The 66,911-nt window shown below is 46.2% G+C and overlaps 7 protein-coding genes across 7 annotated transcripts; 5 read left to right on the top strand and 2 right to left on the bottom strand.

Annotated features, from left to right (window-relative positions):
• Nucleotides 1–9,337: 9,337 nt before the first annotated feature.
• On the top strand, nt 9,338–9,856 carry CCR75_007760 (uncharacterized protein; the record flags this gene model as incomplete). The annotated part of the gene is made up of 1 exon (XM_067965818.1): nt 9,338–9,856. The coding sequence occupies one exon, from the start codon at nt 9,338–9,340 to the stop codon at nt 9,854–9,856; it is 519 nt and encodes a 172-aa protein (XP_067821802.1).
• A 2,133-nt stretch (nt 9,857–11,989) lies between these two features.
• Nucleotides 11,990–12,591, top strand: CCR75_007761 (uncharacterized protein; the record flags this gene model as incomplete). Its single annotated transcript, XM_067965819.1, has 2 exons — nt 11,990–12,185; nt 12,236–12,591. 2 exons carry the CDS (start codon nt 11,990–11,992, stop codon nt 12,589–12,591), a joined length of 552 nt encoding a protein of 183 aa, XP_067821801.1.
• Nucleotides 12,592–12,634: 43 nt separating this feature from the next.
• Nucleotides 12,635–12,947, top strand: CCR75_007764 (uncharacterized protein; the record flags this gene model as incomplete). Its single annotated transcript, XM_067965822.1, is given in 3 exon segments — nt 12,635–12,709; nt 12,731–12,787; nt 12,801–12,947. 3 exon segments carry the CDS (start codon nt 12,635–12,637, stop codon nt 12,945–12,947), a joined length of 279 nt encoding a protein of 92 aa, XP_067822073.1.
• Nucleotides 12,948–12,999: 52 nt separating this feature from the next.
• On the top strand, nt 13,000–13,310 carry CCR75_007763 (uncharacterized protein; the record flags this gene model as incomplete). The annotated part of the gene is given in 2 exon segments (XM_067965821.1): nt 13,000–13,233; nt 13,245–13,310. The coding sequence occupies 2 exon segments, from the start codon at nt 13,000–13,002 to the stop codon at nt 13,308–13,310; spliced, it is 300 nt and encodes a 99-aa protein (XP_067821799.1).
• A 3,462-nt stretch (nt 13,311–16,772) lies between these two features.
• On the top strand, nt 16,773–17,085 carry CCR75_007762 (uncharacterized protein; the record flags this gene model as incomplete). The annotated part of the gene is given in 3 exon segments (XM_067965820.1): nt 16,773–16,847; nt 16,869–16,925; nt 16,939–17,085. 3 exon segments carry the CDS (start codon nt 16,773–16,775, stop codon nt 17,083–17,085), a joined length of 279 nt encoding a protein of 92 aa, XP_067821800.1.
• Nucleotides 17,086–26,353: 9,268 nt separating this feature from the next.
• On the bottom strand, nt 26,354–26,569 carry CCR75_007765 (uncharacterized protein; the record flags this gene model as incomplete). Its single annotated transcript, XM_067965823.1, has 1 exon — nt 26,354–26,569. The coding sequence occupies one exon, from the start codon at nt 26,567–26,569 to the stop codon at nt 26,354–26,356; it is 216 nt and encodes a 71-aa protein (XP_067821425.1).
• Nucleotides 26,570–45,476: 18,907 nt separating this feature from the next.
• CCR75_007766 (uncharacterized protein) lies at nt 45,477–45,710 on the bottom strand (the record flags this gene model as incomplete). Its single annotated transcript, XM_067965824.1, has 1 exon — nt 45,477–45,710. The coding sequence occupies one exon, from the start codon at nt 45,708–45,710 to the stop codon at nt 45,477–45,479; it is 234 nt and encodes a 77-aa protein (XP_067821424.1).
• Between the last annotated feature and the right edge of the window lie 21,201 nt (nt 45,711–66,911).

Genomic DNA, 66,911 nt, shown 5'->3' with positions numbered 1-66,911 from the left:
GTTGGATTAATCTTATTCATACTTTGTGGTAACTTAAGCCTTGCCACATTCGGATTAATCATTTTGATAATTTCGAATGGTCCCACCTTTCTTGCCGCAAACTTAGCTCGTGGTGTCCCCATATCTTTCGCAGCATGTTTCAACGATATTCTGCGAGTATCAAGCATAACTAGATCTCCAACCTTGAATTCAACTTGATTTATTCGGCGTTTTTGATCGTAATATTGCTTTTGCGAAGCTTGTGCTTTTAGGAGATTTCTGCGAGCCTGATCGATGATCTTTGTTCGTTCTTCGATAAACTCTTTTGCGGATACGTCAATCTCCTTTGGTTGACTATTGCAGCCCAGAGCCTTCTGCCATGTAGAGCGTTCCTTTCTTCCCGTATCTATTTCGAAGGGAGAGTATCCGGTGGATGCACTAACCAGTGTAGAGTGCGCATACTCTATGCTTCCCAAGTGTTCGGTCCAGTCAGTGCCATGGTAAGATACCATGCATCTTAGTGCGTCTTCTACCACAAGGTTCTGTCGCTCGGTCTGTCCATCGGCTTGAGCCCGATGAGCGGTTGTCATACTTAGACGAACACCGATGATCGTCATCAAAGACTTCCAAAACATGGACGTGAACTTGCTATCTCGGTCACTGATGATAACTTCTGGAAGACCATGGTGTCGAACTACAGCATCAAAAAATACTTTTGCTGTTGTGCATGCATCATCCTTAACGTGCACTGCTGCGTACTTCGTTCGTTTGGAAAACTTATCGACAACAGTTAGGATGGCATCAAATCCATTGGACATAGGAAGCCCTGTTATGAAGTCCATTGACACCACTTGCCAGCAAGCCTCTGGTATTGGAATTGGCATGAGTAATCCGTTTTTTCGTTGATTATCATGTTTCCAACGTGCGCAGGTTTCACAGGTTTTGACATATTCCTTGACGTCTTTCTGCAACGATTTCCAGTAATACCACTGAGCCACTCGCAAGTATGTTCTGCGATTGCCCGGATGAGCAGCAATTGCCGAATCATGATATTCCGATATAACTTTCGTTCGCAAACGGTTGTTGCTGGGCACGCAAAGACGTGTAAGCTTATTTGACGTGCGCAAAAACAGCAAGTCTTCTTGCTTGACAAACAATGAGCTTGCTTCTGAGTTTTTCCATGCTTCTTCAAACTCAGCATCTCTGGCGTAGCCTTGTTGAAGTAGCTTGCGAACTTCTGGTGACAACTCGACATACGACGCTGTCATTAAGGTGGCAACTTGCAGAGCCTCAGCCTCCTCCCGGGGCAGAGTTGGCACCGAGGGTGAGCAAAGTAAACGTGTACCTCGTTGTTGGCAACTAGAATCGCACTTATGGAAGTGGATATTGTCCACGACAGTATCATCAGGCCGGCACGAAAGCGCATCAGCTACGACGTTTGAAGCACCATTAATGTGGTGTATAGTAAACGTATATTGAGCGAAGGTGGTCAAGTATCGAGCCAATTTCGGCGAGACTTTCGGATGATGAAGCAGCCAAGAGCAGGCGCTATTGTCCGTGAAAATCTCAAACTGGTGACCATAAAGGTAATGACGCCATTTGTCTAACCCCGCTTTAATTGCAAATAGCTCCTTTTCATGAGCAGGCCAATTAATCTCATGGACTCCAAGCTTCTTTGAATAAAACGCTATTGGATGGTCATGTCCATTGAGAAATTGCGATAAAACACCTCCCACGCACGACCCTGATGCATCCGTAGTCAGTACAAACGGGCGTGAAAAGTTGGGCAGAGTTAGCACAGGTGCAGCTTGTAAGGCAGACTTCAGCCTTGCGAAGGAATCTTCCTGTTCTGCATTCCACAGCCATGGAGAATCTTTCTTAACAAGATGACTCAATGGCAGAACTATGTGCGCAAACTGATGAATAAAGCGGCGATAATAACCAGCAAGACCAAGAAAACTTTGCAATTCCTTTACGGAGGTCGGTGGTGGCCATTTAGCGATTGCTTCCGTCTTCGTATTATCAACGGATAATCCTTTATTGGAAACAGTGTGCCCCAAAAAGCTGACCTCTTGACGCGCAAACTTGCACTTGCCTATGTGAGCGAATAGCGTTTCCTTGCGTAATACGTCGAACACGATAGCAAGATGGCCAAGATGTTCGTCATAAGAGACGGAAAATATGCAGATATCATCCAAATATACCACAACAAATGGGAACTTTCCAAAAAGTACACGCATCAAGCGCGACCAAATGCCAGGCATTCCAGCAAGACCCATCGGAGCAACGCACCACTGATACGTCTCATTTGATGTACGAAACGCAGTGTACTTCTTGCTATCCGGATGGATACGCATCTGATGGTACCCCTGAGCTAAGTCAATGACTGTGAAATAGCTCATACCTTGCATTTTATCGAACAATTCATCGATTCGCGGCAAAGGTATTTTTGGGACGACTGACTTTGAGTTGACGTAACGAAAGTCAATCACCCAACGGAGCAATATGTTTGCGTTTCCGGATCGAATCCATTCCGAACGAGATACACTCGTACCGGTTTTTGGGTCCTTTTTAGGAATACCAAAGATGTTTGATACCCACGGCGAGTCTGAAAGCTCGATCCATCCGCGGGAAAGGTTCTCATCGACAAACTTCTGTAAAGCATTTTGTTCAACTTGTGAAAGTCGAAACGGCGGACGATTACTCGGTTGCGCACCGGGTTGCATATTGATTTCAAATTCAACTGACCGATTAGGAGGCAATGAATTCGGTAACTTCTCCGGAAATACATCTTTATAGGAATCAAGTAAAGACTTCAACCGTTTTTCTCGAGGTTTTGTAGATTCCGATTCTTGATAAATTTTGACACGATAGACCTCTTCGTATTTTGATGTCTTCAATTTCCTTGAAAAGTCGGCAGAGGAAATAATGACCGGTTCAAAAACCTCATCCTGTGGTATGTTACCACCTTTGAACGAAACTTGATGAGTACGCCAATTTATTATTGGCTCGTGCGCAGTAAACCAAGGCTTACCCAGAATTACATCTTGGGAATTGCTCATTGGCCACTCGATGACCGGAATGTCAGAAAATTGATTACCATCAAAGAAGATATTTGCGACTCCTTTCTTCACCTTTCTTTTGGTGGTATTAGTGCCGTCGAAACGAGTGACTTGAATTGCCACTTCAGACGTGACGCGTTGCAGCAACCCCGGCTTTACCACATTGCATGTGGCGCCAGAATCGAGCATTATTTTAACAGCACGATCGTCAAGATGACCCTTTTTGACGATCAAATCTTTTCCCGTGAAGGAAGCAAAGTCAGCTTCACTTAGTGTAGTGATATTTTCATCTGACACAGTCGCGATGGTTTCTTCTTCGACTGACTCATTCTCGAAATAGTTTACGTTTGCACGCTCGCGACGATATCCGTTGCCGCGACTATTTTGCTGGTTCCTGCGCTTGTAACACTGCTGAATCGTGTGCCCCAGTTTTTTGCAGTACGCACACTTTGGTTTATTTGGACGTCGGCTATGGACGCGAGAAGACCTATGAAATGGCCGAGCATTGTCGATTTCCATCAGCTCTGGCTCATTGTTTAATTCTCTGGCCACCTTTGGTGGACCAGGACGAGGGGTTGTTGCGATATGGTGATTATAACCAACCGAATGTGCGCGTTCAAAGTCGAGCGCCACAGTAATAGCCTCCGACAGTGTACTTCCCCGTCGGTATTGAACTTCTTCTTGCGTTCTTGTTTTTAATCCTCGTTGAAAATAGATTATTTGGTCTATCTCAGTCATGTCCTCAACTTGCGAAATAATGTGTCGAAATTTCGCAATGTAGTCCATTAAGCCTTTGCAACTGGCTTGTCTCAGCCGGTGCAGGTCGTCTCGAAGACGTTGCTGTAGATCCGCAGGAACAAATTCCTTTTCCACTGCTAGAAAAAACTCGTCGACTGAGTGAATTTCTGATTGATGCAGCAAGAACCATTGTGCTGCTGGTCCGCGCAATGAACTTCCTAGTACGGCAAGTACTTGAGGAGCCATTGCGTCTTCTCTCCACTTCGTACCGCGCGCAATAAAATATTGCTGTACTTGCGCGTAATAAAGTCGAACCGACTCTTCACTCCTTCCGCTATACGTCGGTATTCTTAGCCCGTCCACCTTAAGCCCACCTTTTTTTTGGGAGTTAGCCAAGGATTTGATCAACTCTTGTTGTTGCTGTAGCATATGCATCATTTGCTGCATTAGCTCGGCGTTTGAGGGTTGGCCCATAATGGAAGAAGATATGTTCGGAACTTTTAAAAGACTTAGTTGTTTAGTTTATTTAGGTCTCTTAAGTTAAACCGAAGATCCTTTAGGATGGTGCGCTCGGCTTCTTCCAAAAGCGCGTCTACTTCGTGTAGCGGAGCTGATAAGGTGGACCCTTGCTTGGGCAGGCAGGCTTTCTCCTTGGTGAGTTGTTTTGCTAAGATCTTTGCAATGCGCCGAGTCTTTTGTAAAGACGCAAGCAGATCGTTCGCAGTCTTTGAAGACTTTTCACCGTACTCAAAGAGGAAAGCCTTACTGCAGTCAAACGGAATCTGAGTAGTAGCCTTTCTCTTCTTGCTCATAGAACTCAACGACTTACTTTAGCTCTTAGGCGTAATGCGTTAGAGATTAAACCTTATCCCAGATGGATTAACTGTTTCACCGAGTTAAGCCGGACCCAACCTCACACAGACTAAGCGACTATATCTGCCTAGGCAGACGCTTAGAATTACAGTGGATACTGAAAGCCACACACTCAAAACTGCTACGCAGCGCTTCCAAAGGGATGGAGCAGTGGACTGCGAGCGGAAATTCCCACGCTACAAGCAGTACCTTATTGGCTGCGAGCGGAAATCTCTCACGCTACAAGCAGTACTTCGCAATCCAACGCAGGGCAGTCCCACGAAGCGCGAAAAGCGAAGAAGCAAGCGTACCGCGAAGAGGCAAGCGGACGGCGAAGAGGCAAGCGGACGGCGAAGAAGCGGCAGACGGCGGAAAAGCGGCGTGCAGCGGAGAGGCGAGCGGACGGCGGAGAAGCGGCGAACGGCGGAGAAGCGGGCGGAGGACGGCGGAGAAGCGGCGGACGGCGGAGAAGCGGGCGGAGGACGGCGGAGAAGCGGCGGACGGCGGAGAAGCGGGCGGAGGACCAACAAGTGCTACCACTTGTCAGGATGAGGGTAAATTACGACTGAATTAAAATTAGTTTAACTAACCGATACTTTTGGTATACTCCTTAAGGTATCGCCTATCCTTAATCTAATTCTTACTGAGTATCATCTCTCCTAATTGCGCAAACCTTTTTACTTGTTTTTATTATGGCGCATATGTAAAATTGAATTAAAGAAAATGAATGGTTTAAAAGGTAAGTCGAAATGAGTGGTCAAGGGCTGAGCAAGATGACTGGTCCTTACAATTCGCATATACGGGCTTTTGTCCTCCGAAAAATGCTTATCAACTATCCTTTTTAATCATCGATGACCACTTGATCCTCACATTAACCATATTTGCACGTAAAAATCGTACAAAGTTTTCATTACGACACACCGTATTTCTCCAGAATGTTGCCGATTCGTCCTTTTGAAGTGGTCGCTATCCTTATACACAATTGGTTTTGGACGCTGTAAGAGAGAAGTGGGTCTTGCACAAAAAAGTCAAAGTTTTTTTCGGGTGAGCGGAAATTATTTCTTAAGTCCATATCCATATCAAGACCCCATTCCTTAAACTCTTGACCGCCGTCATAACCACTGCATTTTCTGACGCGATATCAACTGACTCAACATATTTTTCGGACATGAAGCTCACACAAACTTTATGAAAGTCATCCAGATTGATTCACACACCGATTCAATTTACAGTTGCAAAGCACTAGTTGTCAAATGCTGAACAAATGCTGCCAAAATTAGCATCCCAGAAAATGCTAGAAGCTGTTCACGCCCAAACGCCTTGCTCTCATTCATCAGCGAAGTTTAAGTAGGCCTTTAGCATCTTGCGGCATTCACAACGTTCGAAGGTGCTATGCTATTGTTTGATCTCAAGGCGTAAAACTTACTTTGCTGATTCGACGCAATTGATACTAGAGGCGATGACTGTCTTACAAAATCAGATTCATAAGCGACAATTACACCGGAAGTGGCTATCAAGTCGCTTAGATAGACGATGTACTAGCTAGGTAATTTGTGATATTTGCAGCAACTGCAATAAGAAACTGTTCAATTCGGCATAATTATAACTCAGCCCAAATGGAGCACTGGCTTCCACATTGTCATTTTTTTGTCGTTTTATGAATTTCATTTAAACATTTTCGCACGCGAGCTTTATATAAGTAAAAAAATCTTTACTTTGAAACTACGTAGTGGGAAAAGTGAAAGAGAAAGGTCTTGACGGAGTGGGAAAAGTGAAAGAGAAAGGTCTTGACGGAGATGCTAGCAAACGACCTTGAGAAGCGGCGACGAACTTCACGACTTGGAACGGGCGTTACACCTCCTGTTTCTTTGTCATTGTCGGCAGCTCATACAGAATCAAAGATGCGAAAGAGGAAGGTTATTTACGCCGAAGACGTGGTGCGAGCTAAACAACAACTGAAGAAGAAATTGGAGAGCCCAATTGACAGCGCTCAACTTTCTGAAGATGATGGAGAAATTTTGTGGGGACCTGTTGTCGTGTGTGAATCCGCTGCGTGGAACGAGTTTGCGCGGTGGCTTGACAATAACGAAGGTCGTTTGAGGCGGTGGGTTTTTGAGCCGCTTGAGGATGCAACGGGCACAGGAAGAGTAATGATATATAGCCTGCCGTCAGCAGTGCATAGTAAAGCGACAAGTGCTGTTACGACTTCGATTTTGGAGCAAATCGTAGACGCCGGAAACGATATCCACCTCATTTCCTCTCTGGAAACGGGACAGACAACATGTCGGACTGGAGATCGTGGGCAAGAGCCAGACGCTTCTTTTACTCCTGTAAATTTAAGAGTTGGGGGAGGGGTGATGAGAGCAACAGGTAATTTTCCATTCCCCAATTTCATCCTAGAAGTCGCTTACAAAAATGAAGGCCTGCGGGCTCTGCGAGCCAAACTTCTGCGGTGGATGGACCACAGATATTCGTCTGTCCAAGTGGCAATTGGAATTAAAATATCCCCGGGATGTATCAATTCGCGTCGAGTTGCGATCTTGCACCAACGTGGACAGCTGGTTCAGGAAGTGGAGTTTGGAATGGACCAGAATCGCCCAGGTCCAGTGACGATAGCGTTTCCTCTTAGAGCAATATACTTTGGAGTTGCTTTACCACCAGCTTTAGCGGGTCGCGAAAACCATCAGATTATCATCGACTTAATTGCCTTGCGAGAAACTATCACTACAGCAGTTGATATTGAACTCAGCGAATAAGTAGCAGTCGTCTTAAATTTGCGTGTTGGCTGACAACAAAACAATAAATATATTTATTCGATGGATTCAGTAATAATGCATCTATATGTCCCTATTACCTATATCGTTCTAAACAATTTGTCGTCATCCAAGTAGTAGGCAAAGTATTAATTTTATGTCGTCTGGTCCATGCTCTACTTCTATCCATGCCGCTATACTAATTTTTTTCAAAGTCTGCCATGGCCTGCGTCAGCTCAAGATCGATAGCTGCCACAGTCCTGGTTCGGTCAAAAATTGATATCATCCTATGTTGCAGACGATGCCAATATTCCATTTGCTGGTTCTGTCATTGCCTCCTGGTTCGGCTATTCGCGTACACGAGTTTCGTCCTCCGAAAGATGCTTCATCAACTATCCTTTTTAATCATCGATGACCACTTGATCCTCACTTTAACCATATTTGCACGAAAAAATCGTACAAAGTTTTCATTACGACACACCGTATTTCTCCAGAATGTTGCCGATTCGTCCTTTTGATGCGGTCGCCATCCTTATACAAAATTGGTTTTGATCGTAGTAAGAGAGAAGTGGGTCTTGCACACAAAAGTCAAAGTTTCTTTTGGGCGAGCAGAAATTATTTCTTAAGTCCATCTCCATAGTCAAGACCCCATACCTTAAACTCTTGAATGCCGTCATCACCACTGCATTTCTGACGAGATGTCAACTGACTCAACATAGTTTTCGGACATGAAGCTCACAAAAACTTTATGAAGTCATCCAGAAATTCCTTTCGACCATAACCATAACGAAGTTTTTTAATATCCTTCCTTGCATAATGCGTTTTGTACAGGACCGGACTCGCCTTGGGGTCGCACGAGCTCATGGGGTCTTCGAGTATATAATGAGCTAGCAGCATAGATTGTCGCATTCAAGGACTCGGTCACGAGATTTCATGTGTCGGCAACAACACAGGCATCCAGTTTCGAAGGATGTCGAGACGCAAAACTTGAGCAGAACGTGTAACGTGGGCCACCGTTTAAGCAAAATTGTGACCAGAAGCACTACGTGTAATAATGGCCACCAACCACAGCTGCATTTGTCGCTATATTACCCTTGCTTGGTACCCTCCCACGACGTCCAAAGTCATAGCCGCTGGTCAAATTTTCTCGAACTAGTAGATTGATTCACAGAACGGTTCATTTTACAGTAGCAAAGCACTAGTTGTCAATGCTGAACAAATGCTGCCAAATTAGCATCCCAGAAAATGCTAGAAGCTGTTCACGCCCAAACGCCTTGCTCTCATTCATCGGCGAGTTTGACTAGGCCTTTAGTATCTTGCGGCATTCACAACGTTCGAAGGTGCTATGCTAACTTGTTTGATCTCAAGGCGTAGAACTTACTTTGCTGAGTCGACGCAATTCATACTAGAGGCGATAACTGTCTTACAATATCAGATTCATAAGCGACAATTACACCGGAAGTGGCTATCAAGTCGCTTAGATAGACGATGTACTAGCTAGGTAATTTGTGATAATTGCAGCAACTGCAATAAAAAACTGTTCACTTAGGGCATTTTTACGTAGCTGACATGCGTATAGTAAATATGTAATATCTCTAAGATCCATATTAAAAATAAGTATGAATGGATCATGGGATTTATAAATCTAGCCGCCAAATTGTTGGAAATCAATCGGTCTGGCTCCCCATCAATAACACAGAAGCATGCGACGTGCTACACCCGCTAATCGAGTATAGAGCCCCATTGAAGTAACATATATAAATAAGCTAAATATCGTGCAATGGGAAAGCCCTATAGCCCTTTTTATCTTTGCACGTGCAATAAGCATAAAGTGGCGTCGCGTTCGAGCTAAAGTTTTTGTGAAGTTAAGCAGGTTGAATGGCTATAGAAGAGTTGTTGTGCGCAACAAATAACGACGCAAGATGTGGAATGTGTATCAGTGGTGACGTGAACATGGAGGAGGAACAAGCAGTTGAAAACCTGGGCTTAGTAGTGCCAAAGGACTCGGTTGTAGTGCAACCTCCCGATGTTGACATGCAGGAGATACAAACCTCGCAGATTGAGGTGTATCTGGGTTTCTCAGCTTCAAGTTTGACTCCTATACCTGTGTCTACACCAGGGTCTGAATGTCCATACTCACTCGCTTCAGAACCCGATAATGGAACAGAAGCAGCAGGAGAATCGCCTCCTTATCCAACTAGCTCGCGGGCACCGATGCAGCGGGAGGGGTCTTCTATTGGGATGCCAGCTAAGGCCGATTCTACTGGTGAAGCGGTGGCGTGCCTAAGTCATGGATTCTCCATTAGGAACACTGTACCCGCGCCGGGATGCCATAACGGTGGCCGACTTTCCTCTACCCCTTTTAGGGTTTGTTGGTCAGTGTCCCCGCGTAAGGCCAATGTGCCTACTCTGCGATGTACGCCTTTACAGCAGCACCTAAGGGTGCTGACTCTAAATTCACGGCGGATATGATTCAAAGCATAAAAAAGGTCAAACGTGTCATCAACACGTTGATGATGCGGAACTTCGCTTATGACGTCTCATGTCAAGTATTTGTACCCCGCCGGGAGCTGCACAGACTTTATCCGGACCAACAGCCGCCAGAGGATATTGAGGTCGCGACAGCGCCGCTCCACACGCACAACGGTCAAGAGAGACGACGGCCAGTAAACGCGCAGATTCCGAAATATTTTTGGGCTAGACCCGAAGTTATTAGAGCGATGGCTCAATATTTGAGTGAACCTATTATTTTGGCTTGATGTGGCTTCAAATAATGATGCACACATATACAGGTACTACTACAAGGATTACGTGTTGCCCAACGGCGACATCCATGAGACTGGCTGCGGAGGCGCCATAGATGACATTTTGGCGCTTCAGTTATCACATGTGGACGCTCAGCTACATGTGTTACCGTGTTCATGGTGCTTAATAAGCACGAGGGTCATTTTTCGGGGCGCGCGATGGCGACCCCTTCGTAAATTGGCAAGCCGAAGGGGATCGAACTTATGCCAAGGCTTGCTGCACGCAGTACGACTAGTGCACTGAAGTGCTTACACAATTCGATATCTGCAAGTGGAAGTTTGAGAGGTGGATAAACTTAATGACACGGTGGATATCAACGCAATGCTCATTGGAGGAATGGATAGGAGGGAAAGAATGGATGTTGCTCATGTCCGCATGAAACTTGACGATTTGGATAGCACTATGATATTGCAGATCGTGCCCGTGGATTAAAGGCAGAGGCCATACGCCTTCGCGGGCTGGCCGGCAATGGCCACACAAGAAACGCTGCACTGAACACACTCATTGCGGAAGCCGAGAGTGGTGACCCATTCCTTCGCTACCCTATTTCTCAACATGGCCGGGTGAGATTGCAGGTGTATCGCGTGTTCTGGACGCAATTGACTTGGAGCAGGGGATATTGGCGGACCGCTCCCGGCTCCGATACCTAGACAAAGAAAATGCCCAAGCACTAGATCGCTGGTGGCAATCTAAAGCACCGGACAAAAGGCCGCCGCTGCCAGCGGGGAGGTAAGCCGACTGGCTCACCATTACGCCATTGATTATTGGGCATCCCGGTGTATTCCATTCTATACTCCGATACATCCCATACCCAGCGTTGGCGGTAAATCAATTATTCCCGGACGCGATTCGAACTTGGGGCGAGGCTGAAATATACGTTTTCCAAGTCAGACACCTCACGGCGGTGGTGAATGACCAGCATGCGCCCACATTCGCGCGCGAATTTTGCAGTGAGTGGCTCTAAGCCTGTACAGTTGGGGGTGGTGGACAACGGGATCGCCTCCTTGCACATGATGTTTCACGCTGGACTAGACTGCAGGGTATGCATGCCAGGGCTGAGGCGTCTCTTCGACCAATTGAATTGAGCGAGGACTGCTGGAAATTAATGCACATCTTGCCTTGAGCGGTGTGGAGCTGGTAGGCGACTCCGTGGGGGTTGTCGATGGATATGCCACCGGGATCCATCTACATGAAGTTCCCTGTTATTCGGCGTTTGTGCGAGCAGATATTGACGACGAATGCATGGGCGGCGGCTACCGAATTACCGACTGGTATGATGGGGAAAGACAGAATACCTCCATGGAAGCGGGGTTAGCTGCTTTCCCCCATTACTAAGGGCGGTGTACGTTACCCATTGCCTCCATGGAAGCGGGGTTAGCTGCTTTCCCTTATTACTAAGGGCGGTGTACGTTACCCATTGCCTCCATCAGTGTCACAGCTAACGGGGGCTGAAGGGAGATGCTAGCGATCCAGTCGCCAGGGAATTCCCCTTTAAAGGCCGACGGGACATGCGAACACGTCCACACCAACGTTAGTTGTTTGACTTTTTCCCTCCTCTCCCGCTGACGTCCGCTCAACGACAGACGCAGACAACTTTTCGGAGAGAGAATTCACGACAACTCCAGAGACGCAAAACGCAGAAGCCATCTAGGTCGTTCCGACTCGACGGTCTCCATTGCTCGGATCAAACTTAGAATTTGTAAGCCAGAACGTGAACGGGCTTGGTGCGACGATGCGCGGGAAGCGCAATAGTTTCAGAGGTTCAGGAGCACCGATGAAGACGGCAGACTTGATTTGATAATGTTGCAGGAGACTCACGTTGCCTCATCTGAATTAGCTTCTATGGAGAAGCTATACAGCCAAACCTGGGGATTTCGCTTGGATGAGGGCAAGCCTTTTTTGTCCTTTTGGGTGCCGGCATCCGGAGTTGCGATATTAGTGAATCCGTACGGAAAAGTCAAGGCTGCAAACCTGCGCTACAACAACTGTGGTCGCCGTTTTTCATGGCAATTACGGGGGTAATAGATGGTTCCCGTTTTTTATTAGTCTGTAATTGTGCTTCTCACCAGAAGGCGTCGAGAGAAATGTATTTTAAAACGCTGAAACGGTTCGAGTTACCCGCCACTGACCACGTTTTGGTCGGTGGCGATTTCAATTGTACGATGGAAATAAGTGACCGCTGTTATCAGCCTAGCGCGGCGAATCACGCTTTACCCGGGTTGGAGTCATTGTTAGCCACTTGGGCACTTGTCGACTCGATTGCCTCACCGGATGGGATGCCCAAGGAGATAATTAGGGCGTGGTGCCGTGAAACCTATATGTACTGCAATCCCTTGCCGTCCGAAGACGAGGCATCAGCTCGTTTGGAGAGATGGTACGGATCTGTGTATTTGGTGAATTGACTCCGTGCCACTTCGGTTAGATCTCAGGGCAAATTTAGTGATCATGCGGCGGTGCGAGTCCACCTTTAATCGCCTGAGGACACTGTCCAGGTTTGTAATCTCCCCAGGGTTTACCCGTGTGCAGCGGTTGCTGTCGTAGTGGTGTGAACTGAAACGCAGACCCGGTTGGCTAGGTTTGCTGACTAGATTGCGACTGGTGCGATATGTAGGACAATTACGGCGGACGCATGGGATGCATGAGATGCGCTCAAGTTGAGTATTCGAAAATAAACGCTCCGCTCATTCAAACAACGTCGACGAACAACACGGAGAACGCTGAAACAAAAATTACATCGACTGCGCCGACAGGAATTTAGAATTCGGGAGCAGCAGCCAGGTGTTCCTACCTCCAAGGGGGATATTACTGATATGATGGCGGCTTCGTCGCTGGATTATGCGGTAGACACTCCTCTTAAGCGAGTGAGGTCAGCCATCGATGGCTGTATCCGTCACAAGCAGACGCTGCAACCGGGCAGACTACTCAGAGCAGCGACTTTTACAAAAGGACAGACAACTAAACATGTTTTCCGACGGGTATTGGTGAAGTATGGCGATAACTCGGTACACTGTTTGGATGCGACAAGCGATGGACCGGTTCGAGGGGTGCATGGAAGGCGAACACATTTGCCGATGCATGGGTGCCAGTATTTCAGCAACCACGGCAAACAGTCCGACCATAGGCGGGAGGAGGGAAGACCCACTCAGCTATCGGCCTCTAGCTTTGCTGAACACGCTGATTCATATTTAATCGAATTAAAATAAAATACCACTTTGTACTAATCAAAATACCATCTCTTTAGGTAACACTAAGTATGTATTGCGAGCATATCATTCTTAGATATCTCGCGTAACGGATGGCGCTAGCCGTCATAAAACCTAATGTGAACGCACATAGGTGCATCACATACACAAGGGTTGGTCACAAATGTGAACCACACCCAAGTGGTGAGTCAAATTACTTTATTTAAGTCATTGACCACCCCTTTAAGTGCACCAAGTCCACTTGACGAGGACTGTGTAACATTAGGGCAACTTTAGCCCGTACACCACCACCCCTTAAAGAACGAATTTACATTTTAAATTCGTCATAGACGATCCAAAAAGCGTTGAGTCTTGCTCACGCTTTTAGCATCAAACTCGCCTATGACCCACACCGCCGAAAGGTCATTCGTAGGACGTAGTTTTATTGACCACTGCTAAACTGGCAGGATCACTAGGGCAAGTTTCTGTCCTTGAGATGATGCCCTCGCGGGCCATCTTCATATTGACGGAACTATGCCCCTCTTTCGCACCGAGCATAGTGAGGGGCCCTCCCCTACTAAACCTCGGGCTGCGCATAAACGAGACTGATGCCGAGGATGGCGCAGTTCGTTAATATTAATCGGTTTCTCACCCTTACTGGTGTGGAGACTGTTATTTATAGCGAACTCCAGAAAGGGCAGTTATTTGCTCGGTTCTTTGGGAGTTGCTTTGTGCGTAAGACATCTGCCACGATCCGATTGGCACGTTCTGTTTGGCCATCGGTCCAGGGATGTTCTGCGGTCAACATGTGGAGCTTGCTACCTAGCAGTTTAAACACCTGTCGCCGGAAACCAGACTTAAGTTTGGATCCCGGTCCGATATTATGGACCCAAGTATCCCGTGTAGTCGGTATACATGTTCAGGCACAAGAGAGCTGCCTCCTTGCCGATGATCGATGTTTTACATGGTGCTGAATGCACATTTTTGCTCAGTCTGTCTACAAAGAGGACGAGCCCCGTCCAATTCTTACAATCGGGTGGTATTCCAAACATGAAGTCCAGACTTATAGACTTTTAACAATCCGTTGGATTCGGTTGCGGCTTCAGTGGCACACTGCTGGTTGGTGCAGGCTTAACGCGCTGACACTGTTCGCAAGAGAGATTATAGTTGGCGATTCATCCATATAGGTGTGGTCACCAAAATTTCTTTGACATTTATAAAGATGTCTTTTCACGGCCCAGACGTCCACTAGATGGTGCATAATGGAGCTCGTGAAGGATCATCAGCTTGAGATATAAGTCATCAGGCACATAGATTCTCAAGGGATCACAAGGCTACAGCTGATGCTATTGCAGGCCATCGCTGTAGCTTAAGCGATTTAGTTTAGCTTTCAAATGCGACAGAAAGACCACCTTTCGTCCACTAAAGTGACCCAAAAGCAGGCGACAATGGTAGTCCTGACTGTAGCTCTCTTATATCTCAGAGGCCAAGGAACTCGTCACGTGGTATGCCTTTGTGGCTGCCAACGTTGACGGCTGAAATTGTGCTTTAGCACTAGACACACTTTCCTGGTGTCTTACCTCGAAGTCTGGTCTACGCGATAAAGTGTGAGCCAAGAGATTCGACTTACTCGGCTTATATCCAACTTTGAAATAATTTCAGAGATGAATGTGAGCCATTGTTATATTCTAGGCGAGAGGTGCGGTGAGATTATTGCGGTCCGCAGTGAAGCGTGATCCGTATAAAGCACAAATGGTTCGGTGCCCAATAGGTGCACACGAAACTTGACAAGAGCATACTTAATTAAAAGTAGCTCTTTGTCACGCACGGGATAAATCACTTCCACGGCTTTTAAAAGCCTAAACTGGTAAGAGACGACACTGTCAACGCCGTCGTCAACCCTCTGCATGAGCGCACTGCCGATTGCAAAATTACTCGCATCGCAGACGACGCTAAAGGGCTTAATCGTGTCTGGCAATGCTAAGACCGGTGCCTCTAGAAGCGATTGCTTCACTGATGTGAACGCAACATCTTGTTACTTTAACCAAACCCATGATGCGCCCATTTTTAGGAGGTTAAAGAATGGTTTAGTTTGCTCAGCATTAATCTTGCTATATTTATGCAAGTAATTAGCGAGCCCTAGGAATTGACGCAAGTCCTTCACATGCCGTGAGATTGGTCATTCCTTTTCTGATTTTACCTTGTCTGGGTGTATTCGTACATCATGAGTTCCTACGAAGCAGCCTAGTACAGGTATCTCAGGGACCCTATGACGCACTTCTGCAAGTTGAGGTAGAATTGGGCGTCCTTTAAAGTCTGCAATACAGCGTTTAAATTACGCTATTTCGACTCGATTGCGCTCAGCCCGTCCTCGGCCTTTCTATGCACGGATACATCGTCAAAGTAATGGGGCTCGTATGCACAGTGCTGACGCATCACGTGAGCCACCACTTCGTTGAATGTGGCTGGTGCGTTTTTGAACCCTTGGGGCATCACAAGCCACCCCAAAGCATACCGCTTGGGGTACTTACAGCTGTTTTGGCTACATCGGACTCTCTCATGAGTACCTGATAGAAGCCAACCTTCAAATCCAACGCGGAAAATATAATTGACTTTAGTATGGAGTTCAACGCGACATCTTTCCGCTGGATTGGCGTTTGCGCCGGTATGATCGCCGTGTTCAGCTTATTATAAGCATAAACTACGCGCCATCCCCCTGTGGCCTTACGCACACAAATGTTCGGGCTGCAGTAAGGCGATTTGCTCTCACGCACATGTCCCGCCTTGGCTCGCTTGTCGAAGAACTCATCAACGTAATAGACTTGTTCTTTCGGCAACGGGCATTGCCTGGTCTCACCATACCTGGTACCAGGTTCGAGGTCTATTTCGATGCCCCTATCTGCTGGTAAACGGCTCGGGACTTCTTCTTGGAAGACATCATGATGTGTCCACAGAATCGCAAAGAACGGACTGTCTCTCAAAATATCCCAGCCTTGAGAAGCGATGAGTTTCTTTTTGTCCTTTTTAGGACACTCTCGCCCATAGCGGACGACGAGCAACAGTCCACCAAGTTCTCTTCCGGAACTGGTGACTATTACATGGATCTTTTCTATCTTTAATTCGGCATGGAACAGATCCCACGATATCTCCAGGATAAATACTATTTCCTCGGCAGTTTTAAGGACTTGTCGGAGCACCTCAACTGAGGATGACTCCGCAATTTCGTCTTTGACGGCCTCAGACACCTCGTTAAATTTTTTTCGAAGGCCCGTCCTCTTGAATGGGTTCTGATTCAAAGGTCACCCGTTTAGACGTGCCTTTGATCGTCCGAATNGGATCTGTGTATTTGGTGAATTGACTCCGTGCCACTTCGGTTAGATCTCAGGGCAAATTTAGTGATCATGCGGCGGTGCGAGTCCACCTTTAATCGCCTGAGGACACTGTCCAGGTTTGTAATCTCCCCAGGGTTTACCCGTGTGCAGCGGTTGCTGTCGTAGTGGTGTGAACTGAAACGCAGACCCGGTTGGCTAGGTTTGCTGACTAGATTGCGACTGGTGCGATATGTAGGACAATTACGGCGGACGCATGGGATGCATGAGATGCGCTCAAGTTGAGTATTCGAAAATAAACGCTCCGCTCATTCAAACAACGTCGACGAACAACACGGAGAACGCTGAAACAAAAATTACATCGACTGCGCCGACAGGAATTTAGAATTCGGGAGCAGCAGCCAGGTGTTCCTACCTCCAAGGGGGATATTACTGATATGATGGCGGCTTCGTCGCTGGATTATGCGGTAGACACTCCTCTTAAGCGAGTGAGGTCAGCCATCGATGGCTGTATCCGTCACAAGCAGACGCTGCAACCGGGCAGACTACTCAGAGCAGCGACTTTTACAAAAGGACAGACAACTAAACATGTTTTCCGACGGGTATTGGTGAAGTATGGCGATAACTCGGTACACTGTTTGGATGCGACAAGCGATGGACCGGTTCGAGGGGTGCATGGAAGGCGAACACATTTGCCGATGCATGGGTGCCAGTATTTCAGCAACCACGGCAAACAGTCCGACCATAGGCGGGAGGAGGGAAGACCCACTCAGCTATCGGCCTCTAGCTTTGCTGAACACGCTGATTCATATTTAATCGAATTAAAATAAAATACCACTTTGTACTAATCAAAATACCATCTCTTTAGGTAACACTAAGTATGTATTGCGAGCATATCATTCTTAGATATCTCGCGTAACGGATGGCGCTAGCCGTCATAAAACCTAATGTGAACGCACATAGGTGCATCACATACACAAGGGTTGGTCACAAATGTGAACCACACCCAAGTGGTGAGTCAAATTACTTTATTTAAGTCATTGACCACCCCTTTAAGTGCACCAAGTCCACTTGACGAGGACTGTGTAACATTAGGGCAACTTTAGCCCGTACACCACCACCCCTTAAAGAACGAATTTACATTTTAAATTCGTCATAGACGATCCAAAAAGCGTTGAGTCTTGCTCACGCTTTTAGCATCAAACTCGCCTATGACCCACACCGCCGAAAGGTCATTCGTAGGACGTAGTTTTATTGACCACTGCTAAACTGGCAGGATCACTAGGGCAAGTTTCTGTCCTTGAGATGATGCCCTCGCGGGCCATCTTCATATTGACGGAACTATGCCCCTCTTTCGCACCGAGCATAGTGAGGGGCCCTCCCCTACTAAACCTCGGGCTGCGCATAAACGAGACTGATGCCGAGGATGGCGCAGTTCGTTAATATTAATCGGTTTCTCACCCTTACTGGTGTGGAGACTGTTATTTATAGCGAACTCCAGAAAGGGCAGTTATTTGCTCGGTTCTTTGGGAGTTGCTTTGTGCGTAAGACATCTGCCACGATCCGATTGGCACGTTCTGTTTGGCCATCGGTCCAGGGATGTTCTGCGGTCAACATGTGGAGCTTGCTACCTAGCAGTTTAAACACCTGTCGCCGGAAACCAGACTTAAGTTTGGATCCCGGTCCGATATTATGGACCCAAGTATCCCGTGTAGTCGGTATACATGTTCAGGCACAAGAGAGCTGCCTCCTTGCCGATGATCGATGTTTTACATGGTGCTGAATGCACATTTTTGCTCAGTCTGTCTACAAAGAGGACGAGCCCCGTCCAATTCTTACAATCGGGTGGTATTCCAAACATGAAGTCCAGACTTATAGACTTTTAACAATCCGTTGGATTCGGTTGCGGCTTCAGTGGCACACTGCTGGTTGGTGCAGGCTTAACGCGCTGACACTGTTCGCAAGAGAGATTATAGTTGGCGATTCATCCATATAGGTGTGGTCACCAAAATTTCTTTGACATTTATAAAGATGTCTTTTCACGGCCCAGACGTCCACTAGATGGTGCATAATGGAGCTCGTGAAGGATCATCAGCTTGAGATATAAGTCATCAGGCACATAGATTCTCAAGGGATCACAAGGCTACAGCTGATGCTATTGCAGGCCATCGCTGTAGCTTAAGCGATTTAGTTTAGCTTTCAAATGCGACAGAAAGACCACCTTTCGTCCACTAAAGTGACCCAAAAGCAGGCGACAATGGTAGTCCTGACTGTAGCTCTCTTATATCTCAGAGGCCAAGGAACTCGTCACGTGGTATGCCTTTGTGGCTGCCAACGTTGACGGCTGAAATTGTGCTTTAGCACTAGACACACTTTCCTGGTGTCTTACCTCGAAGTCTGGTCTACGCGATAAAGTGTGAGCCAAGAGATTCGACTTACTCGGCTTATATCCAACTTTGAAATAATTTCAGAGATGAATGTGAGCCATTGTTATATTCTAGGCGAGAGGTGCGGTGAGATTATTGCGGTCCGCAGTGAAGCGTGATCCGTATAAAGCACAAATGGTTCGGTGCCCAATAGGTGCACACGAAACTTGACAAGAGCATACTTAATTAAAAGTAGCTCTTTGTCACGCACGGGATAAATCACTTCCACGGCTTTTAAAAGCCTAAACTGGTAAGAGACGACACTGTCAACGCCGTCGTCAACCCTCTGCATGAGCGCACTGCCGATTGCAAAATTACTCGCATCGCAGACGACGCTAAAGGGCTTAATCGTGTCTGGCAATGCTAAGACCGGTGCCTCTAGAAGCGATTGCTTCACTGATGTGAACGCAACATCTTGTTACTTTAACCAAACCCATGATGCGCCCATTTTTAGGAGGTTAAAGAATGGTTTAGTTTGCTCAGCATTAATCTTGCTATATTTATGCAAGTAATTAGCGAGCCCTAGGAATTGACGCAAGTCCTTCACATGCCGTGAGATTGGTCATTCCTTTTCTGATTTTACCTTGTCTGGGTGTATTCGTACATCATGAGTTCCTACGAAGCAGCCTAGTACAGGTATCTCAGGGACCCTATGACGCACTTCTGCAAGTTGAGGTAGAATTGGGCGTCCTTTAAAGTCTGCAATACAGCGTTTAAATTACGCTATTTCGACTCGATTGCGCTCAGCCCGTCCTCGGCCTTTCTATGCACGGATACATCGTCAAAGTAATGGGGCTCGTATGCACAGTGCTGACGCATCACGTGAGCCACCACTTCGTTGAATGTGGCTGGTGCGTTTTTGAACCCTTGGGGCATCACAAGCCACCCCAAAGCATACCGCTTGGGGTACTTACAGCTGTTTTGGCTACATCGGACTCTCTCATGAGTACCTGATAGAAGCCAACCTTCAAATCCAACGCGGAAAATATAATTGACTTTAGTATGGAGTTCAACGCGACATCTTTCCGCTGGATTGGCGTTTGCGCCGGTATGATCGCCGTGTTCAGCTTATTATAAGCATAAACTACGCGCCATCCCCCTGTGGCCTTACGCACACAAATGTTCGGGCTGCAGTAAGGCGATTTGCTCTCACGCACATGTCCCGCCTTGGCTCGCTTGTCGAAGAACTCATCAACGTAATAGACTTGTTCTTTCGGCAACGGGCATTGCCTGGTCTCACCATACCTGGTACCAGGTTCGAGGTCTATTTCGATGCCCCTATCTGCTGGTAAACGGCTCGGGACTTCTTCTTGGAAGACATCATGATGTGTCCACAGAATCGCAAAGAACGGACTGTCTCTCAAAATATCCCAGCCTTGAGAAGCGATGAGTTTCTTTTTGTCCTTTTTAGGACACTCTCGCCCATAGCGGACGACGAGCAACAGTCCACCAAGTTCTCTTCCGGAACTGGTGACTATTACATGGATCTTTTCTATCTTTAATTCGGCATGGAACAGATCCCACGATATCTCCAGGATAAATACTATTTCCTCGGCAGTTTTAAGGACTTGTCGGAGCACCTCAACTGAGGATGACTCCGCAATTTCGTCTTTGACGGCCTCAGACACCTCGTTAAATTTTTTTCGAAGGCCCGTCCTCTTGAATGGGTTCTGATTCAAAGGTCACCCGTTTAGACGTGCCTTTGATCGTCCGAATCTGTGGCTCTCGTTCTTCGAGCTACCCCGACCTTTGACTATGAAGCGGGTGCCGTTGCTCTCCTGGCTAACGCACTCCTTTTATCCGCACCAGGCTCTAGGCACTGTGCCGGTTCATGCGACGCTTGACTTCCTGTCAGCTCGCCATCTACTACCACAGGCGCTCGGCTCTGTGCAAGATTATGGGACACATGACTACTTGTCATTGCCCTTTTCACTACCCCAGCCTCTGAACTGGGTAGGAATTGGTGACGTTTGACATCCCGTCAACGCACCCTCAACTGGGTTCGACACGACACCAGTTGCATAAGCCTCTCGCAGGATCACATCCTTTTCGGCGTCTTGCGTAGAGTTCGCAACTGTGCGTGTACGCCAGTCTATCCATGGTTGGTACTTTGCCAACCATGGCATGCCTAGGATGAGGTCATACGGACTCTCCATACCAAGCACTGTGAACTTCTCTTTACAAGAGAAGTCACTAAAGCTGAAGGCGAGTTCAACCTGAACTCCCTCAGACTTAACGAGCGCGCCGTTCGCTAAACGAACGGTCGCCTCTTCTCGCTTGTTATCCTGGCAAAGCGACTCAAACATTGCCGGTCTCTTTCATAGAGCCGCGAGTCTTACAAAATTTTGTGATGCACCCGAATCCACTAGGAGGGTCATCGGTAGTTTTTTCAAGAGTTGAGTCAAGTGAAAAAAATAAATATTTTAAATCAATTTAATAAGGTAATGTTTCAATATATTTCAAAACATCGTAATATGTAAATTATCTTGAAAACAAAATTTGGGTATTTCAATATCCAAACATCACCTGGTCATAGCCTCTTACTTGAGCGCTATAGACCACCAGGGTTGAGGTCCGATTTTTTCGAGACCTCAGGGATTATGCTACCCATTTTTCGATAATTCTGAACGATGGAGTAGCTTCAGAGTCCGCGTCAGTAGGGCATCCTGCCCCTACTGCGCTCTTGCATTTTTTTCGACTCCTCAGTGGTCGATTCAGAACTCATGCGTCGCGCACGCTGGTCCTTGCCATCGCCCTTTGGAAATGGAGAGCTATGTTGGGCATCTTTGCCCCAGCAGGGACCCTGGCATAGCAGCGAGCCATCATATGGCCGCGCTTGCGGCATTTATAGCAGATAACGTCTGCATTGACCAACTCCATGGGAGTTACATCTGACCTCTCGGCCGACGGCTTATATTAAGCTGTCGCCGAGGCACTGTTGTAGGATTGCTCCTCAACTAAGGCAATTTGGAATTCCTCTTCCATCGTCGACGGCATCTTCTGAAAAGAGCGTGTCGCGATGGGCCATGCCGTTGTCCGATCATAAACGTGGGCAACGTAATGACCTTCGGAATCGGACCTACGGTAATAAACGTCGACAGCGAGCGCATCTCTTGCACATAATCTCTCAGAGATCGCTTCGCCCGTCGCGCTCCAAAGAAGCGCGCCTGAAGCAATACACTTCATTGTTCGGTGGCTGGTACATGGCGTGAATCTTTTCCTTAAAGATCGCCCATGTAGGGAACGCCTTAACGTCCGCCATAAGCGAGAAAGCCCACTCTGAGGCTTTACCGCGCAGATGCGACATGGCGTACGACACCATCAGGCTGTCGTCCTCGATGAGCTGCGCGAGACCGCATTGCTCCACGGCAAACAGTTAGTGAAGAATCGTGTGCGCCGCAGTTCCATCGAACTTGGGTGGGTCCATCCGAATGAGCCTCGGCTGATGCGGCAGGGCAGAGAGCATATCAATTGATCTGTTGAGAGCCTCGCTCCGAGCCTGCTCATGCCTCAGCCCCTTCTGAGTCTGAGTGACGGACTCCGCCCAGTATGGCTCTGTGCCTCGGACGCGGCTCACTGCTCTCCGAGCACGAATGCCTCAAATTGCTCTAACTGAGCAAAATGTTTCTCAGGAGGGTTGCCAAGGAGTCTGGCGAAATCTTGTTCTCCAAGTTCCTGCGCCAAGAGCCCTGCCACCTCCCGGTGATGCTCGAAGAGGTGGGGGAAATGAGCCTAATCAATGTTGAGGCTCATTCTCACGTCCACACGCAGAGATGCGGGTCGTGGGAAGGATTAAAAGTGCTACCAAGTGTAGGCGGGCACGTCGTAATGCGGTCACGTTGTAATGCGGTCACGCCCTACTTAAGCAAACACCTTACAACAGCGAGAATCGATAACCTGCAAAATTTGAAAATAATTTAAAAAATTCTTGAAGCATATTATCAATATTATTTATAATTTTTCATGTGTTTTCTTTCGTTCTAATGTCTCTTTAAATTGCTAAATTACATCGCTTTCTGTGAAAAATTAGTTGCACTTGGTTCTACGAACCCCTGAATTGTACAAAACGTTAGAATATTGATATTTTTGTATAAAAGGCACAACTGAAATTATAAATCACTTTTTTAATACTTTTATTAAGTCAAGTCGTTTTTTTTAATTTTTTTAAAGAAAAAAAACTTTTTTTAATTTTTTAATTTAAAAAATTGTACAAAAGCGGTTTGTCCGTTTCTCCGCGTGCAGTGGGGTAGTTGGGGTAGGAGCCTTAGCAACCTCACCCAACGCACTAAGCACTTGGTGTACTTGTCGTCACGGGAGCAGCGATCCGACTCCTCGTGCGCACTTACCAAGTCGGAAGCAGTTTTCAGACTGAGTTATATTTAATCGAAATAAACATGAATACATATTTTTACCAATCAGGATGTCATCTCTATAGATAGCACCAATATGTATTGCGAGCATATCGTGCTTAATATCTTACATAACGGATGATGCTAGGCGTCATCCCTCCTAATGCGAATGCTCCTATGTGCATCACATACACAAGGGTTGGTCACAAATGTGATTCACACCCAGGTGGCGAGTCTAATTACTTTATTTAAGTCATTGACCATCCCCTTAAGTACACGAAGTGTCCATAACGGGTGCTGTGTAACATTAGAAGATTTTATCCCTATCAGCACTGTTACCGTTCGGAAACAAGTATGCGAGTTTCTCGCGACGCAATTTAATGTCTTAAGACATGTCAAGGATACGATGGCTGATAGACAAGACAAACAAAAAGAACAAGGAGATGCCAAAGGCAGAAGCTGTATCAAAACTTGTATGGTTGGATACCAAGTTTTACTAAACGCTAAAAATCTACCTACTTACTTGGTTTCCGCGGTCTTCTAGACCAAATTGCGTCCACGCTTTATTAGGCCATTTATGGTCGTGGCCAAGAAGGGCCAAGCTTACACGCTAAACCTTCCTAGCAAGTCGCAAAAAACCCCAGTGCTCTACGTTGGCTTGCTAAAGCCATATCTGGACCCTTCACACGTGGACTTAAAGGCGCTTGCGTCGAGGCAGGCGGTCGTGTCGCAGATTGCTGCATCCTCATCAGGATGTCTAGCTGGCCCTCTAAACGAGGCTGCTGACGTTCCAGCGTTGAAAGACGGGTCTGAACCGCCTCAAAGGAGCTCTCAACTCGAGCAAAGACTTTACGAAGAAGTTGCGCATCGTGCTTTCGAGCATCAAATGCTACAACCGAGATTTCGACCCCCTCCGCGCTGCTTGGTGCGCGGGGGGGGGGCTTCAGTTTTACGTGGAGAAACGTTTAAAGCTACGTAGTCGTAAGGGTCAATACTAGGATCTGATGAAGTGGCTAGGGTACCCCTCTTCCTAAAAGGCTTGGGAGTTTGAGGTACCTCTTTGGCAAGAATGCCCGTACGCCGTTGACGTTTTTGAGCGCCGAGCTCAGAGTCAACTCGCGTCAAACGACGCTTCCCACCACTAGACGTGAAATTGGGAGTATCTATAGCCTCGGTGCGGCTTTGATCCATAGCTCTACGATAAACCGAAAAAAAGCACTAAAATATCAGCTAAGCCTTTCATCATTTTGTGGCATAAATGCCGAAGGTAACTTGCCTTTGGCCTTAAGCTTAGCGAAATCGAAGCGAAGCTTCCGTTCCAAACGAACATCAGCCACATCCGCAGAATATATGAAATTCCAAATATTACGGAGGCGGTGGGCTCCGTGTACCCAGTTCTCAAATGAGACTTCGTTTTCACTCCTTGTTTTGTTTGAAAACAAAACGATCGGAGTTTACGACATTGAGGTCTCCAAAGCCGAACGGGCTTGATCACGTAAACGCGTCAGATACTGACTTCACGTCATTACCTTTTGCATAAGGTATCGCTCATGAAGCGCATTGCAATTAGCGATCTCCTCCGGCGTTTTCGCCGTTTCACCGGAGATGGCCAAGCTGTGACCCGCGATCTACTTGAGACGCTCGTCCGTACTTAGCGGAGTGAATCTATATTCACTAAGAGCCTAAGCTTTCGCTATCTCGGCGGCTCGATGACGATCTTGTTCCCCTATGAGGATTGCCCGCTCTTGCTCTTCATCGAGCGGATTTGTAATGATGTTAGACTCAGGGTCCTTTGTCCTGCTAAATGCAGTTAAGACATCCGCAGCCTCACGTTCTGGAAACAGATCTATGGCCCTCCGACGTTCATCCAAGGTGAAGACGTGAAAAAGCGACGCTCTTGTTCCTCATTATCTGCTTGAGAGTGATTTTTAAATCCACCGTTTCCTCATCGTCGAGGAAGGAGCTTAAAGTCTGTGCTCACGCTTGGTTGCATGGGGCACAACCGAACGGTAGCTGTTTAGGTTCCAACCTAGAAAAGAAAATGAAGCGAATGTTGACACTCGGTGTCAACAGCCTGATGGGGAGGGTGCAATGGAGGGCACACATCGGTTGCAGAACCGTTGCTGTGGTTCATTTACCTTATATATAAAATACCCCTTTTACCTTTTTAAAAAAAGTTAATTACTAAAACCCATTTATTGTGTGTAACAAATGTGGTGGATGCCAGATATAAATCTGGTGGCCGAAATCTATTTTAAATTAGCTAGGTGAGGTGTAGATTTAAATAATTAAATAAAGTGCAGTATCCCTTTTGATCTAAAAGCGTTAAGTGCCTTCATAAGGCTTGCACATTGATCTGGAGGAGATAGAAGCCTTTATAAGGTATTGGGCACTAGTTGCCACTTGGTTCTACGAATCCCTAAATCCCTTGAGCCAGGATTTCTTAAGCTTTAATAGTTTGTACGACTTCCTAAGTTCTTAAACCCATCAGCTCAATAAATTAGAAGATATTCTGAGTCTGAAAAGTCTTCTTCTGACATTAGGAGCGAGGTAGTGCTGCTACAATTACGACGTAATGAGACCTCGTCTTCAGCGTCGCAAAATCGACAACAGAAGCCAAAGCATCGCGAGAAGTTCGGTTGAATATCCACAAAAATTTCTAGTGATTCTGACTGCTTCTCAAAATCTGCTTGATTTTTTCGTCGTGGTTGGCTCTTGCAGACAACGCATGCAGTATATTTTTGATGCCCTGATTTTGAAACAGCATCACAAGTTGCTATGCCTTCCCCTCAGTAATATTAAAGCCGTGAAGAGGGCTATCAACTTGTTTCCCCTTATTAATAAATTGAACAAAGTCAATAGTACGTCGTCTGTAATATTAGTCGTGTTTTTTAAATGTCCACGTCAGTTTTGGAGACACTTTTGCATAATACGAGTCTTTTGTATTAGCTGCTGCGAACGGAGCGGCCACAAGACGTCTAGGCTTGCTTTCATTTAAACTTTGATATTTTTCGCCGGCCTCATGGCACGAGCATATGATGGAAAAGAAAAGAAGCAGCAAAACTTGCAAAGGCTTGTCTAGTCTCATGACCATTGCTCCATGGTTTCAAAAACAAGAGCAGTTAAAGGCAGCAGATAGTTTTAAGCTATTTCCTAACTGCTGTTGCATTCCCGTTCTCATTTGTAAGCCCCCGTCGTGCCGCCAGATGGTCTTCGTAAAGGTTCGTCTGCCGATCGAACGGTCTTGACCGATACGAACGAAGCCGGACCAGCTTCTTGGCGCATTGATGCCGAAACCATTGTTGGAAATTGAAATTGAATTTGGTGCGTGTGAAGACTGGAGGAAATTTCCTCAGTGCGATGCGCGTCGTATTTCCGACAAGTTGAGGGCATGATAATGCAAGTGCTTTGGCCTAGAATGTAACGGGGTGCATCGTTACATACAAATTAACACTAAAAGGTTGTTAATTAATATATTATATAAAAGGTAGATATTATTTAGAGAATATTATCTTACACGGCAATATTTGGAATTGGTAGATAGGCTCAAATATGTTAAGCGCGACACCCCTCAAACGAGGATGACGGTGCGTCTAGCGACAGGCGCATCGATGACAGTAATGAAACGCGTAGTAAAATTTCGCTACACGTTACGAGATTTACAGTACGATGATAATCCCATCGTACTGGATTTGGATGACAAGTTTGATGTCATCCTAAATTTACCTTGGCTCAGAAAATATAAGCCAAGAATCAGCTGGCAGCATCGATCCGTAAAAATGCCTGCCACTTGCTCATCAGATGGCCATCTGATGAAAGTCTTGGAGCGTCCACAAGCGTGTGAATGTACAACGAGTGAGTGCGATGGCCTCACTTGTGATATGGTCGTTAGTTCGACTGCACAAGATCAGAGTGTGATTACTAATCACCCTGTGAAGTCAGCTGCCGGCGGCTGTGCGAAGGCAAAGGCAGCGCAGAATATCCATCACTCGAAGAAGTCGAGTGGATTGAGACATGAATGTACGCCTAGCGGGCGACATTCAAGGGATATACCGGTTGCCCCAAACGGACAACACGATGATCCTAGGTTGAGTAGAGAGTCGACCGTAGAGGACCCGACTGTGATTGCGCAAGCACACTTGGAAGACGTTGAAGGAAAAGGTCCCCACGTAATTGAGAGAAATCTCCTCAAATAGGTAATGTTGAAGCAACTAGACTTCAAGATCCCGATGGATTAATCCCTCGGCAGCCCGGGGATAGATCCCAGGAAGAAACCGAAACATTAAATGTCTTGGTTAATAACGGTTCACGAGTAGGCGCTTATACTCTTGATCTGTATGCGCCTCCGAACTTAATTTTGGAGGTAATTCAATTACCAACTCTAGAACCTCAACGGATCTTGTGAGATAGGCATGGTGGTAAAATCAAGCAGATCTGCGTACTCGTCAGAGAGGACGAGTACGTAACCGATATTTGGCCAGCGGTAATTTTTTGCAGAGAACGAACGGCTTCTCAGCGGCTCATCGATGAACAAAAGTGTCCTCAATATGAAGACTCAGATTGAGAGATATACTACTCAATCCTGGGAGTTTCTTAAGACAAATCCTTTATACAAGGAATTTAATGGAATTCAGGGATGCATTCCCTGAAGCAGTTCCATGCGAGTTGCATAAAGATAAAGGCACTCGACATGAGATCGAGCTCAAACCGGGCTCGTTGTACTGTGTCATGTAGCAGTGGCCACTGCCTCGTGAACAAGTACTTGCGATCGATTAATTCCTTATGAATCGATTAAAAGCGGGCCATATAAGGGAGTCAACCTCCCCACATACCTCTCCGACGTTCTGTGTGCGAAAGGCTACAGGAGGGTGGCGGATAGTGCACGCATTCAATAAACTGAATGCTGCAACAGTAATGCACATAGGTGCATTCACATTAGAAAAGATGACGCCGAGCGTCATCCGTGATGACGACTAGCGTCATCCGTTACGCGAGGTATCTGGAATAAACGCTATTAATACATATTAGTGTTATCTACAGATATATTCATTTGATTGGTAGAAAAGGAATTTTTGAAATACGAATAAGTATAAATCAGTCTGAAAACTACTTTCTACTTGTTGAGTGCGCACGAGGTGTCGGATCACCGCTCCCGTGACGACACATTACTATAGTACATAGTGCGTTGGGTGAGATCGCTAAGGCGCCTACCACAACTACCTCACTGCTTACGATAGTAGACGGTCAAGCCTCTTCCTCGCTGCGCTAGGGTGCGTGCTTAAGTAGAGCGTGGTCGCATCAAGAAGTGCCTGTCTACACAGTACGACACCCCAACAAATGCCAACGTTGTGATTTTCGTGATATTACCAACATTGATAGCCTCTAAAACGATATGTAATACTTACTTGGCAACAAGCTTCGACTTAGTAAACGGCTCTATTTCATTTCGGTAACGTTTTGGTCTAGCGCCAAGTAAAATTTCAGCTTCACCGTTCGAAGCGCAGGCACCACTTTGGCAAAGCTTTTTAAATACATTTGTGCTATCATTTATTCCCCTGTTTGCATGTGAACTCATAGTAGTTTGTGCGTTCACATGCTTCGATTCGGCTGAAACTCCATCTCCTTCAAGCTGATGCAATGCTGCCTAGGAATTATCGAAGAGCATCAGAGGCTGAGTGCATTTTACTAAACTTCGAAGTAGCTATTGAAATTTAGGCATCGGCGTTTCAGGATAAGCACAGCGAATTTCCAACTAAAGAATAAAATGATTTACTATTATTTTCAACCTCTATCATTTTTCGAGAATTGTTTGCATCGATCAAGATGAGTTCATTCCTTACAACGACTACCTTGCAAGTAATATGTATGAAACGGGGCACTGCCGACTTTTACTGCTTCAGTACAAGTCCACTGCGCACTTCATCAGCTGCGAGTGGTGCTTTAGGTCACTTTACGTACACTAGTACGTGCGGAGGAAGACTTTCTCCAAGACACTTTCTTTAAACAGGGTTAAAATTAAACTGTGATTCTTATAATTAAGTTCTACTGCTCTCCATTTATTTATACTAGCTTAATTATATACTAATCTAAGCATGTAATAAAACCTTATCTGTCTCTCTTTGCGCGCGTCCAGCGCTGACTGGACCGCGTAGCAAATAGATATGATATTGTAAATCTATCAATGGATAAGCTTTCCGAATATTACTTTGTAAAGTAGTATTCTTTTTATATTCTCGACCTTTTAAATACTAAATTAATTTAAATCCTTTAAATGTTAAGTTCACGTAACGGTACACCCCGTTACATCACCTCTCCCTTAAACGACATTTACTCTGGCTTTCATGAATAGAGTGGTCACTTTACGACCACTTAACTGAAAACGATGTTGACTGGTCAATACCATCATTTTTTTATTCTATCGCATGGTTAATGAGTCCATGCGGTATGCGAAAAGTGCGGCACCTTCGGCTGCGGTACATGCAGCCGCGGACAACGCATAATGTATCTTGCGGCAGACGTTTTGTCTGCCGTAGAATCCTTTTTTTCCGCAACACTAGATGTTGCGAGTGCACGTGGCAGTCACAGTCACCACGTGAGTCCGACCCCTCTTTGGAGGTCGACTATTTTTGCGAGTCGGACGAATCGGCCGGCTCAGGGAGAGTAGATCTGTCGCCTGGTCATCGTCAGGCGGCTGACAATGAGCCTTCGAATGAGGAAGCCCAATCGGATAAGCGTGCTTATAGCGCTAGCTATAGCATATTTGGTTCTGACGATGAAGATGATTCCTCATCGCCAGCACATCGGCTCCCGTGCCGTCACCCACATTTATTTCTGTGCGTAGTGATGACGTAGCGTAAGCAATCGAAATAAAAGTTCTTGCGAGTCCACCACACATCACCCTTAAAGTAGAGGATCCTTCTAATTAGGTGGGTATGCGTGGATGACGTAAGCCGTTCACGAAAACCGGTGTATACGTTCTAGAAGCATGCACCAAATTGTTGATGGCGAATTCGACCATCGGAATAATCTCGCTCCAATTCGGATACGATTGGACGTAACCTCGAAGTATCTCTTCGAGGACGCGATTGACGCGCTCCGTCTGACCATCTGTCTCTGGATGATCAGAAATTGACATAGTCAGCCATGTTCCGAGATATTGGAACACGGACTGCCAGAACTCCACCGTAAACCGTAGATCTCTATCCAAGACCAGTTCACGGGGTTACCCGTGGAGTTTGAATACCGTGTAGATAAATACACGGGCACAGCCCGGAGTCGTGATCGACTGAGGTACTGCAGCAAGATGTACCATCTTGCTGGATCTGTCTTCAAAAACAGGGATTCCATTGTTTTCGCGATCGTCTTCGGGTTACCCGAAGACGAAATCCATTGATACGGCCTTTTAACATTCTCCTGGGAAGTGGTAGGGGTTGGAGAGGTGCACGGGATGAAGGGCTAGGCTTCACCCGTTGACATACCTCGCATGCACGAATGTACTTGCGCACGAACTGATACTCGCGAGGCCACTAAAGTCGCGACTTACTGTGAGATAAGTCTTCTCACGTCCACGATGTCCACTTGTTGGTGCATCGTGACACTCAAACATGATGCGCAAGCGCAAATCATTGTGAGTTGGGACGACGACACGTATATTGTCGCCGGCAACGGCTGTGTATTACAATAAGCCGTTACGTGTTGTGTATCGATCGGATGACGATCGATATAAAGCCGGTAAATCTTTAAAAGATTTATCGGATGGATTCATTATATGATCCACCAAACTTAAAAGGTCCTTATCTTCTGTGTCGGCTTTCTTTATGTCATCAACTAAGGTTGATGACGGAACACTTGTAGTGAGTGTTGCAACAGTGGGATTAATTTCACTGTTGGAGTGCACTGCTGACTCGAAATCGGGTCGGCGTGATAACGCATCAGCTACGACATTAAGTCGTCCTGGATTATATCTCACGGAGAAAGTATACTCAAAAAAGAATAGCCATCTCGACATTCTTGGGAGAGGTGTGAGCTGTTTACGGCCGTGCGTAATGACACATGGTCCGTATATACGATGAATGGTCTATCTCCGAGGAGAATGACCTTAATCCAGCCAGTGCATATTACGTGGCAAGGAGTTATTTGTCATGCACTGGGTAATTGCGCTCAGCTGGTTGCAGCTGATTCGATTGGTAACAGACGACGCACTCCGCGCCAACCGTATCGTATTGCATTAATGCACAGCCGTTTGCGAAATCGCTGGCGTCACAGACCACATTAAATGGTCTGACTTGATCTGCAATCGCGAAGATAGGCGATTGCATCAAGCTTTGCTTGATACCTTGAAAGGAACGCTGACAATCAGCGTTCCAAACCATTTCTCATCTTTTACAAGAGATGAGAGAGATGAATTTGTCATTTCAGCATTATTGCGGGAGTACTTGTGCAAGTACGCCGCTAGTCCAAGAAACTTTTTAAGTCCCTTGACATCCACTGGAATTGGCCAGTCGGTAATTGCCTTGATCTTTTCGGGATCAGGGCGCACGCCGTGTTAACCGACGGTGCACCCAAGAAATGGTATTCCGCTTGCAATGAATAAACACTTCTTGAGATTTGCGTGCAACTTATGCTTTTGTATAAGTGTAAGAGCCTAACGAACTTGAGCTTCATAAACTTCCACGCCCGACTTTTAATCCATAGCCCGGCGATGGACGAATACATCGTCAAAGTAACTCGGTGCGAATTTTCGTACCGGTCTTAACAGATTCGTTACGCATCGGTTGAATGTTGCAGGGGCGTTACAAAGTTCCTGTATCATTACTAACCATTCCCAGAGCATTCCACTGGGAGTGCTCACTGCTGTGTACGGGGTATTCCGTTCACGCGTAAGGATCTGATAAAAATCATCCATCAGATCCTTAGACGAAACGATGGTACTCTTAGACATACCATCTATGATTACGTCTTTTCTAAGTATCGGCGTTTAAGCAGGTACTGTTGCAGCATTCAGTTTATTGAATGCGTGCACTATCCGCCACCCTCCTGTAGCCTTTCGCACACAGAACGTCGGAGAGGTATGTGGGGAGGTTGACTCCCTTATATGGCCCGCTTTTAATCGATTCATAAGGAATTAATCGATCGCAAGTACTTGTTCACGAGGCAGTGGCCACTGCTACATGACACAGTACAACGAGCCCGGTTTGAGCTCGATCTCATGTCGAGTGCCTTTATCTTTATGCAACTCGCATGGAACTGCTTCAGGGAATGCATCCCTGAATTCCATTAAATTCCTTGTATAAAGGATTTGTCTTAAGAAACTCCCAGGATTGAGTAGTATATCTCTCAATCTGAGTCTTCATATTGAGGACACTTTTGTCCATCGATGAGCCGCTGAGAAGCCGTTCGTTCTCTGCAAAAAATTACCGCTGGCCAAATATCGGTTACGTACTCGTCCTCTCTGACGAGTACGCAGATCTGCTTGATTTTACCACCATGCCTATCTCACAAGATCCGTTGAGGTTCTAGAGTTGGTAATTGAATTACCTCCAAAATTAAGTTCGGAGGCGCATACAGATCAAGAGTATAAGCGCCTACTCGTGAACCGTTATTAACCAAGACATTTAATGTTTCGGTTTCTTCCTGGGATCTATCCCCGGGCTGCCGAGGGATTAATCCATCGGGATCTTGAAGTCTAGTTGCTTCAACATTACCTATTTGAGGAGATTTCTCTCAATTACGTGGGGACCTTTTCCTTCAACGTCTTCCAAGTGTGCTTGCGCAATCACAGTCGGGTCCTCTACGGTCGACTCTCTACTCAACCTAGGATCATCGTGTTGTCCGTTTGGGGCAACCGGTATATCCCTTGAATGTCGCCCGCTAGGCGTACATTCATGTCTCAATCCACTCGACTTCTTCGAGTGATGGATATTCTGCGCTGCCTTTGCCTTCGCACAGCCGCCGGCAGCTGACTTCACAGGGTGATTAGTAATCACACTGTCATCTTGTGCAGTCGAACTAACGACCATATCACAAGCGAGGCCATCGCACTTACTCGTTATACATCCACACGCTTTTGGACGCTCAAAGACTTTCATCAGATGGCCATCTGATGAGCAAGTGGCAGGCATTTTTACAAATCGATGCTGCCAGCTGATTCTTGGCTCATATTTCTAGCCAAGGTAAATTTAGGATGACATCAAACTTGTCATCTAAATCCAGTACGATGAAATCATCATCGTATTGTTAATCGTTTAACGTGGAGTGAAATTTTACTACGCGTTTCATCACTGTTATCGATGTGCCTGTCGCACGACGCACCGTCATCCACGTTAATGGGATGTCGTGCTCAACATACTTGAGCCAACGACCCTCTTGCTTCTTTGACGAATAAAGTTATTTGACGCTCCACATCCCTAGGGCTCTAAACGACAAATTATTTGTCATTTTTAATTTCAAGGCGATGAGGGATATTTCATCGCCAGGTGCAGAGACACATAATGATTGTGTGTCTGGAGCAACTTTAGTCAAGAGATTTGCAAATTCTCTTGAGGTTGCTGGATCAGTAGGGCGTTGCGTCCCTACTGACCCCGACCGTCTTTTTGGCGGTCCACCTCCCTGTTGCATTGTTCGCAACAACGTCGGACCCGCGTCCGTTGCCCTTTTTAGCATTCGGTCCATAATTACGTTCAGTACCTCTCGGTACTGGGCGTAAGGCACTGCACTCATGAGCGTAGTGTCTTAACTTTTGACAGCGATTGCATTTCTGCAATCGCTTATTGTTCGAAAAGCGAGGTTTCACGCTTTTGACGTAAGAGAGGTTCATAGGTTCTGGACCTCTAAGCTCGTATCGTCTTGGAGGACAATACGATGACGAACTAGCTTGAGTCTGTCTCAAGCTAAAGTCCTCCTGTTCCACAACGGATATTGCTTCTTCAAGCGTATCCATTTCCAAGCGGAATAGGTGGGTCATTACGAGACCATCCGTAAGACCTTGCATGAGCACCGTAATCAACGTGTGTTCATGGACTGGGTTATTTTTGATACATCTCGCTAATAGTCGCATGTGCTAAGCATAAGCGTGAACATCATGTTTGCCATTCTTGAGCTTCAGAAACTCTGATCGAGCTCTGAACTCGGCCCTAGGCGGTTCAAACGTCTGTTTGAGCTGGGCTTTAAAAGCCTCAAGCGATCCAAAGACAAATGGTTTGCGCAACTTAAGGCCTAATGCCCATGTTTTGGCACGCCCTGCCAAATTTAATTGAGCAAATGCGACTTGCATGTGCTCGTCGACGATGTGACGATCCCTTATGGCATTGTCGAACTCGACACACCACCTTAAGACGGATTCTTGTTCTACTGCTCTATACTTAGAGATGTCAATCTTTAAGGTTTCAAGACGACGCGCGTGCGTCATACCAGGTGCAGGGGTCTGTACCCGTTGTAACCTCAACCGTTCTGCCTGTTGAGAGCCTTGCTGATTATTTCCTTCGCCTCGTCAAGTTCATGTTGTATCAATCTTAGCGATTGCTGAATGGAGGGCATCTCTGTCCAAACCGGACAGCATGGCCTCGATGGCATCATTACTTACGGTCGAACTCATTCGTGAGACCGCAGTTCTTTCTATGTCAGTAGCAATCACGCAAAACGTGGTGCGCATTTGAATTATCTTCTAATATGTCCATGTTATATGATAGAATTGTGGTCCTTGAATGGACTGCAAAGTGCTACAAGCTGTAACGGGGCACTGCCGACTTGTACTGCTTCAGTATAAGTCCACTTCGCACTGCTTCAGTTCGAGTGGTGCATCATGTCACTTCACGTGCACTAGTACGTGCAGAGGAAGACTCTTCAAAACACTTGCATTAAAAAGGTTAAATAAAAACTATATTTAATATAATTAAGTTCTGCTGCTTCCATCTTTTAATCTGTTTAATTATAAACAAATACAAACATGTAAATAAATTTTATCTGCCTCTCTCTCTTTCCGCGCGCCCAGCGCTGATTGGACCGCGGAGCAAGTAGATATAATGGCCAATATCTACCAATTGATCAGATTTTTGAATATTACTACGTAAAGTAATATTCTCCAAATATTTCCTGCCTTTAGATAATATATTAATTAACAACCTTTCAGTGTTAGTTCATGTAACGATACACCCTTTTACACTACATATAAATGACAACATGAAATATTTTTTTGGGATGAAATCATTGGACTGCCTCGTGTTGATATTGTCACACCCATTAAATTATATTAGAGAGCCGCTATTGCTCCTTTCTAATATCGCCCTACTACTCATTTGGTATCACCACAAACGACATTCACTGGGTGATGGCGTCTTCATAAGCATCTCACTGAATGTCGGTAATGACAGCGGCTGTCGCATAGCAAGATAAAGTTGAAAATATACAACTTTGAGAACACGTAAATTCCGACCTTTATGAGGCCTCGGCACAGAGACGGCTGGGACATCAGATAGCTACTGCGAGACGCAAAGCGTCTGCTATGTCCCGGAGTGATACCAGCAAACGGATGTACACTCCTCAATGGAGTGACTGGTAGCTTGAGGGTGACTAAAGCCTTGAAGATATCCCTTTGCTACATGCTCTTAAAGGGCCAGACGAATATTTATGACCCAGTTTGGTTAAGCCTCGAAGTCTAGCTATCAGTATGATATTGGTGGTTAATCGAATTGATGTCTAATTCAACTCATCATTGATTCTAAATGAAGCCACTCTTGACGACACAAAAGCGGATCTTATTGCGCTTATCGCGCGTAGTGTATAATCGATCCTTACATATCATTTCAAACTGTTCTTCCAATAGTTAATGAATTGTATGACGTCGTGTATCAGAATTGACCGTCGATTTTCCTACTTATAGAGGTGTACGTCATGGTATTGAATTGGCACCTGGCGTCACAAACTGCGTATTCCGGCAGTGGCCTTTGCCTATGTAATTGTCGGCACGTCACCGACAATCTCCCACGGGATCGCTGTTGATAAATCAACATTAAGTCGAACATATAAAATTAAAGAATAAATTGCTGATTTATATGTCGAGGTCAGGTCAAGCCTGCGTCTATGTTTTGTCAACAGTTACCAGCCCACTCTTGTGGAAACATAACGTTTAATTTCTTTGCCTCGTTATTCACAAACCACTATTCATAATATTGGTTTCTCACAAAGCACGCGGCTGCAATGGTGCAAGAAAGTAAGTATCTCGATTCTTCACTGACAATTTGTGTCAAGAAGCGCAGCGGTGATTGGCGCTACAATGAGTCAAATTACCGGCACAGACTCCAATCTTGGAAAGTGTGGTCGTCAAAAATTATGGTGGGATGTATAAGTACAGCGCGCTCGTCTTTGTTGATGGCTATTATCATGCAGGCTAGCGATACTTGGCATACCGCGGTGAGCTACCCCAAGCAAAATGCTTTAGAGGAGGCTAGCTATGCCCTTAGGGCTTTCCGATGCCCGGATATGTGTTTGGGTGAAGCAATATAGCCTCATAGAGGCAATGCAACATAGATAATTTGGCGGCAGAAGTGTTTGTGCAGATTTTGGTCGATCATGTGTAGGTAAGCTCACAGACCATTCACGAGTTGTGCTCGAGTGCACGTGCACAATGTGTTGCGTGCTGACGCATCCAATCGCACCTTTGGCGAAAGAGATTCCCCTTTTTGGGTGCTTCATTGAGAAGCGAGACCTTTGAGCGGATCTTGCTAAGGTAAAATTCATAGTGGATTGATTGATTCGTTCGGTTCAAAGGACTTACTTGATTAATTTTGGCCTTATTAGCTACTTTTGCGGAAACTTCGCTGATATGGCTCGGCCAGTTTTCAATTCCTTTAAGAAGGAAGCGGATTGGTGCTGCATTATAGCTTAAAATGACGCTTACAAAGCGGTAAAAGATAGTCGTTTAAACACCCCGATGTTGGCCTTGCCTGATCCTGATCGGCCTCTCAGTGTCGTCTAAGGCATGTATGACTTCGCCATAGGCAGTGCTTTGTTACAAATAGATGGGTATGGGCCGAAATGCGTCATTGCGCTCAAGTCTGGGTAGCTATTTTATGATAAAGGGTTACTTACTATGAAGTATATTCATATTCGGATCAAAATTCGTCTGTTCGGCTCTAAGCCTTTTGTAAACTATACAAATAATGCATCTTTTCACACCTAGACTTAGTTACCTTACCTCTTGCAAAGGAGTGGCCGTTAGCTTTCATTCTTAGCAAAATGAATTTTGAGTGAAACTATGAAATGAGCCAGCTAAACACTTCGGCTGCTTCCATGCCAAATTGGTTAGTTTATGAGCATGCATACATTACGACGCTTTTGTCGCCAGTCTCTAATTTAATTTGTGCGTCTAATTTATAGGATGCGCAGTGTTTAGCTTTGCTACGGGCACGGAGTAGCGATGATCTAAAAATTAAACATATATTGTCGGCACGATTGATGTGGTGTTAAATCAATACTCTATCGACAACGACAATTTAGGCTGTTGTATGCCGCGGACTCTCAACACATCGTGGTTCCTCCCAATGCGGAATTGAAGTATCGAATTCTCTATGACACATGATAGAGTTTTGAGTGGTCATCGCGGTCGAGAGAAGACCTACGACTTAAATTACCAGAGGTATTGGTGGCTTGAATTTTAATAAATAACTTTTTACCTGTGTACGAACATGTGATACGTGCCAATAGACTAAACACTCGGCACATGCGTCTGCGCCACTTGTCACCTTGGTGTTATAAGTCCATCAGTATGGATATTGTGGTTAGTCTGCCGAAAGATTGGATGGCAAAACAGGTTGCTGACCGCTTGAGCAGTCTCTAATAAAGATCCTTAGCTCACAAGTTAATCTTGTGAGCGGATCATCGGTGCTAGGAACCATTTCGGACCCGCCAACAGCAGATTATCCGCAGACCGATGGTCAAAATAAGCTGATATCTTTTAAGATTTCTTATGTCATTCGAGGTGTTTTGCACAATCTGGGCGCCAAACTTTTAAAGCATTGAAGCTCAATGATTTGTGCTGTTGAGTTACTTTAATGAGGCTGTTCATACATCTGCTTTCTATACTTAACTCTATGTTAAATTAAATTTTAATTTTTTTATATTTTCAGAGAACGTAAATAAAGATAGATATGACATAAATCGGGAGTTACTTTTTAAAAAAGTTCCAATTGATTATTAACAATAAGTTTCAGAATTATTTTAAACTCAAAAGTTCTTTTTCACCTTTCCGTTATTTATTTTCTATCATTTTATATTGTATGTAGATAAAATATATTATTTTATATATTTTTAATTAAACAATTTCAGATTCAAAAAGTATTTTACTTATTAGAAAGTAATTTAATTAATCATGATATGTTAAAATATTTTATATTTACTAATATTATGAACGGCATCACACCACCCGCGTGCTCTATCAACGCTGTTACGAAGTGGTGTAGGGATTAGTAAGGAGACGTTGTCAGTTGGTTAGCTGATCTGAGCTGTGCCATTGCTAGAAAACAGATTAACAAATTCCTTGCAACGCGAGTAAATGTCTAACGATAAATGCGTGGTGTAATGGCTGATAGTCATGATAAAGTAATGCATTAAGCGGATGCTAAAGGCAGAAGCTGCATTTTTTGTTATGTGGCAAGTGAACGAATCTTACTCATTGCTATGGACCTACCTGCAAATGTACTGTCTGCGGCCTCCAAATCAAATTGCGTCCGCGCTTTATCTGATCATTTTCGGTCGTGGCCAACAAAGGCCTAGCGCAAGCACTTAGCTTCCGCGAAAGCTGCGCACCCTACCAGTGTCTTTCGATAGATTGCTTCAACCATATTTGAATTCTTTTCGTATACTGGAGCAAACTGTCACACATCCTTCTAGGTGCGATCTAGCAAGCCTTTACATAAAGGACTTCGCTAAGTTCATATATTAATAAGTAGGTATACGCTGTACCCAAGATAGTGGATATTACGTGTTCAGTTCTGAATTTACGTGGCCCCCTGTGCTCCCTCGTAAGTCATTTCAAGTGAGCTAATGTTACAGGCTCCTACCCCGTAACATTTGGTAGCACTTCAAGCGCTCTGCCTATCAGGGCCTGATGGGGGAACGTTGAACCATAATTATTTTAGCATCTGACCCCCTTCGAGTGGAAAGCTCTGCGTCGTCTTGCAGATATGGCCGGTATATTTACCGCAGTCACCATGCTCAAGGATACGACTGAGCGGCTACAGCGTTTAGCCATCCCAGACTTCGTCAGCCATAAACTCGTCGATATGAGTCGGCGATCTTCAACTCTTGCGGTTGCTATGGTTTCTAACTTTGTCGAACTCGACATCTCGTGGTATAGTGGCGAGGGCCTTAAGTGCCTCGCGCTCAATCAGTAGTTGTGCGAGGTGGACATCGCTGATCAATCCCGCCAGCTCAAGTCGGAATTTTTACGCCCCCACTTCCTCTTGTCCAAACTAACAGGTAAGGCGAAGGAGTGGGCGCTGGGCAAGCACGTGGCCAATCCGGTATGTTTTGCGGACATGAGGGCCCTCACGAACGACTAGCTGGCGTTTGAGCCTCCGCAGGATGAGCATCAGCATCGTTCAGCTTTTCTGGCTTTGAATCAGGGCCACCAGTCGATGCTGGACTATATCCAGCGAGCCCGATATATATATATATATATATATCGGGCTCGCTGGATATAGTCCATATATATATACCTAGAGTCCTCCATCATCACCAATCCGATTGAAACAGTGACGCAAAACCATGTGATCGTCACGGTAATGAACGCTGGGGGTCATGGCTTTAATTTGACGTGGAAGCCCCCGTCTTCACTTGAAGAGGCGTTCGCGATTGCGTTGCGCGAAAACTTCAGCGTTGTGGATTCGCGCATGGAATATTTTCCTCCTTCACCTACTAATCAAGACTCTCAGCCATGAAAATGGACATGATCGAGCAAGCCACCTATTCTCGGAGTGCTCCAGGTCATGCTTTTCGAAGACCTGTAGCGTTGGAACAGCAGGTTTGTTTCCACTGTCGTAAACTTGGTCACCACGCGGCTGTTTGCCGCGCTCCCGCACCAGTCCTCGCTGTCGCTACTTCAGACGTGTCTGTCAGCGTCGCTGATAAAACAAAATGATGGCAACCAGTAGGAGCGGGCGTCCTACTGGGGGCGGAGAAGCCTTGCTACAGTGGGGGCACGCCGCTATGCACTATGCACAGCTGAATGCCACTACGTCCAGCAATTATCCGCGATTGATCGTGCTTAGTGTTCGCCCACTTCGCGCTTTGCGGGATTCAAGCGCGATGAACAATTTTGTCAGCGCTGACAGCTTATCGGTTCTCTAGTCGCGGTTGCATGTCCGCGAGTCTTCAGGGGAGCTGATCGTCATGTATGCGGACGGCAAACGCACGCACCGACAACGTTCGCTGATGCTACCTTATTGATTCGGGCAGCGGCGTTCCATGCGCGTGCGATCTTCTACAACAACACGAAAGCAGCGGCTTTTCGTGCGTCACGAGCAAGCGTGGCTCCCATGTGAGCGGCGGCTTCCGTCTCAGTTCCCGTTGCGGACACCACGTCGAAGCAGAGGCTACCGGCGACCTTCGCGGAAGTTGTGGCTTCCGTACAACAAGTCGTTCATCCGGTTATTGTCCCTGGATTGCGTCGTCACTGTGGGCAACGTGCGCGAGTCATTCAAGACTCAGCGCTTAGCAGCCATGAGCGCTCCAACGTGACGGAACTTAAGCTCGTATACGAAGAGCGCTTCACGGTGCAATCCTGGGAAGAACTTGCTGCGCTGAAATATCCGGTCCTCGCGCTTGCGCGCGCGTTTGTCGTGACAAAATTTCTGCAGTTCTTCCTGCTGATACAAGCGTGCGACACATATCGAACATGTACCCCTTTCCAGAATAATGCGTCACATGACAGTGGTCGCTTCCTCGTGACCAGGTTGAAGCTACTGATGCCTCCTTTGAAGGGCGTCGCGCCGCTGGTCATGTGCGCTAGAGCACGTCTCCCTTTTTCAGTCCCACATTCTGTGTAAAGAAGGCGACGGGGGATGGCGCATCGTTTATGCTTTAAGCAAACTAATTCATGCGACTATCCCGGCGCAGTCACTAATCCCTCGGAAGGACATGGTCTTAGATAACGTGTCAGGCGGCACGATGTCCTCGTCTTTGTACTTGACGGAACATATCAGATTCTTATGCGATTTGAAGATGTCCCACTCATCGCCGTCAGCACGCCAAGCGGCATGCTTTGGCGTAGCTTGTCTGGCCACAGGGGTTCAAGAATACCCCTGCTACTTTTAAGCCGCATGATTTATACGTGCTCCGGTCATTTCGCGACTTTGCGCCGAGACAGTTTGATGCTATCTTCGTGCATAGTCACGCATCTGATGGCGCGACAGATATGGACATGCATCTCGGTCACCTTCTCAAAAAATTTGAGGCGATGCGTCAGTATAATTGTACGCAAATTTAAAGGAATACATATTCTGCGCCCCAGATTTTCCGGTGTTGGGCAGTTACATGAGCGCTAAGGGTATTTGCGCTGATTCGAAAAAGGCTTTGTTCATTTGCTCATGGCCGGCTCCAAAGGACTAAAAACATCTAAGGCAATGCTTGGGTATGGCCCAACTACCTATATCAATGCTAGGAACTATTCGGCAGAGATTCATCCGTTGTTACAGCTATTGAAGAAGAACCCCACGTAAGCGTGGCGTCAGGAGCATCAGGATAGATTTGACATAATGAAGACGAAGCACTCGACAGCGCCCGTGTTAGCGCTGCCGAATCACAACACGTCATTTCATGTCGTATGTGATGCGTGTGACTTTGCAATTGTCATCGTGCTGATGCAGCACGATGACGCGGGCAATAAGCGTGTCGTAAGTTACCAATCTCGGCAGTTGAAACCTACCAAACGCAATTATCCCGTCCATGATAAGGATTTGCTTGCAATGCGATTTTTTTTTTTTTTGCGCTCGTAAATTTTCGAGTCTTTTATCTTGGATAGCAGACATTCGCCATTTACACAGATCACGCGTCCCTGCGTATTGCGACAAAGAGGCCGCAACTCAGCCAACGCATGGCGCGCTGGTTGTCGTTCCTTGCTGAGTACAGCTTTGTCGTGCACTACAAGCCTGGATCGACAAATATTATTTTTAATGCGTTGTCGCGACGTCCTGATTTAGATCCTCGGGCAAATGCTCCAGTTTCCGCCGCCACAGAGACGGATGATGATGACTGTGCTGAATGCGTCACGCTCGGCGTAAACGCGATGGCTGTGTCTGCGGTTAACCCTCTCTCCGTTGACATCCCAAATGCGTATTCCTGCAGTGAGATCTATTCGCCGATCGTCCGGTATTGATGTAATTCCTCTGACGAAGCGCTTCAGTCCCTCCCGGTGCGAACTCGCGCACACATTACGCGCTATGCTCTTAATAGCTACGTGCTCACGTACCAGATCATTCGTTTTGACTCTCCGCGTTAAGTCGTATTCATTGACAACGATCTTCGTGGGTGTATTCTCCGCGAGTATGATGACAGCGCGTCGACCGCCCACTTGGGACGCGAGAAGACGTACCTCGCGCTATCTCGGGATTTTATTGGCCACAAGTACAAGTGATTACGCAAGTGGGTTTGTTTTGTGATGTTTGTCAACGTATGAAACCGGCTCAGTCGTCACAAGCCCCACATTTCCCACTTCAGATCACCGCGGAGGTTCCGATATCCACCGATGCGCAAGGGTGCACCGGCATTTAGTAGTTCTCGACTGATTTTGCAAAAAGGTGAATTTTCTGCGTCCATCGTAGCGGAGAAGACAGCGACTCTCTTCGTCGGCATGGTCTTCCGAAATCATGGCATGTCTGCCACGATTGTTTCGAATCGGGTTTCTCGTTCCAATGCCGCTTTTAAGCCCCGAATGTTTGAACTCCTTGGCACTCGCCTGATGATGTCTACCGGCGCTCACCCTGGGACGGAAGGGCAGACTAAGCGTGTCAATCGCGTGTTGGAAGACGCGTTGCGCAGCTACGCTACATCGTTTGCATCATAGGGTGCGTTCCTCCCAATGTCCGAGTTTGCGCTTAACAACGCAGTCCATGCTTCGTCAGGGTTGACACACTTCTTCATGAATATCGCGCGCCATCCACGCGTTCCGTTTCTTCTTCTTGGATTGGCCAGCAGCTCTACGCCTGTTGGGTGCGAGAAACCAGATTGATTGGTGTAGACGACGTGTTCACAAAAAGACCTCGACGGCTCACTTGATGTTGCACAAATCGCAATGCACCTCAGCGCCAGAATATCTCAGCTGCCATCGACGAGTATAGAGTCCGAGCCAATTACGGAATGCCGTGCAATCTTGATAATTCCGTCGCCATGTACGGAAACGTCGATGCGGTTCCCAAAATTATATCGTCGCAGATCGCTCGACTGTTCGACTCCTCTGCAACTAACACGTTCGTGCAACAACAACAGTTCAACGTGTGATTTCTGCTCGACGCTATCGCCTCTGCAGTCGACAAACAAAAGGCATCCGCTGCCAGCGTGGACGCAAGAACCCCGAAAATTTAAGGTCGGTAATTCTTTACCACTTTTGACTACTGAACTACAAGATGCATCGGTTTCGAATCTCGGTGCCACAAAGCTGGCACCGCGATATATTGGTCTGTTTAAAAATTTTATAGTAAAAGGTGATGTCTACACTCTAGATATTCCTTCACCATGCGATTGAATCCTACCTTCTACGTCGTTCGTCTCAAGCGTTATTGGCCGGCGGTTCTTTAGACGATGGATGACTCTCCACGGTAGCATTTTGGGGTCTCCGATAACGCGACGGTTTAGGCGGATTGGGCTTCTTGACGCAGCCCACGCAACTCTGCGGTGGCATTCGCGGTCTTTGATAATGCGGTGGTTTTGGCGGGTCGGAATGACTTAGCGCAGGCATTTCCGCGTTGTTCCGACAAAGAGTGGTATTTGCCTATATCAGACACTCCAGATGCTATGCGAATTTAGTGACCGCGGACAACGTTTCCTCAGCAACGCTCCTTGCAGACTCGGCCAGATCACGCGCTTGACTAGAATCATTATCATCGAAGGCTATCCACAATCGACCTCCTCAAGCTGTTCCGCGAATTATTATTTGGGTTCGGCGCCACGCGTGAATTTTAGCGTGAGGGTCCACCACCATTGGTTGATAGCGTTGGGAATCGACGCTGGCTTGTTGAGCGTATTAAGACTAAAGCGACCCACGACAGATTGGTCATGGCGCTGCTCACGCTCCATCTAGCTCCGTCCCGAAATTGCGAGATTATCGCGTTCGCTCGCTTGGTTTTTAACTGGATCACAACTCGCTTCTGGCGGATGTTCTGGATATCTCACACGACTACGATCGCGCGGCAAGTGGGATCGCGTGCGTCGCGCTGCTTCTGACGGACGTTCCGGATATTAAGCTTGACTACGATCGGGCGGCGAGCGGGATCGCTAGCATCGAGCTGCCTCTGTTGGATGTTCCGGATATCGAACACGACTAAGATCGCGCGGCGATCGCGAGCGTAGAGCTGCTCGCGATGTTGGAGGACTTAACGTCTGGGAACGAGTTCTTGGGTTTGGCGATGAGCCCACCATGGTCATGTTTGCTCGAGGCGATTGATGCACGCGCAAACATCTGTGGAGGTTCCTCTCATAACTCCCGATCCATGTATTCTTCTCTTCCATCAACAGACATTCTGCGAAAATTTGCGTCCATTGAGCGCAGTCTGGCCGCGCCACGCCATATCGTCCGAAACTTCGACATCCTTCAAGTCAGTGCACAGTAAAGGAAGGCTGATCTACAGCCCATGCCAGCTCGCAGACCTTCTCACAAGTCTCTGCGAGGCCGTAGCGCCACCGTCGCTCTTCGCGCATCGGCACACTATCCTCAAAATAAGTTTTGATTTTTCACGGACGGACGAACGCCATCCAAGACTCGTCAAGTGAAGTTTGCCTCACGGCAAGCGTAGTTACGGTTGGCTTGCCGCGTGTTCGCCTCCATCGGCACCACATCTCCCGCATTTCATTGTTTCCACGTGAGCGTAGAATCGCACCACAGTCGGATCGTTTCCAGAAGTGAAGAGTTCCCCGCATGACCGCTGAATTTTGGATACCGGCATCTGTGACGATGTCATGGTACGCGTTCTGGAATTTTCTGTCTGGACTACTGGCGTGGGAGAAGTGGTGTCGTTTCGGGTGGTCATGGTTGGTTGCGATCGCGCTTCTAGGTCGACGCTACTATTGGTAGTTGCGTTGTGTTTTCTTTTGTTTTTGTTTCGCATACAAGCGTGTGTGCTGTTTTGTGAGAAGGGTGCAACGGGACGTACCGTCACACATCCTGCTAGGTTTGATCTAGCAGGCCTTTACATAGATAGACTTGGCTAAGTGCATATATTAAATAAGTAGGTAGGTATAAGCTGTACTCTTGATAGCAGATACCACGTGTCCAGTTTTAAATCTCCGTAGCTCTCTACGCTTCCTCGTTAAACAATTAATGTGAGCTAAAGTAACGGTATCCTACCCCTTTACATCACAAGTGACTTTAAAAGCTATCCTGACGCTGCCCCGAAAAGAAAACGGCAGTGCCACAGATTTCTGCATCTTCATCAGAGAGTTCAGCTGATCCTCTAAGCAAGGTTGCTGACGCTTTAAAGCTAGATGACGGGTTTGGACATTGTCAAGGGTATATTTATTTAAAGCGAGAATCTCACAAAGACATTGCACCTCGTGCCTCAAAGCAACATGAGCACTCGCCGGTATCTCGACCCCCTCCTGCGTTCCTAGATGAGCGAAGGAATCTTCAGTTACATGTGGTGACGCATATTGGCCACCACAAGTAGCTGGTGTATTGGCGTGGTTTCCCTGCATCTAAGGCCGAAAGTACGAGGTACTCCTATTGCCAATATTGCCCTTGCGTCTTGACGATTTTCTACGCCGCGTTCAGTGCGAGTGATGCCTCACGTCATTTTTTTACGTACACTAGTACGTCCAGAAGAAGACTCTCTTTAAAAAACACTTGCTTTACAGAGGGTTAAATGAAAACTGTATTTAATTTTATTCAGTTCTTCTGTTTCTATCTTTTTAATACTAGCTTAATTATATACTAATACAAAATATGTAAATAAAATCTTATCTGTCTCTCTCTATTGCGCGCGTCCACCGCTGACTGGACCGCGGAGCAAGTAGATATAAAAGCCTCTATCTACCAATGGATAAGTTTTCTGAAGATTACTATGTAAAGTAATATTCTTTAAATATTATCTACCTTTTAGATAAAATATATATTAGCAACCTTTAATAAGTGTTAATTTCATGTAACGATACACCCCGTTACATCACTCCTCCCTTCAACGACAGCCACTCTGACTGTCAATGGATAGAGTGGTCACTATAAGACCACTTAATCAACAATTATGTTGATTGGTCAGAACCATCATTTTAAACTCGATCACATGGTTAAGAAGTCCATGTGGTATGCGAATAGTGCGGCGCCTTCGGCTGCGGTTCATGCAGCCGCGGGTGACGCCCTATTGTCTCATGTGGAAGACGTTCCGTCTGCCGTAGAATCTTCTTCTCACGCAACACTAGATGTTGCGGGTGCACGTGGTGATTTACCACGTGAGTGCGACCCCCCTTTGAAGATCGACTATTTTTGCGAGATGGACACAATGGTCGACTCGTAGAGAGCAGATCAGTCGCCTGATCATGGTCAGGCGGCTGACTATGAGCCTTCGAATGAGGAAGCCCAATCGGATGAGCGTGCTTATAGCGCTAGCTATAGCATGTTTAGATCCGACGATGAGCATGATTCCTCATTGCCAGTATAGTCTCCCGTGCCGTCACCCGCATTTATTTCTGTGCGTGGTGATGACGATGGCGTAAGCCATCGTAATTAAAGTTCTTGTGGTACCCCTGCTTTAGTGGGTACCATTCAGGGAGTGTAGCCAATCAAATATAGCGTCCAATTCCTGAGAAGAAACCGTAGTTTTTGCCCGAACGGCTAGTCAATAGCTTGTCTGGAGAGACTACTTCTCACAAGAAATATTGCTTATCTATTGCAACAAAGCTACATGGCCTTGATCCAAGTGCGAAGAACTTTCGCGCCTGAGAAAGATTTTTATCTCGATGCTTTGCTTAAGCATCGATGGTTTAGTGGCAACAACAAGCGAGATTAAATTTCGCTGATGCTAGCCTGGAGTGCGTTTATCCGCAATGTCAAATACATTAGAGGCTGGCTTCAAAGACTTGACGTGGTTCGCATTAAGCTTGAAAACGGATTTCAACCGGTGCACGATTTAGACTGAGACGTTGATCATCGTGGGAATTCACCACTGGTTGTGGTAGAGGAGGGAAAATTAGATCCGACCCAGGTGTCGGATCTAGAGTCGCATATCGACAAACTCGATCACTTTCTCCATGAATTGGAGGAGGGCTTGATCACAAGCGCGGTAAGCGTCGATCGTTGGAGCAGACGCTGTAGGCTCACCATATTGAACGGTTAAATTATCGTTCGAAGAGTACGTACTCCATGTTGGAGAACGAACGAAAGTATCACGCTCTTCGTTATGAGCTGTCGTCCGCTCATCGCGGTTTCAAGGATCTTCGGACCCGACATGAGAATCTCAAGATTCAACATGAGAATTTGGTTCGCGAGCACAAAAATCTTCTAGAGATTCTTGAAAAGGGTGGTCAGATCCGTCCTCGGAAGAAACGCGTACCGATGGCACAGGCCGAGCCGACCAACGTAAAATAGACGCGGCAATTCTATTGTGTACGCATTGCCTCTGCGATGCAGAACACGGAATGGCCGAATGAACTTGAGTAGTTATTTACTGCTACCCACATTAGTGACTACACGCTTAGGTAAGTTTACCATAGAGAGCAGTCCTAAGTCATTCATATTAAATGAAAGAACTTTGCTCTTCCATGTTTGTCTACCCTTCGTTTCTGACAGTCCACCGCGTTAGCAATGGAATCCTGTACGAAACGGATTACTGATTCTCGAGTCAGCAGAAATTCCTCTGCTGACTCATTTGTTTTGTCTTTTCAGTACGCTTTGTGCGCACTGCCATGAGATCTTTCTCATATTCGATCTCGATTTCTTCGACATCGACATCACTCGCGTCGTTATTAACTTCGACGCGTGATGAGCATGAGCCAGAAATGGTTTTGCTCGTGCGAGTCCACCCCCCCCTTAAACTAGAGGATCCCTCTAATTGGGTGGGAATGCGAGGATGGCGTAAGCCATTCACGAAGAACGGTGTATGCGTTGTTGACGCATGCACCAAATTATTGATGGCGAATTCGACCATCGGTAAAAACTCGCTGCAATTCGGATACGATTGGACGTAACCTCGAAGTATCTCTTCGAGGACGCGATTTACGCGTTCTGTTTGACCATCCGTTTCCGGGTGATCAGATGTTGGCATAGTCAGCCGTGTTCCGAGAGATCGGAACACGGATTGTCAGAACTCCGCCGTGAATCGTGAATATCTATCCGAGACCAATTCACGGGGCAAACCGTGGAGTTTGAATACCGTGCTGATAAAGACACGGGCACAACCCGGAGCCGTGACCGACTCTGGTATTGTAACAAGCTGTACCATCTTGCTGAATCTGTCTGCAGAAACAAGGATTCCATTGTTTTTGTGATCGTCTTATAGAAATCCGAAAACGAAGTCCATAGGTACGGACTGCCAACACTCTGCCGGAAGTGGTAGATGTTGGAGAGGTGCACGGGATGAATGGCTAGGCTGCACCCGTTGATATACCTCGCAAGCACGAATGTACTTGCGCACGAACTGATACTGGCGGGGCCAGTATAAGTCGCGACTTACTGTGAAGTAAGTCTCTTCACGTCCACGATGCCCACTTGTTGGCGCATCGTGACACTCATACATGATGCGCAAGCGCAAATCATTGTGAGTCGGGACGACGACACGTGGGGTGTCGCCGGTAACGGCTGTGTAATACAATAAGCCGTTACGTGTTGTGTATCGATCGGATGACGATCGATATAAAGCCGGTAAATCTTTAAAGGATTTTTCGGATGGATTCGTTATATGATCCATCAAACATAGAAGGTCCTTATCTTCTGTGTAGCCTCTCTTTATGTCGTCAACTAAGGTTGATTACGGAACACTTGTAGTGAGTGTTGCAACAGTGGGATTAATTTCACTGTTGGAGTGCACTGCTGACTCGAAATCGGGTCGGCGTGATAACGCATCAGCGACGACATTAAGTCGTCGGAGAAATTATGTTCCACGAAGAAGGATAGCCACCTCGCTATTCTTTGCGAGAGGTTTGGGCTGTTTACGGCCGTGTGAAATGAGGCATGGTCCGTATATTCGATGAACGGTTATCTCCGTGGATATAGACCCTAAATTAAGCCGAAACATATTTCATTGCAGTGGGTTCCTTGTCATGCACCTGGTAATTGCGCTCAGCTGGTTGCAGCTGATTCGATTGGTAACAGACGACGCACTCCACGCCAACCGTATCGTATTGCATTAAAGCACAGCCGATTGCGAAATCGATGGCGTAATAGACCACATTAAATGGTCTGACTTGATCTGCAATCGCCAAGGTGAGCGATTGCATCAAGCTTTGCTTGATACCTTGAAAGGAACGCTGACAAACAGCGTTCCATAACCATTTCTCGTCTTTTACAAGAGATGAGAGATAGCATAATTGCGGGAGTACTTGTGCAAGTACGCTGCTAGTCCAAGGAACTTTCTAAGTCACTTGAAACGACTGGAATTGGCCATTCGGTAATTGCTTTGATTTTTTCGGGATCAAAGCGCACGCCGTCTTAACCGACGATGCACCCAAAAAGTGGTATCTGGCTTGCATCGAATATGCACTTCTTGAGATTTGCGTACAACTTATGCTTTTGCATAAGTGTAAGAGCCTGACAAACGTGAGTTTATGAATTTTCACGTCCGTCTCTTCCTCAATAACCCGGCTATGGACGAATACATCGTCAAAGTAACTCGGTGCGAATTCTCGCACCGGTCTCAACAGATTCGTTACGCATCTGCTGAATGTTGCAGGGCGTTACTAAGCTCCTGTGGCATTACTAGCCATTCCCGGATCATCCCACTGGGAGTACTCACCGCTGTGTACGGGATGTCTTGTTCACGCATAACGATCTAATAAAATTCATCCATCAGATCCATAGACGACGAGATGGTACTCTCAGACATACCATCTATGATCACGTCTTTTCTAAGTATCAGCAGTTAGGCAGGTTTCTTGCAGCATTTAGTTTATTGAAGGCGTGCACTATCCGCCACCCTCCTGTGGCATTTCGCATACAGAAGGTCGGAGAGCTATGTGGGGAGGTTGACTCCCTTATATGGCCCGCTTTCAATCGATCGATAAAGAACTTATCGATCGCAAGAACTTGTTCACGAGGTAGTGGCCACTGCTTCATGACACAGTTCTTCTAGCCCGGTTTGAGCTCGATCTCATGTCGTGTGTCTTTATCCTTAGGCAACTCGCAAGGAACTGCTTCAGGGAATACATTCCTGAATTCCGTTAAATCCTTGTGTAAAGGATTTGTCTTAAGAACTCCCAGGTTTGAGTAGTATATATCTCAATCCGAGTCTTCACATCGAGGACAATTTCGTCCATCGATGAGCTGCTGAGAATCCGTTCGTTCTCTGCAAGAATTACCGCTGACCAAATATCGGTTAAGCAATCGTCCTCTATTGCGAGTACGCAGGTCTGCTTGATATTACCACCATGCAGATCTCTCAAGAACCGTTGAGGTTCTAGGGTTGTTAATTCAGTTATCTTCGAAGTTAACTTCGGAGGCGCATACAGATCAAGAGTATAAGCGCCTACTCTGGATCCGTCCTTAATCAAGACATTTAATGTCTCGGTTTATTCCTAAGATTTATCCACAGGCTGCCGAGGGATAAATCCCTCGGAATGCTGAAGTCATTAACTATTTGAGAAGATTTCTCCTCAAATACATGGGGACTTATTCCCGTAACGTCTGCCGAGTGTGATTGCGCTATCACAGTCGGGTCCTCTACGGTCGACTCTCTACCCGACCTAGAATTATCGTGTTGTCCCTTTGGGGTACCGGTATATTCCTTGAATGTCGCCTGCTAGGCGTACATTCATGTCTCATTCAACTCGCCTTCTTCGAGTGGTGGACCTTCGGCGCTGCCTTTGCCTTCGCACAGCCGCCGGCAGCTGACTTCTCAGGGTGATCTTGTGCAGTCGTACTAACGACCATATCACAAGTGAGGCCATCGCACTCACTCGTAATACATCCACACGCTTGTGGACGCTCCAAGACTTTCATCAGATAGCCATCTGATGAGCAAGTGGCAGGCATTTTTACGGATCGATGCTGCCAGCTGATTCTTGGCTCATACTTTCCGAGCCAAGGTAAATTTAGGATGACATCAAACTTGTCATCTAAATTCAGTACGATGAAATCATCATCGTACTGTTAATCGCTTAACGTGTAGTGAAATTTCACTACGCGTTTCATCACTGTTATCGATGTGCCTGTCGCACGACGCGCCGTCATCCACGTTACTGGGATGTCGTGCTCAACATACTTGAGCCAACGACCCTCTAGCTTCTTTGACGAATAAAGTTATTTGACGCTCCACAGTCCAATAGGGCTCCAAGTGACATATCATTTGTCACTTTTGACTTTTAAGGTGATGAGGGATACCTCATCGCCAGGTGCAGAGACACATAATGATTATGTGTCTGGAGCAACTTTAGTCAAGAGATTTGCAAATTCTCTTGATGTTGCTGGATCAGTAGGGCGTTGCGCCCCTATTGAGCCCGACCGTTTTTTTAAGGTCCGCCTCGCTGCTGTGATTTCGCAACAACGTCGGACCCGTGACCGTTGCCCTTTTTGCATTAGGTCCATATTTATGGTCAGTACCTCTCGGTACTGGGCGTGAAGCACTACGATTATTAGCATAGTGTCCTAACTTTTGACAGCGATTGCATTTTTCTGCAATCGCTTGTTGTTTGAAAAGCGAGGTCTCTCGCTTTCGATGTAAGAGAGGTCCATGTGCTCTGGACTTCCTAAATCGTGTCGTCATGGAGGACGATACGATGACGAACTAGCTTAAGCCTGTCTCAAGCTTAAAATCCTTCTATTCCGCAACGGATGTTGCTTCTTGAAGCGTATCCAGTCCCAAGCGGAACAGGTGGGTCTTTACGGGACCATCCGTAAGACCTTGCATGAACACCGTAATCAACGTGTGTTCTTGGACTATGTTATTTGTTATACAACTCGCTAAGAGTCGTATGTGCTGAAAATATGCGTGAACATCACGCTTGCCTTGCTTAAGTTTCAGAAGCTCTGAACGAGCTCTGAACTCAGCCCTTGGCGGTTCAAACGTCTGTTTGAGCCGGGCTTTAAAAGCCTATAGCGACCCAAAGACGTATGGGTCGCGCAACGTAAGGCTCAATGCCCAAGTTTTGGAGCGACCTGCCTAATCTGATTGAGCGAATGCGACTTGCATTTGCTCGTCGACGATGTGACGTGCCCTTAATGCATCGTCCAACTCGACAAACCATCTCAAGAGAGAGTCTTCTTCGACTCCCCTATACTTAGAGATGTCAATCTTTCAGGTTTCCGGACGACGCGTGTGCGTCATCCCAGGTACAGGGTTCTGTACTTGTTGTAACCTCAACAATTCTGCCTGTTGAGAGCCTTGCGGATTAAGCAAGGCTACCTTCTCCTTCGCCTCGTCATGTTCATGTGTATGAACTTGGCGATGATAAATAGAGGGCATCTTTGTCAAAATCGGACAGCATGGCCAAGATGGCATCGTTCCCTACGGTCGAACTCATTCGTTTGACCGCACTCCTTTCTATGTCACTTAGAAAGGAGTAGCTATCACGCGAAACGGACGAACTACAAAGTGCTACCAGGTGTAACGGAGCACTACTGACTTGTACTGTTTCAATAAAAGTCCACTTCGCACTGCCTCGGTGCGAGTGGTGCCTCACGTCAGTTCACGCACCTAGTACGTGCAAAGGAAGACTCTCTTTATAGCACTTGCTTAAAAGAGGTTGATAAAACCGTATTTAATATAATTAAGTTCTTCTGCTTCTGTCTATTAAGTACTAAATTAATTTTAAACTAATACAAAACATGTAATGAAGTCTTATCTGTCTTTTTCTTTTGCGTGCGTCCAGCGCTGACTGGACCGCGGAGAAAGTAGATATAATGGTGTATATCTACCAATAGATAAGCTTTTAGGAAATTACCACGTAAAGATATATTCTCCAAATATTCTCTACCTTTTAGATAATATACAATTAACAACCTTAAAGTGTTAATTTTCTTGTAACGATACACCCCGTTACACGTGTAGATCGGTTGATTCAAACTAAAATCAACCAATTAAAAGAATCACTGTCTTATCGCGTCAATATTACCAAAATTGGTAATATTGGAACTGTTAAGTCGAATTTGATAAAAGACCAAAAAATCTATTGATTTTCTCTTAAAGGAAATCGTATTTATTATTCCTCTTACCGAAAATAATATTTATGAAACGGAAACACCATTACAATGTACTTACAGGGCTTTTTAAATATGACCTGAATGCCTTTAAGAAATTACCCCGTATTCACCTAACATATGCTCCAGCGCAATTAACAAATTGACGAAATTGACAACCAGAAATAATTCGGAGTGTACTACTTCAATAGCTTTTAAATGTCAAGTAAAATTTGACGCTTACAGATTTAATTAATACATCAACATTAAATTACGTAGCATCATTGTTGTTTGTATTATCCTTTTAGTTGTCATCTGTATTGAGCTTTTCCATGCCATTTTCAAGATCTATTCTCTTTCTTGCATCGGCTCTTTTTCTTCTTTTTGCTGCCATTGTTTTTTCAACTGGGTCTATCTCTCTTTTTACAGTCTCTGATTTGCTTGTAGCTCCTTTTGCGGTTGAAGCTGTATCAGTAATCTCTTTCGCGGCTTCTTGGAACAACTTCTCGTCTTCTTTGGAGAATTTGAATAGTTTGGAGCTGGAAAACATTCTCTCCTCAGATTTCGCAGATTTGCGCAGTTCTCCAGCTTTCAGGTATCTAGCAACTGGCGCGACTGGGATTGTGTCACGCATTTCCTGCTCTATATTAGCGGCTACGAGGAAAGCACTCGAATCTCCGAGGGAAATCGCAGACACAAAAATACTGCTAATCAGGAGCATACGCACCATGTCGCTCGTTGAAATAAGAAAGAAAGAGATCTTACTGAGACGGAAGCAAAATGATAATGACTCGCTCCAATTAAAACTGTAGCGGTCTCTTGAAAACAAAAATTAAAATTAGACGAGTCATGCAATCGATTGCCACCAATGAAGTGGTGGTAGCCTTGTCGCAGTAGACCTAATGCGAAAAAGATTAGATTTTTTATGCAAGTTGTAAGGGATAGTGACGCTAACAATAGCAAGTATGAGCTAATATAACGAGACTTTCGAAAAACTCCGATCAGGTGGAAGATCCAATACCATTTATCTTGCTTGAAATAGAATGGGGGACCTGACTGTGCGGTGACCATAGGCTTTGTTAGTTTGCAGTGGCTATCGGGCAATAAATATCTTATGATAGATAAAGAGTAGACATGACAGTCCTGTTTATCATACAAGAATGTCACTGTTTAGCAATTTGTGCCTCCCCCAACCGAAGTTTCTTAAAAAAAGAACGAGCGGATAACGTGATGCGCTGGCATGCGCGAATCCACTTTTATGGACAAGACGTGAGCGGGACGACATCCTCCCGTTCCTGGACGGAGATAAAGCCTTTTAGCGTAGGACACGTGGAAATCTTGACTTTTTCGTTGCGACAAATAGAGCCGGCATCTGATTCATATAAATATGATGGCTTCTTTTTGCACGAAAATTAACGACACGTTTGCTTAACAAATAAGACAAAGCACAACATATTGAATATTTTGCAGCCAATATCACGTGCTTAGGTATTTAATAGACTCATTGCGCCATTAAGATATAAAGTAATGTCATATCGAACCATTGTACAAGCTCAACAATTGCTGTGGTCACAATATCGGAAGCAAGCCGACAACTAATCGAGATGCCGTAAAAAAAACTTCCAGCAACTTTCTTGGACTGTTCGGAAATGGATGCGACATTCATGCGTTATTTCGCATCGCAAGCATTGAGCTGGAAAAAAGTTCAGATTAATTAAGACCATGTTTTTACCACCAGCTGCAGAAACGAAATTTCAAATATATACATCACGCTCATCGATAATTGAAATCATCTGGAAGAGAAAATTGGGTATTCATGCGACGATTGAGCGACCAGATGACTTAACACCATGCGACAACACCAAAATATAGTTAGCCCCGGGAGTGATGACACAGCCATTTTAAAAAGTTGCGTTTTAACCAATATTGTGTCGACACACGCTTCACCACGAGAAATCAAAGCTCCATATATCCTTTTGCAAGGCAAACGATATTTTTACTTGCGCGTAAAGCATGAGATGCAGTTTTGAGGACAAGAAGTATCCTATAATAGCGTCATTGATATTGGAGATCCGCAAGGGAATTTTAGATTTATATGCCCGATAAACAATTTAGGCAACAATAAAAGTATTATTTTGTCCCCAATGATGCAGCAAATGAAGTGCAAGCCACTAAGTAGGAGTGAAGTATGAAAGTAGAATACCTTCACTCGTCTTTTTGGATCCTTTTGACAAATGATGTGGCTAGATTAAAACTAGACACTGTTTTATTCACGTTCGACTAGGGAAATATATTTAAACCAAATGTAATTAAATATAAACTTTATCCAATGATTGGATGCCATCTGTAGATGTGTATTCCTGCATGGCGAGCTTACTTTTTTAAATCGCAGATGATGTCTTGATCCCCTTAAATGCGAAAGCACATTAAGACACAAGGGTGGGTGTAGACAGGTGCTACTATAGCAGCCACGCTCTACTTACGCACACACCTTTAGGCACAGTGAGAAGGCGGTTTGACCGTCTTCTCACACGTGCAGTGAGATTGTTGGTGGGCCCCTAAGCGACCTCACCCAACGAGCTAAGTACTTTAGTACAAGTGTCGTCACGGAAGCGGTAATCCGTCTTCACGTGCGCACTTCTTAAGTTGAAAGTTGTAGGTGGGCAAGTCTTTATGGGGGCACGCTCTACTTAAGCACACACCCTAGCGCAGCGGAGAAGCTGTTTGACCGTCTAATTTCGTGTGCCGTGAGGTAATTGTGGTGGGCGCCTTAGCGACCTCATCCAACGCACTAGGTACTCTGGTAAACGTGTCGTCACGGGAGCGGTGATTCGACTCCTCGTGCGCACTTGATAAGTAGAAAGTAGTTTGAGACCGATTTAAATATAATCGCATTAAATATAAATTCCAATTTTTACCAAATTGAACTGTCATCTCTATTGATTACACTAATATGTTTTGCGAGCGTATCTCTATATATCTCGCGTAACGGATGACGCTAGGCGACATCCCTCCTAATGTGAATGCACCTATGTGCATCACATACACAAGGGTTGGTCACAAATGTGAACCACACTCAAGTGGTGGGTCTAATTACTTTATTTAAGAAATTGACCATCCCCTTGAGTACACCAAGTGTATTTAACGGGGACTGTGTAACATTAGGGCAACTTTAGCCAGTTACACTATCCACTCCCTTAAAGAACGAAGTTACATTTTAAACTTCGATAAAGTGGAAGGAAGAACTATGCTGCTTGACGCGCCGCTAAGTCTCTGATTCACTCTAGCGACCTCTGTTTTCATACACGGCGCCAAAGGTGCCACCTACATGGGCAACGTTGGAGGGTCGTCTGCGAAGACGCCCACTAACTCTTGCATTTAGCGCGCGCGCCGCGTTAACACGCCCTGCAGCGTCCAATGCCTTAGCTGAAACGCCGACCGCTACTGCTGCTGTCGCGTTAACGGGGCTTAAGGATTCATCCCACTTAATCAGTGAGGATGTTGATCCGTCGCTCATTGTCGACTACAATGAGTCGAGACCGTTGCCGTCACCTCAAAGTAATGATGCGGACAAGGATCTCACGAGGAAGGATGATGGCACATTATTGCCCATCCAAACTTCTATCATTGCTCATAACATGGAGACAGCAACACTTACGAATGCTGTCTCGTCGTCTGCGCTGGATAGCGCAGCGACGGTTATTGCGAGCGCTGCCCATAAAGGCGCAGCCGCTTCTCCGTTGGGTAAAACCACACCGTCTTTTGCTCAGACCATTATCCATAATGGTTCTGACATAGAGGATTCTGAGCGTAACGCTCCGCCGACGACGCGTGAATGTGCTTAGTCGCTGTCACAAGCCAGCCGTATTAAACGTGGCTGTGTGACGGGTGGCATATCACTTATGCTCCCTCTCTCTGAATGGCCTCGTGTAAACGGGACAATAGCGTCGCTCAAAAAACGCGCTTTTCTAAATGCTCAAAACTATTATGGTGTCATTAAATTATGGAAGACCCGGTCGTGTTGCGTTTAAATGAAACGCCCGACCAATACGAGGCGAAATTCTTGCGCCGCATTCATCCGCATTCCGATGCGATGATACAGCGGTCGCAGCGAATTAATATCGCCCGCTTGCGTGTGAAAGAAATCATGGGCGGTACTGTACCCCCTGTTTCTTCTCACTACGCTACTTCTGCTAGTCCATTTGAGACTAGCGAAGAGGCCTCAGCTGGTGCTCCTTTTCATAGGCAGTCACCAAGTAAATTCACCGTCTCCCTCATCTGATCGCCGCTAGACTCACAGTCGGCGTCACCATCGTCTTCTTCGACGAATGGGGGTATGAGGCTCATTTGAGTCTACATACCGTTTCAGACGACCCACTTAAAATACGGCGCGTCTTTATATACGAGGGAAGGGTGAGCCTATAATTTGAGTCACCAACCTCTATTACCACCTTAAAGGGCCCAATGAAACGGTGCAACAACTTCGTAGTACCTCCAGGTAGTACAAAAATTGCATTTTTAGGTAGGGTAGCAATACTTAATAGTACTTTTTCACCCACTTTAAAGCGTTCGTTAATTTTGAGACCATTTCGGTCAGCATATTCTTTTTGCTTGTCCTGTGCGCTTGCCATCTCGTCACGGACTTTTCGTGTGATGGCTAATCGCTTAATCAAAAAGCGTTGAGCCTCGCTCACGCTTTTAGCATCAAACTCGCCTATGATACCGCCGAGAGGTCGGTCATAGGACGTAGTTTTATTGACCACTGCTAAACTGGCAGGGTCACTAGGGAAAGTTCATGTCTTTAAGCTGATAGTGTAATGGGGCACACATCGGTTGGAGAACCGTTGTTGTGGTACATTTACTAAATGGGTAAAATACCCTTTATCTAATTTTAAAATAGTTAGTTGCTTAAATCCCATTAAATATGGGCAATAATTATGTGGTCGCCGCCAGATATAAATCTGGGGCCGAAATCTATTTTAAATTAGCTAGGGTAAGGTTTTTAGATTTAAATAATTAAATAAAGTGCAGTTCCTCATTGATCTTAAAGCGTTAAGTGCCTTCCTAAGGCTTGCGCATTGATTTGTAAGAGATAGAAGCCTTTCTAAGGTATATCCTCTTGGGCACTAGTTGCCACTTGGCTTTACGAACCCCTGAATCCCTTGAACTAGGATTCCTTAAGCTTTAATAGCATGTACGACTCCCAGAGTTGTTAAACCCATAAGCTCAATAGAACTAAGTGACTCTCTGAGTCTGAGAGTCTTTCTCTGACTTTAGGAGCGTGATAGCTCCGCTACACCTGGTAGCACTCGTAGTCAACCTACGCCTGAGTCTTTACAAGACTTATTTTTTACGACAGTGAAAGAGGTTCCAGAATTGTCAGAAGCGCAACGCGCCGCTTATGACAAGCTCAAAATCTTATTCGGGCTTGAGCACGTGGAATTTATTATTTCCCAGGGACCAGAGGTCCTGCATGCAAGGCTTGAAGCTTTCATGCGGTACAAAGCCTCCCTGATCGGTCAGGTACAGGACCCTTTAGCGGCATCTATGCCTACCCGGTACATCTCCGTACCTGACTCAGAGCCGAGGGCTCGCCCTCTAACTGTAAATGTAAAAAAAAATGAGGGAAAAGAGGGAGAAAATCTCCCTTTTTGAATTGAGCAAATGGAAATGTCCATTGATTACGTCTTGTTCTTACCAGAAAGGCAAATGTGGCTATGGCCATGTCCAAACTTGGAGGTAGAGCCATAGAGTGGGCATTAATGTGCAGCACATCCATAAACGACGCTTTCCCCTCATGGGATTCGCTGAAACAGCAAGTGACCAGCATGTTTGCACCGCCTGATCAGGCTTTTTGCATGCGAGCACGACTCCTAGCGACTCGGCAGGGTAAAAGAACCCTGGGGGTCTTTGTCCAGGAGTTGAGAACTCTCATTGCATCTATGCATCAAGACCCGGTGCAAGAGGCAATTGTAGTGACCTTTTTTATGGGGGGTCTCAATGAAGGCATTGCCCGGACGGAATTGTTCCGATCTCATCCGGCTACGTTCGAAGAGGCAGTTGCCATAGCGCTACGCGCCGACTTTGACTTTAAGTCTGCCCGCGTTAGCACGCCTGTTTACCGAACAAGCTCTTCGAGCACATGGGTTCCGTCTAATAGAGCGGAACCTATGTTTATAAGCCTCGTTGAGGAAGGAGAAGAGGCTCTTCAAGCTGTGGAACAGCATAAGACCATCCGTAGATGTTATGTGCGCGAATGCACGAAACATTTACGCCCTGCCTGCCCACTTCGAAATTTGCGTAAAGCCCGAAAGAGCTCCAACTCCGACCTATACCAGAGATCTGGTACGGTGCGGGGAAACGTCGATACCCAGTAGATGCGGGGCGCCCTTCTGGGGAAGACCTAGGCTCGGTTAAACCTCAAGGAGGTGAGAATAAATAGAACCTTGCCCCAATTAGCTTGGTGCTCATTTCGATTGTAAAGGGCTTTGGTAAGCCGTGGTCAATTTTAATTGACTCAGGAGTGTCTTGCAATTATGCTCGACGCCTTTCTATTGAGGGAAATCAACAATACGTGGAGGTACTTAGAGCGCATGGAGATAATACAATAACACTGTTTGCTTAGGGACAGGGACTCGGGTCACTGTTCCCAAAGTTCCATTGAACTTAGGTATAAAGTTTCTGGACTTTGACAGTATGGAACGCTGTCTCGTCCTTGATTTGGATTCGAGATATGATCTCATTTGTTGCCTAGCAAAGGTGGGTCCATGACTCTCCAAAACTTTGCTAGGAATATTGCGCGTGGCGCCTAAGGTCTTAGACTTCCAATTGATCCACGGTCAGGGGAGTGAAGACAGTAAAATGTCTCATCTCGCCCCTGAAAAGAAGCCGTGGCTTTTGCCAGAAAGGCTTATCAATAGCTTGTCTGGAGAAGCTACTCCTCACAATAAATATTACTAATTCGGTTCATGATGTTCTAGCCAGGCCATACCAAGAATGAGTCTGTCACTGTTTTAGACATTGGCATGTCTGAGTTAATAAACTCTAATGTTAAAAACATTAATTTTGAGCCCGACTGAGCAGAAATAAGTAAAACGGCACGTACTTCGTCGAGTAACACTCGCTATACTAACGATTCACTAAATGCTGAAAGCAGCGTGCAATATCCCTGAGATACGTGGAGTGGCACGTCTAAGTCCACCGAGTATGGTCGGCCGAGGTGGCACCATCCTAAGTGTCAATAGTGACACTATTGGCGGTTCGCCAGGGCATTTTGGGTCAAATCCTCCTAATGCACGTGAGGCGACACGTAAACGTTCGCTGGATAAGGAAGTTGAGTTTTTTAACTCTTTATCGGATGTCAAATTAGACACCATGTCTTGTATAGAACCAATACAGGCTGAAAACCCTGGGGACGTGAATGTCCCGGCCTCTAAAAGGCGTATTGTCTTCATCTTCACTCCAAGACAGGATGGACACGAAGCGTGTATACCCTCACAAAGTGATACGAGTGAGCAAGTACATACGCTTGTAAATGGCGTAACCGGTAACATTGAGGGGGAAGTAAGCCTTGCGGCAATCCTCTCGTTACATGCTCTTTTAGAGCTAGACGAAATGTCTATTGATGAGTGCGGTCGAGTCTTAAAAACTGGTGACTTATCTGAAATGATGGTCATTCGACCTATGGTTGAGTTAAACTCATCGTCACTTCTAGACGAAGCTGTCCTGGATGACACAAAAGGTGCACTTTGTGCGCGAAATGGGTCACCGATCCTGGAAGATCCTACGGATCCTTTTTATTCCTTAATTAAGGAATTCCAAGATAAGGTATGTAATAACCCACCATCTGTTTTAGCTCCGGATAGAAGTGTTCATCATGAAATTGACTTAGTAATGGGAACCAAATACTGTGTCACAAGAACAATGGCTTTTACCAAAGGAGCAGTGTGACGTCATTGACGATTTCTTCCATGCAAAGCACGAGGCTGAAATGTTACGAGAGAACAAATCTCCTCATTCGACACCGACATTTTTGTGTCAAAAAGCCAAATGGTAAATGGCGCATTGTACATGCTTATAATAAGCTTAAGGCTGCCACTATACCAGCCCAAACCCCCATTCCTAGAAAAGATGTTCTTTAGAACAATATGGTGGGATGTACAATGTACAGTGCATTGGACTTAGTCAATGGTTACTACCAAGTGCTTATGCGAGCTAGTGATATCCCGCTTACAGCGGTTAGCACCCAAAGCGGCATGTAATGGGAGTGGCTGGTTTTCCACAATGGCTTTCCAACGCCCCGGCAACATTTAATCGTCTAGTGACGCAACTGTTTCGCCCTCATCGAGGTTATGCACAGACTTATTTCGATGACATTTTTGTCCATAGTCGTGCGGAGCAGGGTCGGTCGGATATGGAAAACCATTTAGACCATTTGCGAGCAGTGCTCGAATGCATGCGCACAAAAAAATTGTATGCCAATGCATCTAAATGCATTTTTGGCGCAGACGAAATTCCTTCTTTAGAAAACTTCATTGGAAAGCGATGCCTTAGAGCGATTCCGCTAAGGTAAAAGCCATAGTAGATTGGCCGGTTCCTAAAAACCAAAAGGATTTGCTTAAGTGGTTGGGTCTCGCCAATTATTTACACAAATATAGCAAAAATTACGCTGATATGGCTAGGCCATTATCTAAACTCCTAAAGAAAGATATAGAATGGTGCTGGACTAGCACCGAAAATAATGCTTTTCGAGCAGTTAAGGGTAGTCTTATCCATGCCCCGATTCTGGTACTGCCAAACCCAAATTGGCCTTTCAGTATCGTCTTTGACGCATCAGATTTTGCCATTGGCAGTGCTCTGTTACAAACAGATGTTGATGGGCATCAACGTGTTATTGCGTTCGAGTCTAAAAAGCTTAAAGCTGCGGAAAAGAACTACCCAGTTCATGACAAAGAGTTCCTTGTTATGAAGTATGCTCTCGTCAAATTCAGAGGTCATCCACTCGGCTCTAAGCCGTTTGTGATTTTTACAGATCACACATCATTGCGCACGGCGACTAAGTCGCCCCATCTCTCACAGAAAATGGCCCGATAACTATCTTTTTTTGCGGAATCCAACTTCGTGGTGAAGTATAAGCCCGGCAAGCAAAATGCTTTGGCCGACGCGTTATCACGCAGGCCGGATTATGAGATTCTCATTCAACGACTATCTCGTCACCTATTCCTGAATTAATCAGTTCGGCTTACGCCAAGGATAAACAGTGTGCAGCTCTGCTACGAGCGTTATAGGACTCAAATTGGGTATTAAATTGGCGGCACGTTTGCGTGCAAGGTTACATCGATTTCTATCGATAACAACCTGTTGCACAAACATCGCGGACCCTCCGCGTGTCATTGTTCCTCATGATGAGGAGGTGAAGTACCGGATCCAATATGAGGCACACGATACTGTCCTTGGTGGTCATCTCGCTTGAGAAAAGACCTACGGCTTCATAGGCCAGAGTCGGTGGCCCAAACTTTAAAAATGGGTCAGCACATATATTCGCACATGCGAAACGTGCCAACGGATTAAACCCTCGACACATGCTGCTGCGCCACTGGCGAGTCTTCCCGTCCCCATAGGATTGTGGGAGTCCATTAGTATGGATTTCGTCTTTGGGCTACCGAAAGATTCAGCCGGTAACTCCGGTATAGTGGTCTTTGTTGACCGTTTGAGCAAAATGGCTTACTAAGCAGCCGTGCCAGATTCCATTGATGGAGACGGTACAGCTAAGCTGTTCATCGATCGCGTGTTTCGAAAACATGGTTTGCCAGTGGCAATTATCTCTGATCGGGATCCCCGATTTTACGGGTAAATCTGGAAATCAATTTTCCGAGTGCTTATAACCAGATTGGAGATGTCCACTGCGGACCATCCACAGACCGATGGTCGAACTGAACTTGTCAATCGCGTCATTGAAGACGTTTAACGCAGCGTGTGTGCTCAGACACCAAAGCGCTGGAGCTCAATGCTCCCAGTAGTGGAGTTTGCGTTCAATGACGCTGTTCATGCCTCTACAGGCTATACTGTGTTCTATGTAAACGGTCTTACCAACCGCGCGTTCCATTAACGATACCACTGCAGGGTTAAGGGCTTGGTGGGGGAGAATCGGCCGATAGGCTTGCTGATATCAGCCCTGTTACCGTTCGGAAACAAGTAAGCGAGTTTCTCGCGACGCGATTTAGTATCTTAAGACATGTAAGAGATACGATGGCTGATAGCCAAGACAAACAAAAACAAGAAGCAGATGCCAAAAGCAGAAACTGTATTAATTCGTATATGGTCGGAGACCGAGTTTTACTAAACGCTAAGAACCTACCTACCAACTTGGTATCCGCGGTCTTCAAGACCAAATTTCGCCCGCGCTTTATTGGACCATTTACGTTCGTGGCCAAGAAGGGCCTAGCTTATACGCTAAACCTTCCCAACAAGCTGCGTACACATCCAGTGTTTTACGTTGGCTTGCTTTAGCCATATCGGGACCCTTCCCACTTGGACTTGAAGGCGCTTGCGCCGAGACAGGCGGTCGTGCCGCAGATTGTTGCATCCTCACCAGGATATCCAACTGGCCCTCTTTACGTGGTAAAAGCGATTTCGGCGAAAGACGCCCGAACCGCCTCAAAAGAGCTCCCAACCCGAGCAAGGACCTCACGAAGAAGTTGCACCTCGTGTCGTTGAGCATCAAATGCTTCCGCCGAAATTTCGGCCCCCTCCCGCACCGCTTGATGCGCGGGGAAACCTTCAGTTTCATGTGGAGAAACTTTTAAAGCGACGTCGTCGTGAGGGTCAATACTAGTATCTGGTGAAGTGGCTAGGGTAACCCTCTTCCAAAAACTCTTGGGAGTTCGAGGTACCTCTTCGGCAAGATTGCCCGTACAACGTTGACATTTTTGAGCTCCAAGCTGAGGGTCAACTCGCGTCAAACGTCGCTTCCCACTACTAAACGTGGGATTAGGTGGATCTAAAGCCTCAGTGCGGCTTCGATCCTTGGTTGTACGGTCAACCGTAGCACTGAAATATCGGCTAGCCTTACTTCGTTTTGTGGCATAAATGCTGAACGTAACTGGCCTTTGGCCTAAAGCTTAGCGAAGTCGAAGCGAAGCTTCACCTTAATCCGCAGACTCTCTGATATTCCAGATATTACGGAGTTTGCGGGCCCGGTGAACCCAGTTCTCAAATGAGACTTCGTTTTCACTCCTTGTTTCGTTTGGAAACAAAACGATCAGAATCTTTCTCATGCAGGTCACCGAAGCCCCACAAGCTTGATCACGTAAACGCGTCAGATACTGGCTTCGCGTCATTACCTTCGGCGTAAGGTAATGCTCATGAAGAGCGTCGCGGGCAGCGATCTCCTCCGGCGTCCTCGCCGGGTCACCAGTGATCCAGGGGAAGGGCTCGCATCTCTATCGAGATGCGCGATGAGATTGACGTTTTGCCATCGATTTACAGGCGCCAGAGGCGCGTGTTTTCTGATAGACCTTATGATCCATTGGATGGGTCTCGTCATACTGACGGACGAGGCTCTCAACGTCAACAACCAGCTGGGAACGAGGCTCCCTGCTGTCATGTGAAGGTTGTAAACCGCACCAGCGAACAAGATAACTTGTTCGCTACCCCTTCACATCACGGAGTATACGTTCCACAAGGAAACGTTGACAGCCTTGGAAATTCACCAATGGTTGTGGCGGAGGAGTGAAAATTAAATCCGACCCATGTGTCGGATCTAGTGTCGATGGTCGACAAACTCGATCGCTTCCTCCATGATTTGGAGGAGGGACTTGACCACGAGCGCGGTAAGCGTCGCTCGTTGGAGCAGACGGTGCAGGCTCACCATATCGAGCGGTTGGAAGACCGTTCGAAGAGTGCGTACTCCTTGTTGGAGTACGAGCGGAAGTATCATGCTGTCCGCGATGAGCTGTCGTCAGCTCATCGTAGCTTCGAGGATCTTCGAAACCGGCCTGAGAAACTTCAGGTTCAACATGAAAATCTGGTTCGCGATCACAATAATCTTTTGGGTATTCTTGTAAAGAGTGGTCAAATCCGTCCTCGGAAGAAGCCGCGTACTGATGGTACGGCCGGAGCCGACCAACGTAAAACGTAGGATGCGTTCGCATCCTACGTCGCAATTCTATTGTGTACGCATTGCCTCTTCGATGCAGTACACGGAAAGGCCCAATGAACTTGGGTAGTAGTTTAATGCTACCCACATTAGTGACTAATCGTTTAGGTAAGTTTACCGTAGAGAGTAGCACTAGATCATTAATTTGAATGAATTAACATTTGCTCTTCCATGTTTGTCTGCATTCCATTTCTGTCGGTCCACTGCGTTAGCAATAGAATCCTGAACGAAACGGATAATTGATTCTCGAGTTAGCAGAAACTCTTCCGCTAACTCATTTGTTTTGTCTTTTTCAGTACGCTTAGTGCGTACTGCCATGAGATCAATCTCATTTTCGATGTCGTTTTCTTCGACATTGACATCACTCGCGTCGTTGTTATTTTCGACGCGTGTTGAGCATGAGCCAGAATTGGTTTTGCTCCTGCGAGTCCCCCCCCCTTAGACTAGAGGATCCCTCTAATTGGGTCGGTATGCGAGGATGGCGTAAGCCATTCACAAAGAACGGTGTATGCGTTGTAGACGCATGCACAGAATTATTGATGGCGAATTCGACCATCGGTAAAAACTCGCTCCAATTCGGATACGATTGGACGTAACCTCGAAGTATCTCTTCGAGGACGCGATTTACGCGTTCTGTTTGACCATCCGTTTCCGGGTGATCAGATGTTGACATAGTCAGCCGTGTTCCGAGAGATCGGAACACGGATTGCCAGAACGCCGCCGTGAATCTCGGATCTCTATCCGAGACTAATTCAC

This window comes from Bremia lactucae, linkage group LG18 (genome assembly GCF_004359215.1).
Source record: "Bremia lactucae strain SF5 linkage group LG18, whole genome shotgun sequence".
Lineage (NCBI taxonomy): Eukaryota > Oomycota > Peronosporomycetes > Peronosporales > Peronosporaceae > Bremia > Bremia lactucae.
Note: the sequence above shows the minus strand (reverse complement) of the source record. Positions and strands in the feature narration are given on the sequence as shown.